The sequence below is a fragment of the Cryptomeria japonica genome, chromosome 7, assembly GCF_030272615.1.
Source record: "Cryptomeria japonica chromosome 7, Sugi_1.0, whole genome shotgun sequence".
Lineage (NCBI taxonomy): Eukaryota > Viridiplantae > Streptophyta > Pinopsida > Cupressales > Cupressaceae > Cryptomeria > Cryptomeria japonica.
Genome location: NC_081411.1, coordinates 455,622,732 through 455,694,820, shown reverse-complemented (window position 1 = coordinate 455,694,820; position 72,089 = coordinate 455,622,732).

Here is a 72,089-nt window from a genome sequence, read left to right as displayed (position 1 = left end):
ATAGCATAATTTGAAATGTTTTCTAATGATCTTTTATTTGATTCTTGCAGGTTCGACTGCCTCATGTTCTTTTCAGATGTGTCTATCCACTGATTATGACCTTAGTTCACGAGTTATCTGATATTGATAGAGCACATATCGATTTATACAAGCTTACTCATCTTCTTGACATGCCTAATATCTGTGTAAATTACGAGATGCTCACTGCGCTTGTAGAGAGATTCCATTCTGAGCATAACACATTTCATTTTCTAGTTGGGGAGATGACTATCACTCTCGAGGATGTATATAGGATTCTCCGGATTCCATTCATTGGGGATAAGGTGGATTACGATTCAGCACAACGTCCTGGCCTACTAGCTCTGAGGTAGGTATTTCATGATGCAGACATTCCAACACGGTCTATCAGTTGGGATGACATGATGACCAGGTACAGTGAGCAGTTTCTACTGGAATGCATCCTAGTAGGGTTCATCGATTGTTTCCTTATTCTAGATAGGGGACAATAGGGTTTCTTATGCGGCTAGGGCAAGATGCTAGAGAGGCTTGTGGAGAACCCTCAGAGATTAGGATGGGGTTCTTGTATTCTAGCGCACATGTATCGTGAGATGCATGAAGTGGTTTACCGGGAGGGGAAGAGTATGGCTGCAGGCATTTTGATATTACAGGTATGGGCCTGGGAGCACCTCCCAGTTTGCAGACTGATTGTGAATGATGCCAGAGATCCACAACAGCCCATCATATACAGATAATCCAGATATGTTACTCAGCCCCATCTGGGCAAGATAGAGTATTGGAGACGATAGTTAGATGATCTTATAGTTGTCATATGGAGACCTTACAGGGGTCTTGAGCCTTGGGATGACTAGAGAGCTGTGCATAGAGACCTATTTATGACTCGGCCTCTAATCGGCAAATCAGTGACAGTGGTCGATCGGTTTGTGGTTACTCGAGTGATGAGGTAGTATGGTAGACCTCAGGGGATCTCATAGGAGTTTACTACATACGCGCGTTATGCAGAGGAGGAGAGACGAGGGTGGGGACCTAGGTTATCATATGCCCTAGGAATGCAAGAGTTGACTGGGTTGCAACAGTTTAGTTGGGACTATTTAGAGGATATTGCAGATGCGGGGGTATTGCCCCAGTATAGGGATTGGTTATAGCAACATCCATTCCCTAGATTCACAGATCTGGGGGAGCATGCACCTCTAATAGAGGAGATTAAGGATGATGCCCCTGCACAGGCACACCGACAGGGAAAGGGACAGAGTGTCGAGGCTCCAAGGTGGGTAGGTGGTGATCCTAGTGCTAGCAGAAACGAGGTACCAGCTGGTGGTAGGCAGCAGTAAAGAGGAGAGGGCGGATCCCTAGGGGTTGTTGGTGTTAGATTGAGTGGAGTTAGGACAATAGAGGGAAGAGCAGAGGAGGAGCGAGTAGCTCCCAGGAAGGTGAGACAGAGGAGAGATGAGAAGGGGGGAGTCAGAGGTGGAGATGGAGGTGATGATGGAGGCGGAGACCCTATGAGGGAGCAGGGGGTGGATGCAGCATGATCCATGAGAGCATGTTTGGCAAGTCTGCAGTCACAGTTGACCGTGGCACAGACACAGCTGGTGGAGCAAGACCGACAACTAGAAAAGCTTAGGGCTGAGCAAGACCATCAGTTAGCTAACCTCAGAGAAGACCATGATAATCAGGTTGCAAAGATGAGGGTAGAGCGAGACGCTTTGCAGCAAGAGGTTCTCCATCAGACTAGTCAGATGGCCTATTATGTTGTAGCTTATAGCGTAGCAGTTCCATTAGCGTAGCAGGTTGTACCCTACTCGTAGTACATGGCATGGTCTGAGGGATCTCGAGAACCTCGTTAGGACCCTAGTCAGCAGGTTCCACCTCCTCCACCACCTGGCGATGAGGGAGAGGCAGAGAGATAGTTTTTTTTGTGTAACTCTTAGATTTTTTGTAGACACACCCATTTTTGTAGCCCTTACGATTCTTGCTCCGATGAGAGTTTGTATATGTCAGTTGATATTATTTTGTACCCTGAAACTTTATCATTATGTATAGGAGACCTTGATTTGACTTCATTGTACTTGTGTCGATCGAATTATGAGATGTCTTTCTATACGCTTTATTCTATATGTATGCATATCTTTTTAGTATGGATATAATGCAAATGAATATGGATGTTTATTTTATGTTTCTTTTCATATGCAAATAAAATGAATGAATGAAAATGAATATCTAGGAATGCAATTTTTTTATTTTCTATGCAATAAGATGAATGTAAATAAATGTATGAATCTATATAAAATGCTTATTTATGTAGCTAACATCTCAATACAAAAGTACTCGATCAGAGAAGTGATGAAAAATAGAGACCACTTAGCTAAGAAATGATGAAACTTCAAACTCTCATTCAGAAGATAAAGAGATCATTGTTATCATACCGAAATCACTCTAAATTCATAAAATGCAGAATGAAATGCAAAATGAGATGCAACCTAAACTTAGTCACTGGATTTGAAATGCTTAAGTTTCATCACTGAGCATTAACAAACATAGCAGGCAGGTTAGAGTTCCTTTCTTTTCATGTGCAATATTAATTATCTTGTCCGCAATGACCCTTTTTTTAGTTCATATCCATGGACAGATTTCACAGGGACCTAGATTGCATGATAAAGAAATTCCCTCAAAACAAACAAAGAAATGATGTGAACCTCCCTGTAGCATACAAACAAGCGGAGTTGAGGTATGTGTGGTGATTTCACCTTGATGTGAAGGCTCTTATCATAGACACCCAGCTGATTAGATGTTTCCAGATCATCAGAATCATTCCTACAAGCAAAAAATAAAGAAAATATAATGCCCCCAATCCTTGCTCATCTTAGTCAAGATAGACTTCCTCAAGTTACTCAGAGAGATAATAATTGAAAACCAATATAAAAGACAACACACAAAGAAAATTTCATGCATAGCTCAAACTGTTTAGTGATTATTTTCAGTAATGTTGTTTTTCTTGTGTACTCAGTGATAAAATTCTTCAATAGTCAGGAGACAGGTGACTGACTCGGAGTGGAAGACCAGGTATCACTGACAGAATGATGACTTGGTTGATATTTCTTAGGACACATAAAATGCTTAGTTGATTACCATAAGACTATGACATTGATCAGTATCAAGCCATGAGGGTTCTAAAAGAACCAGGATGTCACAAAAGGGACCAGAATATGTGTACAAGCGAAAGCGTAGATGTGACACTTCAGTATAGGAGATAAGACTAACATGGATAAATTCCAGTAGCCATACTAATCAATGTCATTATTTTGATTTGTTCAGTGATAGGAATGTTTGGTTTCAAAGAGTAAGTACCCCATATAAGACCGATCTGTCTGGTTTCGAGTGTACCCTTTCCTGTATAAGACATGTTGATGTTTGATAGAGTTTAATAGATTGACTAACAAGACATGCGATAAGTTTGATTGCAGACATTGAGAGTTTATCTGTGGTTGATTTGGTTTGAAGGATAGTCTATGCTTTCTTGCTTCGGTTTTTTCAGTTTTTTTGATTTTGTGAGTTTGTGATTTTTAGGATTTTGTCCAAGACATTTTATGATTTTTAGGAGTTTGTTCAGGATATTTTATGATTTTTTTTTAAAAATATTTTCTCAGTTATGCCCCCAGTATGTAGACCTATATGACATGATGATCTGTAGAATGCATATGGAGATAATTCTTTTTCGGTATGACCTATGTTAATGCAATATGCATGATGAAGATGCTTTTCCTATTTGAACAAAGATGACCGTGTTTGTTTAGAACTTTGTAATACACCAATTGAATTGGAGGTACAAAACATTTCATAGATAAGTGGTCAATCGATCCTTAAAGTCCCTTGGAACATCGAAATTAACACACTTAGTGACTAGGATTTATAAATGGAGATGCGGAAAACTTCCCCATTGGCTCTTGAAACTTTGATCTTATTTTGACCATGTGAGTGCAAATGAGTTAAATCCCGCTCTTGTGTTCACAAAAGATCCTTAGCATCCTATATGACTAGCTACGTGGATTATTCTAACTTCAAAAACATCCTAAATAGAGCCTCGGTGTTAGCAAGCTTTTAGATCTCCAACGAGGTTATAGACTATAATTTCTTGAATATTGCTCCATTGCTAGTAGACGTCCATAGCCCTAGTGGAGTTACTCGCATGTCCCCATAGTCAAGATTTTTGGCGCACTTGCATGCATGATATTTCAGTTATATATCATTGCTCTTGTGCCTTGAGATGAATATTTGGCATATCATTTTTATTTATTTTTGTTGCCTTGCCTTCTAAGTAATGAAACCTACTTGGGTGTGACAATTACAACGGCGCTGAAGTAGAATTTTAGATTTTTCACTAGTCATATGATCAACTAGGTGTCTAGAATGAATTAGAGATTTTTATTTATTTTTAATGTGTTTGAGATATAACAACTGATAGATTTTGGGTTAACAAGTAAAGCATCATCACAGGGTAATGTTTAAATGAATGACCTTATGACCTCAAGGACTTCATGTTCGAATATCTAAGAAAGGAGACGACCCTTGTTTGTCTTGAATGCAAACAAATGATAAACTTGGACAATTGCCTTGTTTTATTGATGTTGCTATATGCAAATGCAAAAAAATTATGAATGAGATGAATTTGAAAAGGAAACTATATATGATGCAGTGCTTTTAAGAAAATGATATGCAGTGTAGAAAGCAAATGATAAACTAACCCAACCCTTAGATATATATCATTTAAGGTGCATGTTGTTCATAGGGTTAGGGAGTTTTGTGTAGGTAGTTCACTGGTCCAGCATAAAGATGTATTTCCAAGAAGGACTCAGCTAAGTGTACATGTCCAACATCTCCAATGATGATTTCCTTAGTTTTTGGATTTTGTGATGAAACTAGGGTAAAGTCTTATGCAAAGGATCGGATAAGGGGAATGGAAGTATGAAAAAGAGGTGTTGGATAATGGATTAGATATTGAAAGTTTTGTGCATGAGTGAATGGAAACATTTGTGGTATCACCATTGGCACACACCTTGAGGGATGGTGAATTGATGGAGGAAAAGTGGATCTCAGATTTTGAGATTTGGATGGAGGAACAATCAGGAATTTTGTGGCATAAAGATCCAAAATAGATGAAGGAGATGATGGAAGAATAGATTTGGAAGGTTTGGATGGAGGAACAACAATCTTGGTTGTTGATTTGGGTTTTTTTTTAGACAATTGTGCTTCAAGGAGATGCTTAGGGATCCACATGGTTTTTGATTTTTCATGCTTTTGCAGTTTCTTGGAACACATTCCTTCTACAAGTTCCTTAGGAACCCATATAGCTTTTGATTTTTCTTTCTTTTTCTCAGTGAACCTTTGTGTCCTTCTAGATGGATGGAATATGTGCACAAATGTACACCTTTGTTGATCTTGCACAAGGGATGAAGGAATATAGGGTCCTAAAATGGATGGAAGAGATGAAGGGGAAGGCGTGTGCCTAGATTTTGGTTTAGTAGGGACACCACCATCTTGAGGAATGGCACTGAGGACATGACCCTTAATAGTTTCTTTAACATGGATGGGTTCTTTCTTGTGAAGGTCTACCCCTTTCCGTTTATAAATATTTTGACTTGTAGGATCATGAGAGGGCTTTGTAGGGATGATGGATCTTTGAGGTGAATGTGGAGGATTATGACAAGGAGATAAAGGCATACTTTGATCTTGACATGGAAGAGGACCATTGGATAGAGTATTTGATTCTTCATTTTGAATAGGATCATTTGAAAAGGTAGAAGAGGCATCATGATCTTTCTTAGGAAGTATGCTTTTCTCTTGAGATGGAAGGGGATCATCTTGGAAGAAATGGAAAGGTATAATGGGATCCTTATGGGATTCTAGGGAGGTAAGATCTTTTTCAACCATTGGATAGGATGGCCCTTGAGATAGCCCTTGAGGGTGAACATGAAAAATTTCATCATTAGGTTCATTATTTGAGAGACATGGCATGGATTATTGTTGAGAAGATTTAGAAGATGGAGGCATCATGGAAGAGATGTGGGCTATATGTGGGCCATTGCTAGACACAGGTTCATAATTTTGATTATGATTGTAAATAGTTCCTTCTTTTTCGTTAGACGTCATTAGGATCTTCAATTTCAATGACATCGTTATCAATGAGATCTTGAATCTTATGTTTTAATTCTAGGCACATTGAAGTCTTATGTTTGTTATGTCTATGATATGCACAATAATTACTCAAAACTTCACATCCCCATGTGGTATTTTTAGGCAATGTGATAAGATTATGCTCAAGTAACTCTTTCAAAGCTAACTCAATAGATTGCCCCAAAGGTGTAAACTATCTATCTAGGGGATATATGTATTTTTGTCTTGGTGAAGATGTCTTATGATCTTGTATGAGATTTGGCTTTTGATTTTCATTTACTTTCTATTCCATCTTATGTAATTGTTTTAGCATTTCTTGAAGTCTAGTGTTCTTAATATCATGAATTTTCATCTCAAGAGGAGTCATTGAATCTTTTCGTTGAGCTTGAATGTCATATATTTCTCTCTTGAGAACTTGAATTTGTTGAGCCAAGGTAGTCATGGGCTTCTTACTCTTGTCAAAAGTTTTAGAAGAGATTCTGTTTTGAATACATTTTTATAGACTAATGTGACCTAAAGTTGTTTGTGATGTAGAAGTCAAGATCAAATTTGGAGCTAGATGTTCATTTAACGTATCAATTGAGAGAAGCAACTAAGATTTAGTCTAGTTTTAGGAAAGATCTATCCTGTGTAAGACGTTTATCTAAGTTACCTAGTTTGTTTTAAGAGAAGTGACTAAGACTCAGTTTGGTTTCAAAAATGATCTATCCTATGTAAGATGTTATCTAAGTGACTTAAGTTTGATAAATGATTAATTAAACTAGCTGAAAGATGATCGAAAAAATCATGCAACACTAGGGTAGAAGTGCACTGTTTCAGATTTGTATATGCTCAGAATGATGATAACCAGTTTTATGCTCACTATAGACTGTTTTAGGCAAGTTTAACTATTTTGGACTGACAAAATCAAGGATTTGTACGACAGGCTTATAGGACCAGATGATAGTTTAACAGCTCTAGGACGATGACAATATTATTTCATACGAGTTGTTGCCTAGTACCGTACGATAGATGGGTAAGTCTAGAATGACAAACTGACCAATGCAATAATACGACATAGAATGCAGGATCAAACAATAGTTGCCTAAATAGGACGATAGATAATCAGGTATCGTACGACATAGAATGCAAGCTAAAATGACAGACTGTTAGGATTGATAGAATCTCGTATGAAAATATGTATGTAGTAGGACGATAAATCAAAAGATTTGCACGATAGTTTACTGGACAAAAGCTAAATTCTGAGTTTTCAATGACTGAGTATGACCAGTTTTGAGGCAGACTAAGTTTTCACTGACTGACGATGACCAGCTTAGAGGCGGACTGAGTTCTCACTAACTGACGATGACCAGTTTAAAGGTGGACTAAGTTTTTTATAGCTAAGATAGACTAGTTTGTGACACAGACAGAGTTTGACTAGGATAGACTAATATTGACACAGTCAGAGTTTCGACTAGGATAGACTAGTTTTGACACAGATAGAGTTTCGACTAGGATAGACTAGTTTTGACACGGACAGAGTTTCAACTAGGATAGACTAGTTTTGATACGAACAAAGTTTCGACTAGGATAGACTAGTTTTGACATGGATAGAGTTTTGACTAGGATAGACTAGTTTTGACACAAACAGAGTTTTAATCACTGAGTTGTTTCTTGTTTTCTCCAGTTTTAGTTTTAGGGATGAAAACACAAAAAATACGTAATATGAATAATAACTCCAATCACAACATGCAAACCCTATAGAAATTGGTGAGAGAAGAAAACTTTTGCTTGTAGACTCGGGTACAAACCCAATAGCTAATCAAAATACGGCCACTGAGTCTCATGCAATGGATTCTCAATGTCGTATTAGCCGACTGCAAATGCTAATGGGGGCACGGAATGACAAGTATCTTGAGAGAGTTACTATCTCTCTTGCATAAAGATTATCCCCCCTTTTGGAGGTGAACCAAGTCACTTCTAATTTTAATTGGAACTAGTAAGGAATCCGTTCTGCACGTTGAGGTATAAACTCAATTAAGAGGTCTTTGAGCCTTGAAAACTAAGGTTTAATATACCCGAGGGTACAGAGGAGAGCTATTCCCAAGCACTATCGTTGACTTGATTTTCATCAAATCACATTTATTTTATAGTGGGTTGGAGTACTTGGCATTTAGCCATTCCCACTTGGGTCGTTCCCCTCTCACCAGTCATAATGGCTACAGAGTTATTATCTCCTCGGGAGGGCAGGCCCACTAAAGATATACAAATCTCAAACTTAAAGAAAATGCCTCAAGGGTCTGGATTTCTGATTGTCTATAAAGACAAGAGCATACTCTCCTACCTCTCACAATTTTCTTAAAACACAAAATACAGATTTGTTCTTTAACCAAATAGCAATTCAGGTACCTAAAAAAAATGAATTTAATGAATACACAATGTTTGCTCGAATCTCCTCAGGCAACCTGCAAAGACAACGAATCAATAGTCATATTGTCTTTGTGCGACAAGCATATTCTTCGACAGGCATTCTATAAAAATTGATTAGGCTGTAAAAATTTCTCAGATAGACAAATAACAAGCCAGGGTCAGCGTCAGTATAATCAAAATTGAATAGAGAGCCTGAAGAATGAAATCTGCTTTTTTTTAACCAAAAAAAATACAGATTCGTACGACAATTTATACCTATTCATATGATAATCCATACCAGATCGTATGACACCTGTAGTTTGTCATTCTGGCATGTGGGATATGTCTTACAATATTTTGCTACAACTGTACGATGAAAAATCCGAAAAGTCAAAAATCCGAAAAAAAATAAAAATAAAAGTTAGTCTTGGAGGCCAAAAAAAAAGTAGTCTTCTGCCCCACGGTGGGCGCCAAAAATGCGTGTGTGAAAAAGTGGAATAAGTCTGTAAGCTGCAAGACACAACACTTCAATTAAGTCATTACATGTATGGTTAGATAGATATAAGCATGAATATGAAAACCATAACAAACAGACTAATTGGCTTCTAAAAGATGCGAGTATAAGATTGCTCTCAGACTTGTATAAGCAATACCAGTGACTAGACTAAACCAAGATGAAGGATTTAATCTATATGAGTATGAGATTAAGCTAAATGGATGCAAGATTGATGAAAGATTCAAGCAATCATTAAAATATGCAAAAAGAAATTAAACTAAGATGCAATAATCTCAAAAAGTAAGCACAAAAATATTCAATTACTCTAGAGCAAAAAGTGTATAATAATAAATCTCTGGGGTGTTTTGAATGAGAGCTGAAGGCTGAATTTATTGAGAATCACAAGAGAGATCAAGAAAAAACACAATTTAGGATAATTGAAATAACTGAGAAATCAGATTCAGATAACCTTGAGATAGATTCCAATTATAGTTTAATTGAAATGCATTCAAATTATAAGTTTGAGTTTGCATTAGAAATTTCCATGCACTTATGATAAAAATAGGTAATTCTTTGATTTATTCTAGAAAAGAGTCTTTTCAATGCAATTGAACTTCTCTTTCTCAAAAGCTTTGAGTTCTAATTTTAGAGAATGATTAATAATTCAATTTAATTGCTTTTCTGATTTCAAGTTAATCTCAATTTAGAAGAAGAAATAATATCTCAAGTTTGATTTCTCTCAATTCAATTCTTTTATTCTATTTTCAATTTAACTCTTGCTTTGTGATTAATTCCCGTTTTGTAATAAATTAATTCCTTTTTTATGATTAAATGGCAAATTTATTAATTAATTAAATATGCTAGGATATTTAATAAATTAAATAGGATAATAGATCAAAATGATTTTCTTGGAATGATTCAATTAATTAAATAAATATTTAATTAATATTGAGTAATTGATTTGCCATGTGACATTTGATGATCAATGAATTAATAATGTGCTCAAGATTGATTTAATTGCCTTTGGTTAGGACCTTGGTGATGTTGTCGAGATTAGGGGCCCATGGTTTAGATGACCATTTTTAGGGTATTACACAATGTACCACTCCTCAATCTTAGAGGGGTGTGACAACCAGACAATGAGTTAAAGCTGATGTTGGCCCTCCAAAAGGGGACTGCGGGAAGGCCTTCAAACAAAAACATTAGAGAGAAAGAGAGTAAACAAAATATTGAGGATTTTAAGTAGATGATCATCCAGGAGGTATGTTCACCACTTAAAAAATAAAAATTATCTCATGGAACATTAGGGGTTTCAATGGGACCCATAAGCAGGATGTGCTTAAGAATCTAATCAGAGATCATAAGCCAGATATAGTCTTAATTCAAGAAACTAAGATGCCTAGAGAGAAGGTTGAAAAGATCAAGTTCTTTAAAAAGTGTGGGGTTGCTGGTAGCAATGCGGATGGGGCCTCTGGTGGCACTGCTATTTTCTGGAATTCTCAGTACTTCAGAGGAGAGATTCTTAGTGCGGATGACAATATTATAAATATCATGTTTTTCCATATTAGGGATGGATTTTCTTGGGTCCTCTCTAATATCAATGCTCCCAACACCAAGTGTGTGTGTAAAAGATTCTAGAATAGATTATCCAGCTGTAGGCAAAACTTCCCTAATGATTGCTAGTTAGTGATGGGTGATTTTAACACCTTGTTGAAAGATAGTGAATAATTTGGAGGCTCTCAGTCCCAGATTGACAGTAGGCTTGACCTTATGAATTTCCTAAATCAACAAGACCTGATGGATGTTGATTTGCATGGACTGAAGTATACTTGGAGTAATAGGAGAGTGGGTAATGAACTGATTCAGGTCATGCTGGATCAGGCTCTTATTTCTAATGATTGGATGACTAACTACTTCTTCTCTTTATCTGTTATTTCTCGCATTAGATCTTACCACTTTCCCATCTCTTTTGTTGCGGATGCAATTAGAGGAAAGAGGAATTTCCCTTTTAGATTTGAGAAGATGTGGTTGTCTCACCCAAGTCTGGAAGCTAATACTTCTGATTGGTGGTGTTGGAACCCTAAAATTTGCAATTTTTAGAATTCCAAATTCCAAGACAAGGAGCAAGAAAAATTCTAAATATATATATATATATATTGAATAGGTACAAGTAATATTTTTTATATTTGTTGCTCAATATGAAACCATAACATAAACACAATAATGGGCATAAAAAATGGAGTTTGAAGCACCAAAGGGGGTATTTACATCATTTAAAGACCATTTATCCATTATATACCCATAAAATAGCCTTAAAATACCTCTAATATGCCTAAACAACTTGTAAAGTGACAATTAATGACATAAACTAAGGCAATTTCGGGATTTGGAATTATTTTTATTTAAAAGGGGGGTGTCTTTTCACCCAAAGGGGTATGAAAACCATTCAAACACATATATATGTGTGATGTAAAATGTAAAGAGAGAAAAAGAGAATAGAGATAGAAGAGGTGGAGGCAATTTTGTACTTTTAAACTTTTTATCAAAAATAACCAGTTGCATTTTCTTTCTCATATGTGTTGAGAGTTAACATATTTTTAGAAGGCAGTTGCTTATGATATTATCTAAAATTGGATAAGGTTATTCGTGTTCTTCCAGTAAAATTCTTTGTTTCATATTGTAGATTTGGATCAAAAAGATTTACTTGCGAATTGTAATTGTTCCTTGTAATTCTTTCTTGGATGGTCTCTTAAAGTTAGGGTTAAATTCATTCAAGTAGTTTACAATATAGACATTGAAGTAGAGCTCATAAGAAACAGTAACTGACAGACTCATCGAGAGGTGGTGGGATTAAAAACTGTCTCATAAGTTTATACAATAAGTCCTGAAGAAATATAAGACTCTGTAGCCCAAATAGGAGGAAAGGCACTGATCATTTGTAAACAAACCCTTTAACCATACTAGTTACCCTTTACCTTTAAGCATTAGGATTAGTAGAGTAGGTATAGTAGGTAATTTAGCCAAAGTGTAACATATATACTTTTGTAAGATACATAGATCAATACACACATCTGAAATCAGTTTGTTTAAGAAACTTATGCCATTCTGAGAATAGGAGATATCAGATTAAGACACCAAATCTGCTATAAAAAGCATTAGTTGAAGGAACAACTAGTGAGTAGGTATAGCCGCCTAGGTCCTACAGAGCCTAAAGTGAGAGAGTTAGTAACCAAATAGGTTCACTCTATAAGTTGGCCAAGTCAATTGGGGTTTGATCATAGGAGTTGACATTTCCTTAGAACCCATCCAATCTGTTGATTTGAGACCCAACAGGTGGAGCATTGAGATCCAGGGTATGGCAATGTTTAAAGTGGCCAAAATCTTGCGTCATATTAAGAAAGGAGTCAAAAAGTGTAATAATGATGTCTTTGGTGATATTTTCTCTACTAAGACTACCACTAAATAGGAACTTCAATAAATTCAAGAGCAAATTCAGTCTCAAGGTTATAGTGTAGAAACAATGGCCAAAGAGAAAGAGATTCTGATTAAATACCATGATATCATTGCCAAGAAATTTTTTTTCTAGAAACAATGTTCCATGGATTTATGGTTGATTATTGGTGATAGAAATATCATTTTTTTCCACATGACCGCTATGCACCACAAAGCTGCCAATAGAATTTATTTTATAATTGAAGCGACACGATATTAGAGCTGAAGCAACATGATACTTCTCTTCCCTCATTTTTGTTGATCTTAATCTTAGCTTGGAGGATCATAATTTTTGTTGGATACCGTTCCTCCCATTTTGGACCTAGAACATAACAAATGTATTACAGCGATCCCTTCTTTCAAAGAAATTAAGGAGGTTGTTTTCTCTTTTGAAGGTGAGAAAGCCCCGGGTCCCGATGGGTTTCCTATGTTCTTCTTTCATAACTTTTGGGAGATTGTGGGCAAGGATACTTCTGATGTTGTTAAGGAATTCTTTGGCACCAAGATGTTGCTTAAGGAGATCAACTCTACTTTTATTGTTTTGATCCCCAAAAAACTCGGAGCAGACTCTATGGAGAGTTTTAGACCTATAAGTCTATGTAACTCTTTTTTTGAGATTATCTCTAAAGTTCTCACATCCAAAATTCTTTTGTTATTCAACAAGCTTATCTCTCCTCAGCCGAATGACTTTGTTCCGGGCAAGCAAATTTTGGACTCAACTATCATTGTTCATGAGAATATCCACTCATTAGAAGCTTCTAAGAACCAAAGATTTTTTGTTAAGATTGATCTCTCTAAAGCATATGATCGTGTTGACTGGCTATCTCTTGATAAAGTCCTTCAAGCCTTTGGTTTTGGAAAGAGGGCTCATCTTCTCATTTCTCAGATGGTTACGACACCCACTTCTAGTAGCATTGTTAATGGTTCCCCTACCCATTTGTTTAAACCATCTAGGGGTTTGTGGTAGGGGGACCCTATTTTTCCTATTCTTTTTGCTATTATGGCTAAAAGTCTAGGAATGTATGCTCAGAAGATAGTCTAGAAGGGAGATATCAAGGGACTTAAACCCTCCTCTTCTAAATTTATTTTTTCCCATGAATAATTTGTTGAGGATACTATTATGTTGGGGAATGCTTCAATTAAGGATGCGAGAAGTATGAAGGAGACTCTCAATTTCCATAGTAGGACAATTGGTCAAACTATAAACTGGAATAAGAGCTCCATTTGAAGGAGACTCTCAATTTGTATAGTAGGGAAATTGGTCAAACTATAAACTGGAATAAGAGCTTCCTTTTCTTCATCAATACTCGGAGGAAAGACAACATAGAATTACCAATATTCTTGGTTGTTCGGTGGCTTCATTTCCCTCCACCTATCGGGGTCTCCCTCTTGGTCTCAAACCTGATGATTATTTTTGGAATACCATTGTTGACATATTCAATAAAAAGTTAGTTGGTTGGAAAGGAGCTCTTCTAAGTCGCTTAAGCTGGTAAGGTTCAATTATTAAAATCTACTCTTCAAAATTTGTCAGTTTATGCTTTAAGCCTCTTCAAAATTCTTGCTAAATTTGCTGAGATTATTGAGAAAATTCAAAAATGCTTCTTCTGGTTTGGAGTGGAAGAGAAGAATATATTGCCTCTTATTTCTTGGGACAGTATTTGTAAACCGAAGAAATTGGGGGGCCTTGGCATAAGGGATATAAGAATCTTCAATAGGGCTTTGTTGGCTAAACTGTTATGGTGGGCCTTTGGTGATTTGAAGGAATGGAATCAGATCTAGAAAAGAAAATACTTTGCTAATTTCTCCTTGATTGTGGATCTTCTAAATTCTCCTATGGTGATGAATGCCTCTCATTTATGGAACAACATCCAAAGGATCAAATATTTTATCTCTCAAGGTATTAGATGGAAGATCGGAAATGGCAGGAAGATAAGATTTTGGAAAGATAAGTAGTTAAGAGACCAACCCCTTTGTAACTTTGTAGAGTTCTCTCCCTTCATTGATTCCTACAATATCTCTTTTGGTTCGATGGTTAGTGATTATCTCATTGATCAACAATGGGTTCACCTTACTTCTATAAATTAGGCCCTCTACTCTATACAAAAGGAGATATCGGGTGTTTTTATTAGAGAGGCCAATGACTCTATTGTGTGGGGGGGCACCCCATCTGGTAATTTTTATGTTGCCTCGACTGATTCCCTCTCTCATGCTTTTGAAGGCCCTTCCCCTTTTTGGGCGAAGTCCTAGTTTAAAATTTTGACTCCTAAGATCAATATGTTCAATTGGATCTATATTCAAAATAAAGCCCTTACTTCTGACAATCTATATAAGAGAGGTTTTATAATTCCCAATAGGTTATATCTTTGTAAAAATGTTGAGGAATCAGCTGCTCATTTGTTCCTACACTATCCTTTTTCATTTGAGGTTTGGTCCAGTATTTTGAAGAAGTGGAACTTTAATTGGGTTTTTCTTGGCTCTATCCAAGATTTTTTCTTGAAATGCTATTGTTCATCTTCTAATAATATTCTCAAAGTTCTATGGTGTATTACTACTCCTCATGTCTCATGGGGACTCTAGAAGGAACAAAATAACAAGATCTTTAGGGATAAAGATTCCCCTTCTATTGTTGTTGTAGGAAACGTTTGTAGGACTATTCTATAAAACATAAATCTTATTTCCAGCTTCCTCATTAATAAACCTAGTATTTGTTGCAAAGCTAAGGATTCAAGGATCTCTATAAAATGGAATCTGAGCATTGACATCTCAAAAGGCATGCATAAACCAAAGAAGGAAAGAGAGGGTTTGGTCTGGGTGTTTCCTCCTAGCGGTTGGATCAAAATTAACTTTGATGGGGCGGCCAAAGGTAATCCTGGGCCGACTGGGTGTGGGGGAGTGGTTAGAGATGAGTATGGCAATGTTCTGTCTACAGTGGATCTTCCCTTGGGAATCTAGACCAACCACTATGCAGAAGCCATGGGTGCTCTCCAAAGTATCAATATTGCCCAAAGACTTAATCATCAGAATTTATGGATCGAAGGGGACTCAAGCAATATAATTAATTGTTTGAAAGGTGATATTGTGGCCTCATGGACTATAGAGAATATGATAAACAAAGCTAAAGATATCATCAAAACCTTTGATAAAGTTTATATTAACCATTCCTATAGAGAAACTAATAGGGTGGCCGATGGATTTTCTAATGTTGGAGTTTTGGCTTATGATAAAATCATTTGGGAAGGTGAATCTAATTTTAATGATGACATTAAAACTCTCATCACTTCTGATAGATTTAATGGGCAGGTGGGCAGATTTGATCGTAATGATGATTATGACATATAAGCTCTTTGGAATCAATGTTAGAGTTGGTATTTTTCCCTTGGGCCTGTATTTAATTATTGTGGTTTTTGCTCTGCATGTTTTATGGGTTGCCTTTGTGGTTATCTTGTAGTTGACTCTCTCTTGGCTATTGTTTTTAGTTGGATCTTCCATTGAACTTCTTCTATGCTTTCTATAATGGGGGATGATCTTAAGAGAGTTGAACCTCTGACCTGCAAGGAGTGGCAAAGAAAAATGACATTTGGAAGAAACTCGGGAAAGGGTGTATTACTCCCTTTATGGAGAGATTGCATTGGAATGATAAACAAGGAACCAATCTATATGTCCAAGGCTGGGAAGAAGGTCACATGAATCTATTCGGAAGGGATTGGGTTGTGGATGAAGATATCATTGTTGAGGTTTCTGGTCTTTCTTGCAATGGCATAAATTTTTTAATGAGAGAAAAAATCCAGAAAATGCAGTCAGGAGATTTCCCAAGGGTGATGATGACAATGAGGCGCTAGTGAAGCAGCCAAACCAGACCTACTATGAGCCCAAATAGATCAAGGCTTTCTGGGCTGATCTCCTTCAGGCGATTATGGAGTATATAACTTTGGACGATAGATATACTTGCATTCATGCCTACCATTTTGTTTTCATAGAATCAATTCAGACACAAAAATATGATTTCTTTTCCATTTTACTTGTTATCGTCTCTTAATTTGAGTATTAGGGAGCATCTTAAGAACCCCAATAATCCAGTCCTTCATCAGGGGTTGATCTTGTTAATTTTTGAACATTTCAAAATGAAGGCCTCTGCCTCCCAATAAAAAAATCTTACTACTGGTGCTAGGGAGGAAGACATAGACTATGCTGGGAGAGATAAGGATAAGGAATGGGAAATAGAGGATAGTGATGAGGAAGAACCCTCCAAATCCAAAAGGTTGAAAGGGTCCTCAAGCAAGAAGGGTCACCCTAAAGTTCTTAATTTGGATGGGGATGATGGCATGCATACTGAAGATAGTGATGATAAGGAGGATGCTCCCCATAATCAGCAAGCTAGAAATATGGTTGTGGGCTTCAGGGTTATTGGTGCTCCTATTTCCAGTAGTCTAGAAAATATTATTGTTGATAATGAGGGTGAAGGTCTTATCAAGTCTAATCCTATTATGAACAATAAGGTGTCTATGCAAATTGACCCTACCAAGTGCTTCAACAAGGTTTCTCCCTATTCGTCCACTATCAGGACCCAGAGGGTAAAAAGCCGGCTACTGGAAAAGGAAAAGCCAAGGTTGAAGAAAATGTTAAAGCCCCGGTGCTGGAGGATTTTGATGCTTCTATGGACCATGACATTCCTGTGTCCCCCTCTGACCATGATGAGCAGGAGGTTTCTGATCAGGATTTGACTGGGCTTCCTCCTTATAATTTGGAGAAACTGAGGGAATATTCTATTGAATTGTGGATCTCTGACTTCTCTGATAAGGAAGAAATTACTTTTGGGGTTTTGCAGACTACTAAGGCTCATTCTCTTTACTCTTACAGAGTAATGAGATGGGCCTTTCATGAGATTAAAAAACTTAATTTGAAATACCACTCTCTCTCATCCAACTTTAAAAATATGTAGCAAAAAGGAGGATCTTTTGAAGGCAAGTCTACTCCTCTTCCCTCTGACCTTTGGTCCCCAGATGTGAAGAAGCTAATAATGGACTACATTGAAGTTGATGGTAAGGCCAGGGCTATTTTTGACGTTAAGTTTCAAGAGCTTTCACAGAGGGTTGATAAAATCAAGGTGTCTCTAAAGAAAATTATGGAGCAGGGTTTGAAGATCATGAAGAATTCTTCTGAGAACATGCATGCCCTAGTCGCTAGGCTGGAAGCCTCCTACCTGGAAAAAGGCTCCAGTGAGCAAGAGCTGGTGTTGATTGCTGACAAACAAGGTCCTCGTAAGCGCACTAGATCCATCACTATAAAGAAGTCTGCCTCTTTTCCCCCTGACATCGAGAAACTCAAGAAGACGGTTCAAAACAAGTGTTAGGTTGAAGAAGATATGGTAGTTACTTTAAAAAATCTATCTTAGCTTTGTTTGTCTATCTGCTTTCTTGGTTTGATGCTTGCTAGTTTATGGCAAGTTTTTGTTGGTCATTGGTTGCTGGCTTTTCATTGGCTTTTTGGTTTGGCTGGCTGATTCCTGGTTTTATGTTTCTTGTTGGCCATTTCTTCTTAGTTTGGGCACTTAATGTCTTTTCTTATGTAACTACTTTGTAAAGGGTTTCAGGGTCCCTTCAAAACCTGTTTTTGCTTTAATAAAAAAAAATACCTTCATATGCAATCATAGAGCTATACTTACTGATCCAAAGCTACTCACTCAAAACCACAATTATCTAATCAAAGCAAATTAACATTTCCTTGAAAAGAGCAATGAAGAAGATAATACAATCATACGAAAATGTGATGACAAATTCTCATATCTTAATACTTGAATTCATATGATCAAAAGTACATAGCCTGGAGACAACCCTATGATATTATCAAAACAACCTTGTGTATACACCTAAAATGGTCTGAAGATAATTAATTAAATACACAGTTATTTAATTAATCCCCCTTCCCAATTAATCGAATTCACGAGCAAATTTGATTAATTCCCTTATTCATCTACTAGTAAATAAATCTACATGATTTATTTATATAGTTCATTTCATATCCCCTTTTGATTAATTAATATTAATTAGTTAATCCTCCCCCATTTAAATTCATTCTTCTAATCTCATAATTAGTTTAAAAAAGTCAAATCATGATTTGTTGAGATTAATTATCTTTTTCAAATATTTGAATTTCTAAATTCAAATGAGCACATGGCTCCTAACTTGTAACCACCTAACCTAACCATCCCCTAACCTAACTCATTCTATCTAATCCTGGGGTCTAACTAACCCTATCCTCTTGCACATCCTAACCTCTTATGGGTTGGATATTCTCCCCTTGAGACACATGGCACTTTTTCCACATGTCTCCTCCCTTGGACACTTGCCCTCTCATGAGAAAGGTTCCTTGACACTTGTTACCATAGAGATGACAAGTGTCCCTTCCTCCAACCTCTTCTCCAACTTCCTCAATCTTGACCCTTGATATCTTCAAATCAAATCTGGACCGTCGATTCTTGCCACCTCAACTTTGGCCTTGGAAATCCTATAAATACCCCTCATTTTGGAGCAATAGGGATCCCTTGCATTCATAGTTTTAGCATCATTACTCTAGGCATTTCATTTCAATCATCTAGCATAATTAGCATATTGGATTAATCATGCATAATGATCATAAATTTCATACCATTTGCATAATCATGAAGTAGCTACTCAACTCTTGAGTTGCCACTATGGAGGTCATTGCCCCACTGAGAGCCAACAATTCTTCAACCTTCAAGGTCCTCAAGAATAGAGGAAGATGGGACATCTCAAAGAAGTATTTGGTTTGCATTTGTTTAGCTTTCTATTTGCTTTGTAATTTCATTATGTTGTCTCATCTACGTGTATGCTTGTTTCATTTAACCACATTCTTTAGCATCACACCTTGAATCTGATTGACTTTTGTCTCAGAAAGCATTTACAATTTACAAAAATTTCTAGAACCAGTTTTTAGCACTTTTTATTTAATTTGTCTGATACCAAATTTTTTTAGAACCTCTACCTTAGAGAGGAAAGAAGAAGAAATAAAAATAAGAAAATCCCTAAATTAATTTTGTTGTAGACATTTAGCAGCACCTTCTTCAACTAAAAATCTGGAATCTTCTATCCTCTTTCCCTCTTTTTTATGATTTTTTTCTATACTAAAAAAATTTGCAACCAGGAAAATTCTAACTGAAATATTCTCATATTTTCCTTGGTTGTGCATTCCCATGAAATTTTTTCACTTAAAGTAAAAAACAGATTTAATTGCAACAACATTTTCCTTCTAGTAAAAATAACACCCTTCCTGGAAACCACTTTACAATCAATTTTCAAGCTCACAATTGTTGTTGTGTCATTTTTAGCATTTTTGGGTCATTTTTTGGCTTACCGACAACATAAAAATGTTTAAAACAAAAATAAAATCCTTTCCAATATGTGAGAAAAGGTTTGGGGACCACTTGGGAGGTAGAAACCTTTGTTTGTAGCTCATACTCAACCCCAAAAAATTTCTCAAAGACCAAAAACTGCATTCTACCTCCAACACTGCTTTGAAACTTCCCACACAACAAAATTAGGGCACTTAGAACTCACTGAGGCTTCATCCCACTCTCATATAGCTCCCGAGAAACCATACAAACCTCCCAAAATTATGTCCTAAGAATCAACTCGGCTTAAAAAATGCTTTAAAATAAATGAAATTTAGACATTAGGTATGACTGAAATTTTTAATTCCTCTTGTACCATTTTGGGGTAATTTCACTGTGGGCCAACCAGGTATCCTGAACCCACGAAAAAATTGCAAGAAGCTATTATAATTAAAATAAAACATGGGTTTTGTGTTGATTTTGAGCAGCTCGCTAAATTGGGATACTTCCTTTGCAAATTGGGATACTTCCTTTGCAAATTGGCTCGTTGGAGTAGAGAGAGACAATTTAAACATTAAAATAATACATCAAACATGCTCGGATTTTGACGAAAAAAAAACTAGAGACTCTTGAGACCATACCAAAACTCGTGACGTTCTCCGTTTTTTGAATTTTGCAACTTTTTTAGGATACCAAATCTAGCTCGGAGACTTTGGAAACAATCTTTAAAAACTACTCAAACGACAACATGAGACCATGACACCTGACAAGCATGTAGTATGATATATTGTGAACCATACTACAAACTGGATTCGCTTGAAACTTCCTATAGTGCAAGATTTAAATTGCCAAAGTTGACCACTTAGTTGTTTGTGCACTATAACTTGTCAAAACCCTCTTCAAACCTTGCTTCAAATCCATCTTGAAAAATAGAAAATGACATCACGAGGGTCTAGAAAATTGCATACAAGCTCATTTAACTACAAGGAATCATAGGAACCAGTTGGTTTGATGAAATAATCACCTAGGAGAAAGATATTCTCAAAGTGAGCTCTGTGGAAACACTTTTCACTATGCAATCTGCAAAACTTAGCAAATTGCAAATGGTTTGACTTTGGAAAATGGGTCAAACGAAGCCTTGGGAATCTGAAATGGAGAGAGGGGCACACAAAATTGTAGGGAACATAGGGGAACAATAATTTTCTCATGATGGTCAATAGAGTGCGAGATGCAAGCCTCCAAAGTAGGCTACTCAATCTTTTCTGAAAAATGTGCACATATTGAACCCTTGTTGACCCCTGCAATCAAGTGCCTACGAAATGCATCCAATCTGATTATGAGATGTTGCAACTTGATCAATACCATCTCTGATAAGTGCTCAACACTTTCCCAAAGTGATTTTGTACAAAATTCATCAGGCTTTAAAATAGAGCTCTCTAAATTGAGCTACTTGGGTAAGATTATGCAGTTGCTTCTTTGAGTACTGCAAGGCAAAATTTTACATGGGTCCTCAAAATTTAGCCAAATTTTGGAGGTCCCAACACAAGAACAAAACACCCTATTTTAAATGCGCAACAACAGTCATTATATGCACCAAACATAAATCAAATCCTCTACACAATTTATCAAATGCACAAATTTAAACATAAAAAATGCTACTTTATACTTCATTTGTGCTAAAAGCCTAAATTATGAAACCCTATCAAAAGCACTAAAAGATTCATCAAATGAAAAACAACGCACATCAAAAGCGCAACGACAAAAATCAAAAGCGCAAAAAGACACTAAATGCACCAAAAGACAACAAAATGCCAAAATGGCAAAAAAATGAAAAAACAATCACAAAATCATAATCTAATGATTGAAAAATCACTCATCGAAGGTCCATACATTGTTGGTCAATCAAATCAACGAACCCACTCAAATCAATGCTTGTAGTAAGGTGGCACCATCTTGCTTCTAATTCTTTCTCTCTCAAATGTTCAAATAACTAAACTCCAAATGTGCAAATGAGTGAAAAAGCTAACCCTAGTGCCTTATATAGCTCATGTGGAAGTGAGAGGAGTGGGCCACGATGGTGGATGTGTGGGGAATGTTATGTAAAATGTGTAATCAAATTTGCATTTATGATCAAATAATTTTATCAGGAGATCATATTCAAATCGAAAAAAAATAAAAAAATCTCAATTGATCTCCTGAGGGGGCATCCATCCTCTAATCAAACTTTGAATTTTCCTCCAAGGCAACCAAATCGAATTTTTATTTGAAACGTGTCAAAAACACATCATCTCAAAGAGGGGCAAAATTTATACATTTAAAATTGGGTTGAGAAAATTAATTAAATACATGCTATTTAATTAATGCCTAATTCCGCTATCTATAAATAAATTCTTTAATTTTGTTTATATGATTCATGACATTTATTCTTCTTATCCTAATCATTCACCAACTCATCTTATCATGCCACATCAAATTGCCACATCAACATGTGTCTCATATAATTAAATATTCTCAAATATTAAATTGCTCAAATATCTTCAACAAGTTGAAGAGACACATGGCATTGCAACCAATTGGGGGGACACTTGGCATTCCCTTTTCCTCTTGATCCTCCACATAGCACTTGGTTCCTCTTAAGGAAACATGATCCACTTTTCTCTCCAACTTCTTCATCTCCAACCCTTCATCTTCTCAAATCGAATCTTGACCATCCATCTTTGCCACCTAGGACATGAGCCTTGGAGAATTTATAAATAAACTCTCATTTTGCACAAATCAAGGTCTAGAAGGAGTTATGAAGAATAGAGAGCATTAAGCATTTCCAACATTTTTAGCAATCTTTGAGCATTTTTCATAGAATCTAGATTAATATCATACATTGTAGGAAGAATTTCTTGCATTTGCATTCAATATTGTTCTCTAGGTTGTCATTTTGAAAGCCACAAGTGCATAAATTTGAGAGCAAATATGGCTTGATAAATCCTTGGAGATAGAGAACAATGGGACATTCATAAGAGGGTTGAGTTTGAATTCATTTCTCTTAATTTGCTTTCAATTTAGTCTCATTGGCGTGTTTGGTGTTTAATTTGATTGACACATATTTTGGTACATAGTACCTACTAACCATCACCGACTCTAAATGTTTTACTATCTACAACCATAAAAAATGTGAACTCTAACTCTTCCTAAGTTTATCAAATTTCTTAGAAGCTTGATTATTATCCCATTCCACTTTTGTATGTCCTTTCTGCTTATTCATATTCTTCTCATCCTTTTTTTTGAAACTCTTTCTTTTTTTGAAAGTTGAGCCTTTCAATACAAATACTAGGGCTTGTGAGATGATGAACTAAGAAAATATAATTATTTCCTTTATAAAACATGTTTCTCAAGTTCCTCCCATTATATGTTCTTTATTTTATTATCTCATGTGTGAGAGTTAAGAGGTTAGTATATTGTGTCAAAATGTTCCATAATGAGGGTTTACATCTTCTTATTATCTTGTGGATATTTTTCTCCTTGAGGCACAATATTAGTTTGTTTCTCTTCCAATTTATTTAGATAAGCATGATATTGCGCTCATGTGCAACCTTGAGACTACATAGCACTATTGTCAAATTGATCGACTAATACATGCAATAATCTCATACTTTTTTACAATTCATCCCAAATCACATACAGAGCACCACAACCAATGAGATGTGTCCTAATGAGAGTAATAGCATATTTCAACATAATTGCCTTAGTCTTATGACAATTCAAACTATATATTGGTACCATACCAAACTATCTATAACAAATGAAGTTTAGTTGGATCCCAACAATGTCCCAAAATGCATGTTTTATCAAAATAATTATTGTATTATGTTTCCATTCAAACCATTTCACTACTAAGGAGAACCAATTAATCCTTTATGCTCATGTTCAAGTGTGACATGTTTTAAATGTTTAAGATATTCTCTTATCATTCTTATAAGAGAACCTTATCAGTCTCATCTTTCAATATACCTTAATAACCAAACTACCTACTATGTCACACATTTCTATATACATATTAGTACATGAAAGATTCATGACATGCAACAATAGTCATATCCATTACTGATGTAGGAGCACCAGTGTAGTTCTTACCGGATGAGGCAGTTAGCAGTGGAATTGTTTGGAGATCGTGACATTTCTTCATGTTTAAGAGTTTAGCATTGTGGATTTGGATTTATTCCCTTGTGTTCGTGGTCTTTGTCGTATTTGAGTTTCATGGCATTTGGATTTAATTCCGGTGAGATATCGATTCCAGTATTGGCCCGGTTAATATGTTCTTACCGGTTAGTCTTGCAGTGTGTTGAGCGAAGTTGGATCAGGTTGCAGTTGATCTCTGTGACTTATGGATCGTTGATTTATGTTTCTTGTGCCTTGTATGATGTTCCTGGAGAACCGCGTGATGTTTTGTGCATTGGAATTTGTTCGTAATGATTTGAGTCGAATTGTTATTGTTTACATGTTTCATGAACCGGTTGGTCTTTGGGCTGACTTGATCAAGTTGTTATTATTTGCGGACGGTATAAATGGAAGTTTGTAGAAGATAGAAGACAAAGTTTAGAGATCGAGCAAAGATGTAGAACCAGTGAGATTCTGGTCTAGTGGACTGAAGCTGGAAGGATTGAGGTTCAGATTAGGGTTGAACCGACAGACTGTGTAGACTATTTTCTGGTTGATGATTTGATGTGTAGATGATCTGGGGATCTTATATTTGTGTTGTAAGCATTGTTTGTATCTTGGACTGTGATCCAGCATATGGCATATGTAATTCTTCAAATTGTTATAAGATTTGTTCATATTGTTTACCAGTTATGTATTCTATGTTGTTGCCGGTTGTTCTTTCTGCTTTATCTGGTGTTGTTTTACCGATCACCGTTGCATCTTGCATGGTGTTTGTGTTAGGATGCAAGGATGGGATGTCCTTCATTGGATCTCCCTACCGTGACTGCATCAATTACCCAAACCTCTCAATATACCAAACCTTTTGATATACACAATGGTACATATATGAGAGAATAGAATGACACTATGAGAAATGGTATGCAAATGTATTAGATCTATCTAATGGCATGCATACTCATAAAGGGTGGTTCAATTGTTCTATATATATCATAAAAGTTGTGAAAATTAGAGGGCTCAATCACCGCTTTGACACTATGATTCTATGTGAAATTTATAGCCTAAATCTCAAATCATTAGAAGAAGAAAAAGAAGAGAGGACAAAGAAGAACACCGTTTTGAAAGTGTGTTTCCCATGTTTTTCTTCTATATCTTAACAAGAACAACACATGCTAAAGCAAAATTGAATACATAAAATAAAATAGAACTTTAAAAAACAAACTTAAAAAAGTTTGTAAAATAACACCTCAAAAGAAATAAAATATCTTAAACAGATTATTGAAAAAGTTATACTTCGAAGGAACTCAAAAAAAAATACAATTTAACAATATTACCTTTCAAAATTGTCTTCTTAAAAGTATGCCCCTTAATGGACTTACAATATGCCCAAGGGCTAAAACTACTAGTACCTTTCCTAAACCCTTTCTACCCATATGACCAAGGGGCTTTCCACCATATGACCAAGCCCAAAAGAATAATGGTGCTAACTTGATAAAAAAAATGCAAATATGATTTAATTAAAAATATTAAAAAGGAACTTCCACATGTGAAGAAGTTTAAAATATAAATTTCTAAAAGTTTCATGGCTTTATCTCAATGTTTTTTGACGTTTCTTTTGAGAGAGCAGCATGGTCCTTCTCTGACGTCACCTTCCACAGGCACTGCTTCTTTACCTCCACGCCTCTGAAACACTCTCTTGCCTGCTACGTCAAAATCCATGCTTCACACAAACCGTGAAATATTCCCTTGGATTTGTATAATGAAAGAAAGGGTGAAACCTTTGTATACAAGCCATATAAATAATGATTATGTAAGCTACTCTAACTATAATAATAATTCATTCTTGAAAATTTAGATATACAATGATATAATTTTTATTATTTTGATTGTGCTTTCATTAGAATCACATTACAATTAAATTCTTTAAAGAGAGTTGTAAACCTAGAAATCTATACGTGAGATAAATCTACAAACCTAAATATAAGTATTCTATTAAATAAACTTTTATAGATATTAAAGTATTATATAATAAAAAGATATTTAAAATATTTTAATAAAGTTTCTTTCTTGTGGTTGCTATTATCGGAAAGATTTTTATCATAAATCTAACACCACAAGAAAAGTAAGTATTTCTTACTAATTTTATAAACATGGACATCAATATAGAGACACAGGTTTAGAAATAGAAGAATTTACAAGAATTGAAACAAATAATTTTATTACTTTACACATTATATACATGACATTGTACTCTTGTTGTGTATTTTCTCCTACCATCTATCCATCTATGTCTAAGCCTATGCTATAAATGTATGTTTAAATTTTACTTGTGCATGAAGGCAAAGGTCATTATGGAAATTTAATTAGTTGGGTTTCCATGAGCGATGCTTTGTTTCTTAATGGTTAGAATTCTAGTCATATGTTTTGCTAACAGGTGGTGTGTCATGGAATGACTTCAAAAGATGCATTTAGTTTTGATGTGTGGTATTTTGTAATGCTACACAATGTTACACACTATGTTCTAGATTGCATGGTTTGTGTGCACTAATGTGCTTTAGGTGCAAATGCGACACAAAACTCAAATAGAGTTGTCTATGGAGCTCTATTGCATCTTTTGTAGAATTAGTGAATGATGCATGATGCAAAGAGGTGTGCATGAGCTATACGTTTGGAGTTGTGTGGCAAAGTTCTAAGTGTGTGCACAAGAGATGTATGAAGCAAGGAACTTTGTGCATGGGCATGCAACATGGTTTCTAGAGCTATATGCATGACACATGGTGTAAGGAGCCATGTTTGTGCGTTCACAGTACTTGTAGGTGATTGAGGCTAGTGTGAGGATCATTTGCCCCTTCTTGGAAAACCAAATGTAGTCAAAAGAAAGTGTAATTCAATTTTATATAGAAGTAGAAAAAGTGAAAGATAGATGATAAACAATGAACCTAGATTCAAATTACATGAATTGCAAACTATGATATAATTAAAACCAATATTTAATTTTAGGAAAAACAAATCTAAACTAATTGCAACAAAAATATCTCCACTAATAAACAACAAACAAAACAAGAAAATCTACACATTGAGTAAGTGCTTAAGATAAAATACAGAAAAATTGGTGATGATGGCTACATTGTCTTCAACTTAAAATCTCTTTTTGTGGCTCCTACTTGTGTGTAGTTGTACTCAATATATTTTTAAGGAAAGAATCAATAGAATAATCAAAATACTAGAGATAAAATGGTGGTAATCGCTAGAAATGATTAGATTAGATTAATCATTGATCATAGATAAATTTGGGTAAAGTCTCATGATATTTTATAAAAAATTCTTGGATCCTTAAAGATGACTAGTGGATTTGGATTGCATTTACAAAGGAAACATAAGAGAAACTTATATTTTGGAAACAAATTATGCATGTGACTGAAAATGATAAAATTACCACTTTAGATAATTTTAAATTACTATAGTGAAAATATAATGATCATGAAAAAATGAAATTGTTATAGTAAGAATAATTTCACCCTTGTTGAAATTGTTGATTTTATCATAATGTACTAGATAGTTTTTTATGCTAAATGAAAACTCTAGAAAAAATACTAATAGAAGAATGACAAGTACTAGAGACAAATACAAGTTGAGTTCGTTAGGGGTGAAACACGTGGGACTTTACCTTGGATACATGTGCTAGGTACCACACATCAATTTTTATGTAGGGTTATTTGGGATTTCATCATCATTAGACATCATATAATCCATATTTGTTGAGAAATGTACAAGTTCAATAACAAAGGTTGTGAAATTCAATCTCTATCAATAAACCAATCAAAAGATGAGATAAAAGGCTTGGACAACTACAATATGAAAATTTGAAACCTATATGCAAATCTGAATATTAAGTCATCTTAATGTTGAAAACCATGCTCAAATCCTTCTTCTTTATGATGCAAAAAATCAACATGCATATCATGCTTATTAAGACTACCTTATGTGAACTTATAACAATAATAAATAATGAATAAAGTCACCAAAAGATAGAAAAAAAGAGGCACACATCAACAACATAATATCATCACATAACACATGATGTGCGTGGAGAAACCCTTGTGGGAAAAAAATTACCAAGAAGAGAGGCCAAGTATGTATTATCAACAAATAAATGTGATTACAATACATTCACTTGCATTCTCATCTATGTCTCCAACATGAAAACACCTGTGTACCTGTGAGAAACCTCCTTATGGCTTCCATCTATACTTGTTCCTCTAGAGTATTTCTACATTCGACCGTTCATCTTTCAACTCTAAGTGTTTGCACAAGTGATGTATGAAGCAAGGAACTTTGTGCATGGGCATGCAACATGATTTCTAGAGTTGTATGCATGATGTACATTGTGTAAGTAGCCATGTTTGTGTGTTCACTCTACTTGTAGGTGATTGAGGTTGGTGTGAGGATCATTTTCCCCTTCTTGGAAAACCAAATGTAGTAAAAAAAATTGTAATTCAATTTTGTATAGAAGTAGCAAAAGTGAATGATAGATGATAAACAACAAACCTAAATTCAAAATACATGAATTACAAACTGTGAAATAATTAAAACCAATATTTAATTTTAGGAAAAACAAATCTAAACTAATCACAAAAAAAATATCTCCACTAATAAACAACAAACAAAACAAGAAAACCTACACATAGAGTAAGTGCTTAAGATAAAATAGAGAAAAAATGGTAATGGTGGCTACATTGTCCTCAACTTAAAATCTTGTTTTGTGGCTCCTACTTGTGTGTATTTGTACTCAATATATTTTTAAGGAAAGGATCAATAGAAGAATAAAAATGCAAGGAATAAAATGGGGGTAATGGCTAGAAATGATTAGATTAGATTAGATTAATCATTGATCATAGATAAATTTGGGCAAAGTCTAATGATATTTAATAAAAAATTCTCGGATCCATAAAGATGACTAGTGGATTTAGATTGAAGCATTTACAAAGGAGACATAAGAGAAGCTTACATTTTGGAAACAAATTATGCATGTGACTAAAAATGATAAAATTACCACTTTAGATAATTTTAAATTATTATAGTGAAAATATAATGATCGTGAAAAAAAGGAATTTGTTATAGTAAGAATAATTTCATCCTTGTTGAAATTGATAATTTTATCATGATGTAAAACTAGATATTTTTTTATGCTAAATGAAAACTCTAGAAAAAATACTAATAGAAGAATGACAAGTACTAGAGACAACTACAAGTTGAGGTCGTTAGGGGTGAAAAACATGGGACTTTACCTTGGATACATGTTCTAGGTACCACACATCCATTTTTATGTAGGATTATTTTGGATCTCATCATCATTAGACATCATATAATCTATATTTGCTGAGAAATGTACAAGTTCAATAACAAAGCTAATGAAATTCAATCTCTATCAATAAACCAATCAAGGATGAGATACAATGCTTGGACAACTACAACATGAAAATCTAAAACTTATTACTATGGAAAGCCATGCTTAGATCCTTCTTCTTTATGATGCAAAAAATCAACCTACGTATCATGCTTATTAAGACTACCTTATGTGAGCTTATAACAATAATAAATAATGAATAAAATCACTAAAATATAGCAAAAATGAGGCACACATCAACAACATAAGATCATCACATAACACATGATTTGTGTGGAGAAACCCTTGTGGGAAAAAAATTACCAAGAAGAGAGGCCAAGTATGTATTTTCAACAAATAAATGTGATTACAATACATTCACTTGTATTCTCCTCTATGTCTCAAACATGACAACACCTATGTACCTCTGAGAAACCTCCTTATGGCTCCCATCTATCCTTGTTCTTGTAGAGTAGATCTATATTCAACTGTTCCTCTTTCATTTCTACATCCAAAGAGTTGTTTATATATAATTACAAGAACTCTAGAACCACCTTGAATAAGGTGTCCACATAAGGCTCTTCATTTAAAATACCCCCAACCCTTGGATTACCTCCATGAAAACTGAAAAAGATTTCGGTTTTGGTCTAATACTTTCCCTCCAACTTGGGTGCCCAAATATGGGGGATAAACATTACATTAAATGCAATAAATGATGGAATACCAAGAGACACATGTTGTCTCTTCCAAGCGCCCACTTGGAGAAGCCCAAAGGTCATTCATTTATCCACTTCCAATGTCATTAATTATCCCATTTTAGGTGTTCACATGTGGGGAAAGAAATGTTAAATAATTGTGTTCACAACACACCTTTATCGATACTAGTGGAAACCATCACCCCTTATGAATGTATTACAAACAATAGTGAGAATAAATATTACAAATGATTTTCCCAATACAATTTCCAAGTATGTTGGAGCCAAGTCATAGGATTTACAAGGCAGATGACGACTTAATCCTAGCAATATTGACCTTTATGTTTTTTTGCACATATAAGGCTTGCTATCAAGTGGGGGAGTCTAAGACTCATATTGATTTCAATCAATCCCTATGAGCCAATTCAATTATGTTTGAATAAGTTCAAAGTGATATCACACATAATATATATGCCTAGATATCTATGTCCCTATGTTTGAAAATGTTACATTGTAATGTTTAATCTAGAAGTTATTGAGATGCATGTAAGTGATGCAATGGTTTGAATCATCTAGTGATTTATCATTTTACACAACACCTTAGGATTTTGAGTTTGAACATATCTCATGTGAGTTAGTGGGTAACGACTAGTTGGGATCAAGTTGGCTTGTGCCCATAATAAATTTTAGATTTGAAAAATCAAGATCAAGGTCATTAATAATTGTGAACAAGGATCAAGGCTAACTAAGTGATTGAAATTTTGGGATTGGAACGAGAAAAATTAAATTAGATTTAAATTGTTAACAAACAAGGAGTCAAGGTTAATTCAAATAACATAGAATGCCATTAATTATATAAGAAAACTAAAATTACTCACTAAACTATTACATAAAAAATACAGATCAAAGAAATTTTAAAACAAGGTTTTACCTCTGCAAAATAATATAATTGTAAATTTATAAAATAATTACACTTAAAAACTTATAGTCTATGTGAAATATTAGAAAAAAATGTAATTACTGTTATATAGTATTTTTTATTACTTGGCTAGAGATAAATGTAAATGAGAGTGAGTGATGGTAAAAAATAGAAGACAATATAGCCTAAACTCTAGTGAATTATACTAATTTACTAGTTTTGACTTGCTAGGGAGGCATGAAAATGAGAGTTTTTTTTTGTTTGTATGGCTAGGGACACATGCAAAGGAGACTGAGTGGTATCCCAAGAAAAGGAAAAAAGAAAACATAACCTAAACTTTAGTTAAGCATATTAATTAATTATTTTAAACTTGGTCAGGGACACCCTATATGAAAGTAAGTGACAACAAAAGAAAAAAGATAGCTTAAACATCAATTAGTTATACTAATTAACTATTTTGACTTGGCTAAAGATAGGCACATGAGAGTGAGTGATAGAGAGAGAGAAAAAATATAACCTAAACTTCAATTAAGTATACCGATAAATTATTTTTGAGTTAGCTAGAGTCAAATAGAGTGAGTAATGGCTCCCAAATGAAAATATAGTATAAAATTTAGTTAATTAATCTAATTAATTATTTTTTGAACTTGGTTAGTGTAGTGTTGTAAATTATAACCCCTTACAATTCACACTCTTTTGTGTGCCCTTGTCTTAGCATGTCTCCTCATAGTTCTTTTACAAGCTTATTTTTGGCTTTGCATTGCAAAAATGATGTCATATGATAATATGGTGATCTAAATCCTTGTCTTGAATCCATGTACACTTGTGCTACCTTTGTTTCACCCCTTTCTGGGTGGACTAGAGCGCTAGATGCCCTTTTCCTAGTGGACTATGGAGATAGGTGCCCTTGTCCTAGTGGAGTATGACACTAGGTGCCATAGTCTCCCTAATTTGGGCCCATTTTTTTAAATATCATTGTACTAGTTCTCGTCACTTGATTCTCAATACCAATATTTCAATATGACCTTTGGAGGTCAACCTAATTTATGAAATGCCCTGGGAACCCTATATAAGAGAATCTTTCCTAATTTATTTTTCGTACCTATATCATCACTCAAGCATTCCAACACTTTCTAGAGCAGGTATTATGAGTGAATCTCTTCAGATATGAGCATTATGGCCTACTCAAGTTGTAGTAATATTCATGCAAATGTGTTTTCATGATTGAATCTTGTATGCCTTGTCATGTCATGTTATTGCATCAACATATGTGAGTCCTATCCAAAGAGAATAGCATTGCATCATCATCATCATCATCATCATCATCATCATCATCATCATCATCATCATCATCATCATCATCATCATCATCATCATCATCATCATCATCATGATTGAATCTTGTATGCCTTGTCATGTCATGTTATTGCATCAACATATGTGAGTCCTATCCAAAGAGAATAGCATTGCATCATCATCATCATCGTCGTCGTCATCATCATCATCATCATCATCATCATCATCATCATCATCATCATCATCATCATCATCATCATGATTGAATCTTGTATGCCTTGTCATGTCATGTTATTGCATCAACATATGTGAGTCCTATCCAAAGAGAATAGCATCATCATCATCAACAACAACAACAACAACAACAACAAACTTGATGTATAATATTGTAGATCTAACATTTCGCTTCGCTTTAGAGGTTTCCTTTCTATCTATTTTCATCAAAGGGTTAATTCCAATTTGGGATTTGACTAAGGTAAACCCCTACCAGCCCAACACCATTTTTCCTCTTTCATGTGTAGGTTTTAAATTCAAAATAGAAGGAATACATATCCATAAAGTACAAACTTGGCAAATAGAACCAAATTTTGAAGAAGCAGAAAACCCTAGATGGTGCCAATCATTGAATAGTTTTTGACACTTTTTTTGATGAAATTTCAAGATGATATTCTAAGCAACATTCTGATCTCAAAACTATCTCTTATATCTGCATCTAACACCTTTAGGACTAGGTCGCTTATCCCCATAGTCTAACAATTTTGAGCTCAAATTTCAAATATAGGTCCCTTTCTAATTCCTATTTCCAGATATGTACGCAGAGTCTTCATATATGATTTGTAGCTTTCTCTTTATCTTGTTTACTCCCAATTTTGCATCATTATCCCTAGTTTATATCATTTTCAAATCAATTCAACTAAAATAAGATATTCAATAGTTGTCATCTCTTTTAAGTACGTTTGAAGTAGGCCCTATTGAATCTTCCTAACATATTGAGGTGGCAAATATGTTTGATTCCTAGTTCAAATAATTATACTATTGGAGCCCATTTACACCACCCTCTACAGTCAGGGACACTCAAAATGAGAGTGAGTAATAGCCAACATCAAATATAACTTAAACTTTAGTTAAGTATGCAAAATATTATTTTTGATTAAGCTAAAAACACATATATGAGAGCGAGTGATAGGAAACAAATTTAAGACAACCTAAACTTTAATTAGGTATACTAATAGACAATGAAAATATAATTTAAAATTGAGTTAAGTATACTAATTAATTGTTTTTAACTTGATATGGACATTCTACATGAGAGCAAATGACAATGCAAAAAACCTTAAAATTTGGTTAGATATACTAATTGGTTATTTTTAATTTGACTAAAGATGCATATCAAAGTAAAATTTAAAAACACAAAATAAATAATAACAAAAAATAAGAAATTTAAATTTAATGAAATATATTAATCAACTATTTTACACTTGATTAAAGACACCTTAAAGGAGAGGTAGTGATAGCGAAAAATGAAAAATGAAAAAATCCAAACTTTAATTAATTATAATCTACAAGCTTTAATTAATAAAAAAGAGTATTAAGAAGAAAGAAGACATTTGTAGAGAAATAGTTAGATAAGAAAATGAAAATTTTGAGACATGATAAGAGTGGTAAAAATTGTTTTAAGAAATATGGTGATTTTTGTAGACATATAGACATTGTTTAATAAAATAAAAGTAACCTTGTAACTTAATAAAATAACATTCTATTAAAGTTTAGAAAGACACAAAGTCCCTAAAAACATGAGTCATTCACCAAATTTTCTCCATTTCTAAATTACCTCATGAATGGTCTATTATAACCTTGTTACTATAATAACCTTTAAAACATCCTCTTAATCAAAACACTTATTCATTTAAGCAAATTTGAATGACTAAGATTGTCTTGCTAATCAAATATATTTTGGGTTTCTAATCAGAGAGACTTGCTCAATCCATTTCATCCAAGTAGGCTTGTTGAAGAAAAGTTGCACAACTTATTAACCTATGATAAATTTTTGGATAATGTTATTAGCACCTCAAGCTAAAACTATTGTCCCAATGGTAAACCATAGTGTGGTTCGAGAACATAAAGTTTTCTTAATTTCTTTGTCAATTTTATCTAAAAACTTATAAACCAATAATAAACTTTAAAAAAATAATACTATCTATAATTGCACTAATCTGCACCAAACTAAATGAAATAATGGAATCTAAATTATCTTAAGCAATCCCTTTGATTTCAACTTAGCTTGTAGGCGAGAATTTAAAAAAAGCACCCAAAATTATAAAGAAATGTCCTACATACCAAATGCAACTCAAAGAAGATAGTCTTACTCTTACTCCTATTATGTTTGCACTTATCTCTCTTTGTTAAAAACAAAAGAATTATATATTAGATAATCTAGTAGATAGATGTAAAGCTTTTGAGTTTCAACTTTTATTTGCTTGTTGAGAGGTAAAATAGTATAAATAATTGAGATAACGTTTTAATTAAAAATTGTAGAAAGTCGTCTTAAGCCGCCTCGTTTGACTTGGTCACACACGCGTCTGCGTCTGGGAAAGAAACCCCGCAAATTATTTAATATATTTTCCGACTGCTACGGTGCTTTGCCGAGTTGAGAAACATACAATTTAATAAGCCTAGAAGAATTTGCAATCTTCTTTGTTAACAATTGCAATATTTCATCATTTCTTATAACCATATGAAGTCTTCAAAAAGTGAAACAGTAGTTATAGTCTCCATCAAAAAAAGGCTTCCACTAGAACATGAACACTCCAATCCCATCAAAGAACCAAGGACTATTTTTTGAAATAAAATCATGATTTTTTTGTGGCCTTAAATAGGAATTAAAGGAAGCCCCATAATAGAAACAAAAATAGGCCATTGATATTACTCCAAGTAGTTTTCATCCATTTAATAATCTTAGGAAGCTCTAGTCTCCTTCCCATAAACCTATAAACAATGGATCTACTACACAAATCATTTGAATTTTGATGTAAATACTCATTAGGGACATATATTTGGAACCTATTTAGCTTTCATTTTTTCCTTTGTCTAAATTTGATGAATTCAATGCTAAGAATCTTGAGTGGGATAACATGTATTTGGAGCTGGCAAATTTGGAATCATGATAGTAACATCTAGTCTATTCTCCCTTTTATCATATGCCATATCTCTATGAATGATAACCTTCTTAATCATCAAATCTTATTGTCTCCATGCCTTGGAATCTACATTGTAACTAACAAAGATGCACCTTTAAATCTTCGCATCAAGTTTCATGTTCTCATTAGGGAAAACTTGGATAACCACCACACTAAACACTTTGAAGTGAGGAGAGCAAGATGTCTTGACACTCTATTTATCCTACAAAGCCACATCCTTCATGGTATTTATTGGTACTGATTACCAATATAGCAAGCATAATTCACTACTTCAACATGATAAGGCATAGGAAACTTTTGATCTTATAGCATACATATGTCCATCCCTATGAGTTGTATAATTATTTCTCTTAGTTATCCCATTTTGTTGTGAAGTATGAGGAATCATCAATTCTCTCATTATTCCATGTTACTTAAGAAAATTTGTGAATTCCTAATTAATATATTATACAACATTATCTATCTATAACCTCTTGAGATTTTTATTTCATTGACTCTCAATTTCTTCCTTAAAGACCTTTAAGGAAGGAAAAATATTGTCCTTCAAAAAGATAACCCAAGAATTTCTAAAAAATTCAACAACCAAGATGCGAACATATTTTGAATTGCTATGAGAATTTACTATTTGTGGATCCATCAAGTCATTATGCACCAAATCAAGATTCTTTGTTTCTCTTCATACGATTTCATTATCAAAGGGTTCTTTGTGATGCTTCAAATACATACACCTTTCATAAGCGACGAGTCTTAAACCACGCACACTAAGCAACATATTAAGCCTAGAGAATGTCAGACAATTCTGAGTGTTTAACACTTTTAACCCAAGAAGTCAAAGCTTAGTCTGTGTGATTTAGGTCGTCTGTTCATAAACACTGAGATTTTGCCACAATTATAAAATATCACATATCATATTATGGCTCTTCAAGATTTAATAATCTAGCAGTTAAGGTATCCCAACCTATGTTGCCACAAATGACTAGCATCATCTACATGCAATTAGTGTTTGATTCTTCTTGCCACAATTTTTTTCAAAGATTCACCAATTATCCTTCAAAGAACCAGATACAATTTAATAGGAAATGTGTTATCTAGCTCTTTTAGTTTGACACTTGTATCCTTTTAAGGCATGCTATCGTATTGATAAAAGCTTATTTATCCTTCCAAGAGCATACAAAACATTATCAAAGAAGGTGAATTTTATTATTCCCACACCAAGTAATGTTACTAACTAACCATCACCAACCACAACATTTTGACCACCGCTTCCTTGTTTCTAGAAAATAAAAATACATTTTTCATTGCCAACATATATATGGGTGTATGCCTAGAATGTGGTATCAACCTGCAAAATGAGAAAATAATTCAAACACACACATGAAACATTGCATTAGAGGTTAGAAATCCAAACAAAGCAAGTTAAATGAATCTAAACTCTTTAAAATCGCTCCATGTTCCTCTATCTCCAAGGATCTTCAAGATTCAAGGTGGCTCTCAGCTTGGAAAAGAACTTGATTCTTTAAGATGACAACCTAAAGAACGAGATTTAAATGATTCTAAGATCTAAATGGAATGCAACCAAGATCTTAGTGAATGATAACATAAGATGATGAAGATGAAATGCAAAACTAGATGATTAAGATTTAGATGAGCTCCAAATTGAAAGCTAAGATGATGTTGTATGAGTTAATTAAACTAAGAAAAGATATGTATCTAAGATAAATGATACTAAAATGCTATGATATGAATGCTTTATTCTCTGAAGATGACAAAAGAGAGCTCCTTAACCTACAAAATGACTATAAGTTTGATGCACAAAAGACTTGATTTTTTTGAAGAAGGAATGGGCTCTATTTATAGGGAAAATAGGGCAATGGAGGGTTGAGATTGAACAATCTCAACAAGGGCTAGGATTGAAAGTTATCAATCCATGTGAGGGATTCAATCCAATCCCAAGTTGACAAATGTCACCTTAAGAGGGCTTGAGAGGAGATGTAAGAGACATTAAATGCTTGAGAAGACATGAAGGTTACCTTAGGAGGTAAGGGTTAAGGTTGGGTTAGGGTTGTCCATTGGATAAAGCTTTTACCCAAGGGGTAAACTCTTGTGCAAGGGTTAATAGGATAACCAAGGTTAAAGCCATGAATGCTTTATGAGACCCTTGGGTTAGATGAGGGTTGAATTAGAGAGAAAATCTCTAATCATGCAAGAAGGTTGAGTTAACCATTAATGGTTATGTAAGAGCCTTACAATGGTTTCAAATACTTTGAGGGTTAACTTGTTGAGGACATAAAGCCTTTAATGGTTTTCAAAGACTTTGGAGGTTTTGAGAAGTGACTTCTCTTTGCTTAGGAATGTGACAATAATTAGAAGATGGATTAGGCTAAATTGGAAGTGATTAGAAGAATCTAGAAGGGGTTTAGGAGGCAAGTGGGTGATGTAGGAATATGCAAGTGGATGGAGGAGGATTTTAATTAAAATAAAATTACTTTCTTTCAACAAAAATAGATGCAACTTGCATTTGTAGGATTTTGCAAGTGGGGGGATTTTTAAATAAGTTTAGATTTATTTAAATGCAAAGGAGATTTTAATTAAATGTAGATTTAATTAAAATGGGAAGGGGATAAATTGATATTTTTAATTAAATGTGAATTTAATTAAAATGGCTAGAGGGGGGGGGGGGGGGTATCTAATTAAATGGCTAGGATAGAAGAAGGGAAATATTAATTAAATCTTTAATTTGACTAATAGGCTAATTTAGAGAAATAGGGATATTAATTAAATCTTAATTTAATTAATTGGAAGAAATAGGGATAATTAAATGAATAAAATTCACTTAATTTGTTGTGCAACTTTTGTTAGGAGGCAACTAAGAGGGGGGGGGGGTGAATCAGTTGTCTATTAATTTCAACCCAAATATAACTTAATCAAACTTGATGCATAATATCGGTAAACCAAACTTAATGCCGGTTGATAGTTTAACAATTAATAATAGTACCGGTAAAGTTTAATGCGTGAAACAAAAAGACAAATAACATCCACAACACATAACACAGGTATTTATACGTGGAAACCCTGTAAGGGGAAAAACCAGGGTGGGAAACCTTACCCACAATCAGATGATACTACTATAGATAGTATGTGTGTACAAATGGGGTTTGCACATGAAGAAAGGCCATCTGCCTAGAGCTCACTGCTAAATCACAAAATGAGAGTCACATTGACTACAATTGGATGGTTAAATCCAATGATAATGTACTGCTCAAAATAGCATCTTCATATGTTGGATTCAATACTGATTAAGCTCTGATTGTCTTGTTAAAACCTTCCTTGTATCTTCAAATGATGTTTGCGTGAGTAGCTCTGCTTATATTCACATATACCTTATTACATTCCTCTTCCACTACTACATAATCTCACAAATGAGATCTTACATAGATACCAAAACCTAAGACCAAATGTGTAGGTCGGCTTACTAAGAATGTTATAATGAAATCAATTACAAATGAATCAATATGTGATGCATCATGTCGGCTCAATGCATTTACAATAATAACCAATCAATAAATCATCTCCATAATGTGTCATGCTGATCTGGAATAGATAACACTTGCCGGTCCATAACCTAGACCAATTGTCGGTAACAACAAATATGCAAACTCGATTAGACCAATAACCAAATCTCCAAAACAAGTGTCCAAACAATGTCTTCGACATAACCAAGTAAGCTCCAGATGATAACAGATCATCCTCAGTGTCGGTGAACAATATAACCTGCCGGTGAACCAAATATCAGTGACTGTGCATAAGTTAGTGAACATGTCGGTGAACATAACCAAAGATCTTCAATGCTGATAAGTGTTGACAAGTGTTGACATCAATGACAAAACCAATGCAACACATCCATAATACCAACAATCTCCCCCTTTGGCATTGATGGCAACACAAGATGGAAAAACCATCTAAGTGCCAAAGCAAAAATGCCAAAAACCAAAAACCAACAATCTCCCAAAGAGATCAATTACCAAAAATCAAAATACATAATATCTCTCCCCAAAAGATAATGTGTTTTTCCATAGATATCTCTCCCCCTTTGACATCAAATGCCAAAGCAATACAAAAAATAGATACAACCAATTCATAGAACTAATTACAAATACCAACTTATCCAGCTACTCCCCCTGAGAAGTAGCTCTCCTCCATCAAGGCTGGAAAAAGGTTTCTCTGTTAATTTCTGTCGGTTTGATGTTAATCTCCAAGTATCTAAGTCTCTACCGGTGAGGGTATAACCCCAAGCTGCTCTTTGAGATATTCAAAAGTTTCCTTAGGCAAAGGCTTAGTAAAGATATCTACAATCTCCTCTTTAATATTCACATAAACCAATTTCACTTCTTTTGCTTCAACATTCTCTTTTAGAAAATTGAATTTGATAGAAACATGTTAAGTTTTAGAGTGAAATACCGGATTCTTGGATATATCAATTGCTGTCATATTATCGTAGTAAATGATTATAGGTTCTTTGCATTTTACCTTTATGTCCTTCAACATTTTCTTAATCCATAATACCTTAGTACAGTTAGTTGTTGCTGCAACATATTCTGATTCTACTGTTGATAATGATGTACAACTCTATTTCTTGCTCAACCATGAAATCAATCTGCTACCAAGAAAGAATGCTCCGTCGGTGGTGCTCTTTCTGCCATCTACATCTCCTGCCCAATTTGCATCTGTGTATGCACATAAATCAAAAGTTTCATCTTTAGGATATCATAAACCAAGATTTATTGTGCCTTGTAGATATCAGAAAATCCCTTTGACTGTTGATTCATGATTTTCCTTAGGATTATTCTAAAATATTGAAACAATACATACTACATTCATAATATCAGGTCTTGTTTGTGTCAAATACAATAAACCTCCAATCATAGATTTATATCTTGTCAAATTAACAGGTGTTGATTCATCCTTCAATGATAGTTTATCAGTTGTAGTCATAGGAGTACTTACCGGTTTAGAGTTTTCCATACCAATTTTTTTTAGTAGTTCCTTTAAGTACTTTGATTGACATATGAATATACCTTCACCAGTATGTGAAATCTACATTCCTAAAAAGAATTTTATCTCCCCAATCATAGACATTTCAAATTCTTCCTGCATCTTATTAGAAAAGTCTTTACACAATCCATCTTCTCTTCCAAAAATAATATCATCAACAAAAACTTCAATAACCAAGATGTCATCGTTAGTCACTTTGAAATATAAGTTGTTGTCAGCATTACTTTTAGTGTAACCAAGCTTCAAAAGATATTTGTCCAATCTAGCATACCAAGCTCTAGGAGCTTGCTTTAATCCATATAAAGCTTTCCTTAACCTGGAAACCATATCTTTGTCATTTTTCAAAGAAAATCCATCAGGTTGTTCAATGTAAACTTCCTCTTCAAGATCACCATTCAGAAATGCACATTTAACATCCATTTGATATACTTTATAGTTCTTGTTTGCTGCAAATTCTAGAAATAGTCTAACTGCCTCAATTCTAGCTACCGATGCAAAGGTTTCATTGTAATCAATTCCCTCTTTATGTGAATATCCCTTACACACTAATCTTGATTTGTTTCTAATTACCTTACCATCTTCATTAAGTTTATTTCTGAATACCCATTTATTTCCAATTACATTTTTGTTTTTAGGTCGGGGAACCAATGTCCATGTGTTGTTCTTTTCAATTTGTTCCAATTCAACTTCCATAGCTTTAATCCAATGTTTATCTTCACATGCCTCAAAGATAGTTGCTGGTTCAATTTGAGAAATTAGACATACCTCTTCATTTGCCAATCTTCCTCTAGTCATTACACCTTGATACTTATTCCCAATTATTTGACTTTCAGAGTGATTCAATCTTATATACTTGGGTGTACTCACTTGTTGTTGTTCTTCAGTCACTGTGGAATTCTTTGATGATGTCGGTGTGACTGGATCAATATTCTGTACCGGTGCACTCAGTGTAGGTTCATTTGTGATTATCTCAACTAACTGCTGGTTTAGAGTCCATAGACCTTGAATTACCTTTAAACTGTTCATCAATCTTCACATTTGCACTCTCAATGATTTTCTGCAATCTTTTATTAAAACATCTATATCCCTTGCTCTTAGATGAATAACCAAGAAATATTCCTTCATCACTTCTAGGATCAAATTTACCAATATAATCATCTCTCCTAATATAACATTTGCTTCCAAATATTCTGAAATATTTAAGAGTAGGAGTATTACCAAACTATAGTTCATGAGGGGTCTTACTGGTTTCACCTTTGATGTGAACTCTATTGAATGTGTAAACCGTTGTATTCACTGCTTCTTGCCAATACACATGAGGTAGGTTTGCTTCTGATATCATGCTTCTGGCTGCATCCAGAATAGTTATGTTCTTCCTTTCCACAACTCCATTCTGCTAGGGTGTCCGAGGTGATGATAGTTGTCTTATGATTCCATTCACTTCACAGAATGTATTAAATTCTGTAGATGTGAATTCACCTCCTTGATCTGATCTTAAATATTTGATTTTCTTACCGGTTTCATTCTCTACCATTACCTTGAATAATTTGAATTTCCCAAAAGCTTATGATTTCTCCCCAAGAAAAGTAACCCAACATATTCTAGAATAAAAATCAATGATTAGCATAAAATATCTATCTCCTTGTAGACTTCTAGTTCTTATTGGACCACATAAATCAGTATGAATTAAATCAAGAACATTATTGGATTTCTCTGGAATACTCTTAAAAGTTGTTCTAATTTGCTTTCCAAATTGACATTCCTTACATACCGGATTGTGAGGTTTTACAATCTTAGGCAAATCCCTTACTACCTTAGTTGTACTGATCTTTACAATGCAATCAAAATTCACATGACAAAGTCTCTTATGCCATAGCCAACTTTCATCAATATGTGCAATTAAGCATGTTTTCTCATTATTTTTCAAATGAAAGATATTACCTCTAGTGTGATTACCAGTTGTAATTTCCAAACTAGTTCTATTCATGATTTTGCATTTACCATTCTTGAATTGTAACTGAAATCCCTTTTCAACTAATTGACCAACACTCAAAAGATTATACTTCAAACCCTCAACATAATAAACGTTGTCAGCATTGTGTTTACCAACAAAAGATATAGTGCCTTTTCCTCTGATCAAACAAGCTTTGTCATCTCCAAATATTACTAGACCTCCATTGTATTCCTAAAAAGTTAAGAATTTACTTTTAACACCAGTCATATGATGTGAACATCTGGAATCAGTGATCCATTCATCCTTTTCTTCAATTTTAGCTGCCAGGGCCTGCTCTACCGGTTGTACAATAGGTGTCGGTTGATGTTCTGTTATTGCAACAAAAGCCCATCCATTGTCTGTCGGTTCCTCATCAGAATCATCAGTAACTCCTTCATCAACATAGTAACATGATTTGTCTCTATTCTTCTTAAATCTGTATCTATGATATTCAGGCTTAGGATTATATGTTCTTTTAGCTTCTTATTTCAATCTTGCATGTCTATCAGGACAGCTAGATGCCATATGACTGATTTTATTGTAGTTAAAACATTTAAAAGGTGCTTTACCTTCATACTTACTTCCAACTAGACCTTTAGGCATTTTTCTTGCAAATAGTGCTTCAAGATCTTCCAGTTCTTCATTTTCCCTTCCGATGTCTTCAAGTTCTCTTGCATAAAGTGCTTTCCAATCAGATTTCTCAGATGATAATGATGATGATGCTTTGAAAGCTAAATCTGTCTTAATTGTAGCAATAGGGCCAAATTCTTCAAGTTCAAAAGCTGAAAGTTTTCCAACCAAGGTATCTCTAGATACTGATGTATTAGGAATTGTTCTTAATTCATTAATAGCAGTTACTTTCATTTTGTATGCCGGTGGAAATGCTCTTAAAACTTTAGAAACAATTTCATCTTCACTCAAGGATCCTCCACAACATTGTATACCTAAAACAAATTCATTAACTCTTTCCATAAAAGCAGAAATCCTTCATCTTCTTCCATTTTCAAATTTTCATACCTGACCCGAAAGCATTCCAGTTTTACAATTTTGGCAGTGGTATCACCTTCATTCAATGTCTCCAATTTGTCCTGAATAGCTTTAGTAGTAGATCAGTCTGATAATCCCATGATTTTCTAATCTAATAATGCGCTCAAAAGTGCTTCTCTTGCTTTGCAATCATTCTCCTGATCTTTAGCCAAGTTTGGTGGATTAGGTTGAATCTGTGTAGGACCAACATAGCCATTCTTTGTAACATCCCATATGTCTCTTCCAATGCAATTCACATGTGTCTCCATTTTGATCTTCCATATACCATAGTTAGTTCCATCAAGCTTTGGACTGTCCTTCTTAAAATAGTTAGTTGTCATAGAATCTCCTCAAGCTGTTAAACTTCTGCAAAAAGAGGGCTTGGCTCTGATACCAATTGTTAGGACCCGAAGGCAACAGAGAGGGGAGGGGGGGGGGGGTGAATCAGCTATCTATTAATTTCAACCCAAATATAACCTAATCAAACTTGATGCATAATATCCGTAAACCAACTTAATGTCGTTTAATAGTTAATAACAGTAAAGTTTAATGCATGAAACAGAAAGACAAATAACATCCACAACACATAACGCAGATATTTGTACGTGGAAACCTTGTATGGGGAAAAACCATAGTGGGAAACCTTACCCACAATCAGATGATACTACTGTAGATAGTATGTGTGTACAAATGGGGTCTGCACATGCAGAAAGGCCAATTGCCTAGAGCTCACTGCTCAATCACAAAATGAGAGTCACATTGACTACAATTAGATGGTTAAATCCAATGATAATGTACTGCTCAAAATAGCATCTTCATATGTTAGATTCAGTAACGGTTAAGCTCTGATTGTCTTCTTCAAACCTTCCTTGTATCTTCAAATGATGTTTGCGTGAGTAGCTCTTCTTATATTCGCATATACCTTATTACATTCCTCTTTCCCTACTACATAATCACACAAATGAGATCTTACATATATACCAAAACCTAAGACCAAATGTGTAGGTCGGCTTACTAAGAATGCTACAATTAAATCAATTACAAATGAATCAATATGTGATGCATCATGTTGGCTCAATGCATTTACAATAATAACCAATCAATAAATCATCTCCATAATGTGTCGTGCTAATCTGGAATAGATAACGCTTGCCGGTCCATAACCTAGACAAATTTGCCGGTAACAACAAATATGCAAACTCGATTAGACAAATAACCAAATCTCCAAAACAAGTGTCCAAACAATGTCTTCAACATAACCAAGTAATCTTCAGATGATAATAGATCATCCTCAGTGCCGGTGAACCAAATATAGGTGACTGTGCATAAGTCATTGAACATGCTGGTGAACATAACCAAAGATCTTCAGTGCTAATAGGTGTTGACAAGTGTTGACATCAAGGACAAAACCAATGCAACACATCCATAATACCAACAAATTTTAGGTGTCTACATTTTGCCCCTCTTTGAGTTAACGTGTGACCACATGTTGATTCAAAGAAAAATGCTCAATTTATCGTCAAAATTGTCGATATGATGCCCCAGATATGAAAAATTGATTTGATATGAAAAGTTGATATGAGACTGATATGAAATTGATGTGGATATTCGACATGATAATGCCCCCTCGGGAGATAAATTGAGAAAATTATGATTTTTGAGGTAGTGTTGCGATGCAGGACGATTTTTGAAATTTGGATGATTTGAATTGTTGAATTTTTTGATATTTATCTGCCGATAAAGGAATATTGAAGAAATGAGGAAGACTAATGTGGGCATAGTGTGTACATGTCCCACATATCCACCGAGGATTGAAGAAATGAGGAAGAGTAATGTGAGTATAGGGCGTACATGTCCCACACGTCCACCGAGGATTGAAGAAATGAGGAAGACTAATGTGGGCATAGAGCGTACATGTCCCACACATCCACCGAGGTTGCATGGGTATGAATCGATATGGGTCAAAGGTCGATATGGGTCTTGATTCGATATGGGACTTTGAATTGATTGATTTGCAATATGGAAATTGGATTGAGTGATTGATTGATATGATATCCAGGGACTTTGGACATTTATTTGTTCTAACTGACAATTGGTTATGACTTGTATCATTGATTTTCCTTTGGATCAGCATGTGGTCACACATGTGCCTAATGATATGATATGGATGTAGCTATTTTGATGTTGATGAGATATATGATATGCTTTTAATCTATATGACTTTTGCAAAATGATGCAAATGATGGTTGGATTTGATGAATGAAGATGATGGTTAGATTTGATGAATTTAGATGTTTCTAACATGTTTTGTGGTTTTGTGTGTTGTGGAATAATGCGATCTTGCATTCTGCATGTAGTCAATATGATATGCTCATGTATCGGGATAATGATATGATCGATCATATGGATTAGATTGATAAGATTGATTGGAATTGATAAGATTGAGGTCAAGTCTAGTTTCAGGAATGACACCTACTGTATAAGACAAAGATGATCGAAGCGTCTGGTTTCAGAAATGATATATCCTGTATAAGAGTTGATCGAAATGTCTGGTTTTAGGAAAGATACATCCTGTATAAGACATGATAGAATTGATAATATTGAGGTCAAGTCTGGTCTCAGGAATGACACCTCCTGTATAAGACAAAGATGATCAAAGCATCTGGTTTTAGGAATGACATATCATGTATAAGAGCTGATCAAAATGTCTGGTTTCAGGAAAGATACATCCTGTATAAGACATGATAGAAATGATAAGATTAAGGTCAAGTCTGGTTTTACTAATAACACTGCCTGTATAAGACAAAGATGATTGAATCATCTGGTTTCAGGAACAATATATCTTGTATAAGAGCTGATCAAAATGTCTAGTTTCAAGAAAGATACATCCTGTATAAGACATGATAGATGAGAGTTTGGATGAATGATGAAGATATGAAAATGAGAAGTAAATGATAATGATATGAGATGTATCTTGAAAATGAGATGTAAATGATAATGATAATGATATGAGATGTATCTTGAAAATGAAATGTAAATGGTAATGATAATGAACTGATACTAATGCATGATTAAAATGATATACAACCTAATGCAAGATTAAGATGATAATGATGTACAACTAATGCAAAGCTTAATATGCATTCTTGTTCTCCATGTTGCCATGTGTTTTGATCAAAGTGCCAGTGCTTCCTTTGTTTTCATCATTGGGCCTTGATTTGTTGAAAGTTGATACAAGCATCATGGTATAATTGAACCATAACGAGCTTAGTATAACTTACATGGATTTTGATATTGCAATATGACACAAGCGTCGAGGTATAATTGAGCCAAGATGACTTGAGTGTTTCTTGCGTAAAACATACAAGAGTTAACCTTTGACCCATACAAATTCAAAATGTCTTTAGTGATATGTTTCCCGATCATGTCATAAGACAAATTTGCATAATAGAAGGCTTCACTCACAGATAGCAGACAAATAAAACATCACATTCCTTCCTTGCTTCTCTAGTCGTTGAGACATCCTTGAGTCAATTAGGAGATACGATGAGAAAAAATTAACAACCATAAGTAAGCATGCATGCTATTGGAAATGTATTCCTGTCAATTAAAACATCTTGAAAATAGATCTTTTGTTCAGTTCTAATCAATTCAAAGAGCCTTGATGTCTAGCCTTCTTGCATTGTCATTTGTCATTTGTGGGTTGCGATGATCCTTGTTGTCTTGCTACGTGTTTAGTTCGATGTTGAAAACCCTAAAGGCGAAATGCCCCCAATGAGGTGAGGATTTTGACCCTTGCTATTGATACTACTTAGATATGGATATTTACACTGATCACCAAGCCATGGTGGGATATGATTTGGATAACTGATTCAGATAAACCAAGGACGACGACTACACTAAGTATGTCTAGGATTGATAAGCATTTGTGAATTTCTGGTGATGTCTTAGATGGGTGGATATGATATGTACAATATGATTTGTTAAACATGTACTACCATCAATTGATAAAGATAAGGCTAACTAGAACAAAATCTAACAGTCATACTGATCTATGTCATTGTCTTGATTTGTTCGATGATTGATAAGAATGTCTGGTTTTAAAGAGTGAGTACCCTGTATAAGACCGATCTATTTGGTTTTGAGTGTACCCATCCCTGTATAAGACATGTCGATGTTGATGTTGATAGATGGATTGATTAACAAGACTCGATGATTGATAGGAATGTATGGTTTCAATGATTGAGTACCCCGTATAAGACCGATCTATCAGGTTTCGAGTGTACCTATCCTTGTATAAGACATGTTTGATGTTGATGTTGATTTCAAGTGATGAATTGATTAACAAGACATGTGATCAATTTAATTGCATACTTTGAGAGTTTTCCTATTGCTGATTTGATTTGATGGATGGGTCATGCGTTCATGCTTTTATTTACAATTTTTTAATTTGATTTCGTCGATTTTTTTATTTTTTATTTTTGGATATTTTTTTGTTTTTGGAGATTTTGTGATTTTTTGATTGGAAGAAAGATGTATTTGTTTGCCCCAATGTATATCAAGACAAGGAACATTATGAATGGATGACTAAACCATTGAGGTGGAAATGGATTTTTTGTCCATAGTTTTGATCAAGATCAAGGATGGAAAAGGGGATATGGATAGAGATAGGATATGGATAGCACTGGATGATGGAAGCAATGAATAGATAGGATAAGGGATATGGATTAGAGGATATGGATGAGGTGAAGCAAGATCATAGATAGCACTGAATGATAGAAGAAATGAATAGATATGATATATGGTATAGATAAAGTGAAGCAAGATCATAGATAGCACTGCATGATAGAAGCAATGAATAGATATGATAGATGGTATGGATAAAGTGAAGCAAGATCATAGATAATGATGAAGTTAGATAGGGTAATAGATATTGGAGGAAGGATAATGGGAGATATGGTAGGAAGAATAGAGTGGATGAACTTTTCTCCCAAGCATTGAGGTTTCCATTTGCAAAAGGGCAATAAGTAAGATTGTCACAGTATTTAGCACCACCTGAATAAGTGTTCTTGAACTTTTCAAAGATAGACACCCAACCCACACTTAGAACCTCTGGAAAATTCAACTAAACATTTCTAGCAACTAGGAAGTAGACTCAAAAGGGAAGAAGAATCCTAAACTGGATCAAGGTATTTAGTCTTTGATTGCCCATGTGTGTGCAAGTGGGTTCATTCTGGCTCATATGATCATTGTAATCTTCAGAATCTAGTGTGGCTAACTACATGAGTAACCTTGACTTCAAAAGCATCCTGGATAGAGCCTCGCTGCCAGTGAGCGTCCATAGCCCCGATGAGGTTATTGCTGTAATCTCACAAATATTGCTCCATTGCCAGTCAAGCGTCCATAGCCTTGATGGAGTTACTTGCATGTTCCCATAGCCAAGCATTTTGATATTGCATTTCATTGCATTTTTCTTTTCTTGATATTCATTTTCTTTCTCATGATTTTGATATTTCTTTTTGCTCTTTATTTTTCTTGCATTGGCTTGTAAGTGATGAAAATTACATGGGTCTGAGAATTACAGTGGTGCTGAAGAAAGATTTTAGATTTTTCACTATCCATGTCTTCGACTAAGAAATCACAATGATTTAGAGCAACTGATTAAGTGTATGAGATATAGTGATAAAAAGATGTCGATACCAATATACGATAAGTGGTTCTTTTCTGGATTGAGTGTGTATCCCAACCAAAGGAAAATGTTAAAGAGGAACAACCTCATATTCTAAAGCTTTTCATGAATAGATATCTAGGAAAAGGACTGAACATGAGATTCGAGCATGGGCAAGCATGTGACAAAATGACACAAATGCCTATTTCATAGATGAAGGATTTATGCAAAGGATTGAATGATAGGGATTGAAGGATAGAAAAGAGGTGTTGGATAATAAATAGAATGTTTGAAGATTTGTGTGAGGATAGATGGAAATGTATTCAAGATGAGTGTTACAACTTGAGAAGTGATGAAGAGATGGATGAAAATTGAATTTTTGGGACATAAGGACCCAAAATAGATAGAGGAAATGATGGAAGAATAGATTTGGGGAGTGGGAGATGTATAGATGGTTGAAAGAAGTTCACAGATGGGTTCCTTTGTTGATCTTTCTTATGGGTCATTTGAGGTAATAGATTGGTGGATGGATGGAGGTAAGGATCCAAGATGGATGGAAGGGATGGAGAGATTTATTGTGGAATGAAAGGACCTAAGACATATTTGGAAGATGAAGATTTTGACTTTGGAATGAAAGAACCTAAGATAGATTTGGAGGATGAAAAGTTTGACTTTGGAATGAAAGGACCTAAGATAGATTTAGAAGAAGAAGAGTTTGAATTTGGAATGAAAGGACCTAAAATGGATTTGGAGGATGAAGAGATTACTTGATCTTGATCTTGACTTGGAGTAGGATCATTTGAGTTTGTGCTTTTCTATTGATTTTGAATTAGATTAGTGAAGGAGATGGAAGGGATATAATGCTCTTGCTTAGGAGGTGGATGTTGAATGGAACTCTTCTCTTGAGATGAAAGGGGATCATTGTGGATGGAATACCAAAAGATTAGGGATAATCATAGGATTCTTGATAGGTGGGATCTTGATCAAAGATTGGATCAGATTGGGAAGTCATGATATTGTGATCTTGATTTATGCTAGGACTCATTTCCTTTGACTGAGTTTTCTTTTTCTCGGTTTGATGATGAATGGTCATACAAATGATCAAAGTTGATGTTTTTGATAGGTTGATGTAGAGAAATTTACTCATTTTGGTAAGGGCCCTAGGACTAGGTTGTCTCTTGAATTTAGTCTTTTGATGAAGACTTCTTCTTCTCAAAATGTGGGGAGTGGTCATACACAAATCATCAATGTTGATGTTGATGTTGGATTTGGATACTTTGTTTGAATACTCAAGTTTACTTTATCAAGTAGAGGTTTAGTTCGATTCACCTCCACAAAAAAGTGTGTCAAATGATATGGATAAAGTCTCCCGATATGGAAACTTGATTTGACAACTTAAGGATTAAACTAGGTATGTGTTTTGATAGGAACCACTGGATGGTGAAACTTTGATCACTATTCTGATACTCCCTAATTTTGTTGGATGAAGTCTAATTGTAAACTAGTTGATTATTTGAAAACTCGTTCTAAGAGTGCCTTGTTGGATTTGCTAAAAGACCTGAAAGGGTATTTCAAACTGTCTATAAAATTTTCCCAAAGTGTCGGATTTGCTCTTTGTTTTTCCCTAAAATTGATCATGTGCTAAAATAGAGACCCTATGCCCTAAAGATAGTTCCCGAAGTGCTCTAGAATGTTCACAATGCGCTATGTTGCCTTCCCTAAGTGCTACTTCAAACAGTTTGATAATGACTTTGTTGGATAGGTCATGTGCTAATATGTCTTGGTTACGCGCTAATTTTTTATATGAAATTGCTATAATATGTCTTGAATGAGCTAGGCTAATGCTTGAATGCGCTATAATAATGTTGACAAGCGCTATTTGAAATTATTACCAGTATGATAATGATCATGTGCTAATTTGAGTGATTAAAGCGCTATATTTTGGTTAAAATGTGCTATTGGATGGTCAAGATGCGCTAGGATGTTGCTCCTACACGCTAACTGTCCTGATTTCTTTGTTTGATGCTCTTGCTATGATGTTGAGAAATAAATTTTATGACTTGATGGATACTTTGTTTTGGATACTCAAGCTTACTAAGTTGAATAGAGGGTTTGTTCGATAGGCCCCTATGACAAAGCACATCAAATGATATGGATAAAGTCTCCCGATATGGAAACTTGATTTCACTAACTTGAATACCTAGCTAGGTATTATTGTCATTGAGATAGTTGGATGATAAACTTTTGATCACTTAGTTTGATATTTCCCTAATCTTGTTCGATGAAAGTCTTTCCTAAAGATAGTTGAAATGTTGATAACCACCTCAAAAGATGCTTTGTTGGATTTGGAAATCTTCTCCACTTTATGATTTTTCCTTGTTTGAACTAACTTTTGAGTTTGATTGATTGGATACTTTGCAAGATATTTTAGCATTTATGACAAAAGTACATAGCACACATGAAAACAATTATCATCTCTATACTAAACATTGAGTGTGTGTTCTTTTGAGGATGTGTTCAAATCCCCAATTTTATCTTTTGTTTGATTTATAACAAAAGACACATCAGATAGACTCTTTATTCAAAGGTCATTAACAATATCATAGCCCACTAGTTTCGATACTCCATCAGCTCAAACAACCTTGTCACCCCTAGAGGGTGCCCATTTTTTTGCCTTTTGCCAGAAATTAACCCAAAGTGAATTGATTCATAATTGAGTAGTTATCTTAGGAGATATATGGTGAGTGATCTAGGGTGTGGATTCTTCCCCACCCTTGCACTATGATATTGCCAATGTTTGGCGACTGACTCAGTTCAAAGTCTCTAATGCTAAGGTTCTTAATCAGGCTTCCATTCAGTCTTCAGTGATAAACTCCCTCAGGAGGCTTCCCAACCTTTAGATCAAAGGCTTTGTGTATCTTAAAGATACTAGGGGAAGACTAATCACTGAGCAAAACCATTGAAGGGGACTTTCGTTAGCCTCCACATTTGAGTATAGTGGGTTGGAACACTTGGCGATAAAATTGTTTCCCACTTAGGTCATTCCCCTCTCACTGACCATTAATGGCGCTCTAAGAGCAACTCAGGAGGGCATGCCTACTAAAGGATTTAAAATGCTTGAAGTAAAGAAAGATTTTAAGAGTGGTTTGGCTTTTTGATCACCCAGTTAAGGGGAGATCATATACCTTCCACTTTTGAGACAAAGCAAACAAGGTTCGTTTTAGCCTTCAAGACAATGATTTGTTAACTTCTATTTGGAGATATTGCACCAACAAACATGGTGTTCTTTTTAACCCTTCATAGAAAAATGTGTATTTCCAAAACCTTTGAAAAACAAACATGGTCAACAAAGTAAATCATGATTTTGGTCAACAAAAGGAAAATCGTGAAATCAATCCTCAATGAAAACTATTTTTGCCTTTTATAAAAAACATAGAAAGTGAGTTTCTTTTAACCTTTGCAAAAATGAAAGTGAGGTTTTGTTTTAAGCACTAAAGGATTAATGAAGTTATTTTTAACTAACATGAAAGGAAAAATGGGATCCTTTTTAACCTTTGCAAAAATGAAGTTTGTTTGTAGTTCTTTTTAACCTTTGCACAAATGAAAGTGAGGTTTTTGTTTTAAGCACCAAAAGGAAAGCATGAAGTTCATTTTATGCATCCAAAATAAATCATGAGGTTCATTTTAAGCTTTTGCAAAAAAAAAGAAAGGTGAACTCTTTTTACTAACTTTGGAAGAAAGCAAAGAAAACTAAACTAATTCCTTCTGTTCCTGCAAAAAAATGTTACAACCTGCACACAGTAGGTTAGCAAAAAAAAATCAAATCATGATGGTGGGCTTCACAAGCCTAAATTCTGATCTTGGTTACAAATTTTTCACTCCTGATCTTGAAATACCCTGAAATTTGACTAAGTCTGAAATTTGGAGGATCTTCCAAAAACTAGATTTTACATTATAACTCCTAGAGGTTCAAAACCCATATCAAACATCTCGACAATATATATGGAATATAACTTAAAGTATAAGAGAAGCCTATTTTTTTTTTTACCTCTGTTACAAATTTTTGCCTCTATCAACTCTATGCGCTAAACTATGGAACAAATGCACTAAGAAATGATTCCTAAGCACTAGCAAATCAGGCAGATGTGCTATTCTGAGGCTTGGATGCGCCAGTTTGGCGCTCCTATGCACTAAAATAACAAAGAGGGATATGAGCTAAAAGGAAGATCAGATGCGCTGAAAGATGGTTTCTATGCGCTAATATGTGCCATGTAAGTGCTAAGATAAGAAATAGATGCGCTAAAAGAACTCTCTGATACACTATTCTGATATTTCAACGTGATCTTTGTGTTCAACTTGCACAAAAAAAATGATGTTATTTTTGGGGACATGCCCCACAGTGGGCGCCAATTAATTTATTCCTGGAATGTGGTATCAGCCTACAAAATGAGAAGACAATTCCAACACACACATGAAACATTGCATTAGAGGTTATAAATCCAAACAAAGCAAGTTAAATGAATCTAAACTCTTTAAAATTATTCCATGTTCCTCTATCTCCAAGGATCTTCAAGATTCAAGGTGGCTCTCAGCTTGGAAGAGCACTTGATTCTTTAAGATGACAACCTAAAGAACGAGATTTAAATGATTCTAAGATCTAAATGGAATGCAACCAAGATCTCAGTAAATGATAAGATAAGATGATGAAGATGAAATGCAAAACTAGATGATTAAGATTTAGATGAGCTCCAAATTGAAAGCTAATATGATGCTATATGAGTTAATTAAGCTAAGAAAAGATATGCATCTAAGCTAAATGATACTAAAATGCTATGATATGAATGCTTAATGCTTTGAAGTTGACAAAGAGAGCTCCTTAACCTGCAAAATGACTATAAGTTTGATGTGTGTGTGTGAAAAAGTGGTATGTAGCTGCAAGCACAACACTTCAATTAAGTCATTATATGCATGGTTAGTAATCAATAATCAATAAGTAAAAAACCATAACAAAGTGACTAATTGTCTTCTAAAAGATGCGAGTAAAGATTGCTCTCAGATTTTTATAAGCAATACCAGTTACTAGACTACACCAAGATGAAGGATTTAATCTATATGATATTTAACTATATGGATGCAAAAATGGATGAATAATTCAAGCAATAATCAATTCAAGCAATAATGGATTCAAGCAATAATGGATGCAAATAATCTAAAAAGCACAATGATCTTCAATGACTCCAGAGTGAAATTAGCATGATAATAATCTCCAAGCGTGTTCTAAAAAATCTCTAGGGTGAATTGGAATGAGAGTTGAAAGCTAAATTTATAGAGAATTACAAGAGAAAAGATGGAAAAAGCTCAATTTAGGATTAATTGAAAATAATTGAGAAATCAGGTTTAGTTAACCTTGAGATAGATTCCAATCATAGTTTAAGTGAAAATGCATTCAAATAAGAAGTTCAAGTTGCATTGGAAATAATATTAAATTAATTCCATTCACTTGTGATAAAAATAGATAATTCCATGCATATATTTGATTTATTCAAGAAAAGAGTCTTTTCAATGCAACTAAACTTCTTTTTATGAAAAGCTTTGAGTTCCAATTTTAGAGAATAATCAATAATTCAATTAAATTGCTTTTCTGATTTCAAGTTCTAAATTTAGAAAAAAGAAATAATATCTCAAGTTTGATTTCTCTCTCAATTCAATTCTTTTTGTTTATTTTCAATTCAACTCTTGCTTTGTAATTAATTCCTCTTTTGTAATAAATTAATTCCTTTTGCATGATTAAATGACAAATTTATTAATTAATTAAATATGCAAGGATATTTAATAAATTAAAATAGGATAATTGATCAAAATGATATTCTTGGAAATGATTCAATTAATTAAATAAATATTTAATTAATATTAAGTAATTGATTTGCCATGTGATATTTGATGATTGAAGAATTAATTGTGCTCAAGGTTGATTTAATTGCCTTTGTTTAGGACCTTGGTGATGTTGTTGAGATTAGGGTCCCATGGTTTAGATGACCATTTTTAGGGTATTACATTTGCCCCTCTTTGAATTAATGTGTGAGTAGCGCACTGGTTCAACGAATGTGTGATGTCTAGGAGATGCCAGTTCTGAACTTGAATGATCACGAACTGGACGAAGAACAAGGTGTTTAGCTTGATTCAAAGCGACAAAGTTGAATGAAGTCTGATTAAAGCAATACCGATCCCAAACTTGATTGAACTTAGGAACAATAGAAAACAAAGATACCAAACTTGAACTTGATTGATAGAGAAGCGGATCTTACTGATCTAGAACTTGATTGATCTAGACTCATTGAGTGATGATAAAAATCGATCTTGAACTTGATTGATCAAGACACGATGAAGATAAACTGTCCAGCTTGATCAAGAAACGAATATTGAACACCTACTTAGATTGAGTGTGATCAAAGATACTCTTTAAACTTTTGATTAAGTTTAAATGAATAATCAGCTTGATGTAAAGCAATGAAATTGATTAACGCTAAGAGATTGATTCAGATGAAAGACAAATATCAGCTTGATTTGAAGTGATGAAATTGATATACCCCTAGCGATTGATTCGATTCAGATAATCGAGAGATCTCAACTTGATGTGAAGCGATGAAGGTGAGATGCCCCTTTAGCAATAAGAATTGATTGATTTTCTTTAGAAGATTTTGCTCGACTTTTGATGAAGATTTGAATTTATCGACATGTGAAGATGTGAGGTCATAAGGTCATGAGTATGCCCCCTTGGGAGCGAAATCAAAAAATAGTGAGGGTACTTAATTATAGGCAATGGTGTGGCAAAAATAAGTTATTTGAGCACAAATTGATTCTGAGGAATATTTGAAAAATTTAGCATTGATTGATGAGATTAAGCGTAGAGTTGACCGTAAAGTTGATGTGTAGAATTGAAATTGATGTTCGGCGTTGAAATTAAGTGCAATTTGAAGAAAGAATGAGAATTTGATGAAAAGAGCACTAAGTGGTCCAAATTGTGAAATTGACTAGCAAAATGATCTCGAATTTTGATTTTGATCTCGAAAATGGAATCAGAACGGTCAAATTAGCTAAGGGTACAATTTTCATGTCCATCGGAGCAAGTTGAAAAATTAGGTTTTTGCTATATATGGGACAAAAGTGTCATTTTCAATTCATTGTAACCTTCCAAGTTTGAAAATTCAAAAAGCCTTCTATGAAGAAAATGGTGGTCCCTACTCATCAGCATTGATTTGAGCACCAGAGACGTCATAATCGACCCCGAAACTATGAGCCACCGGTAAGTGATCGATCTTAAGCCTCTTTATGTTTTCAATTTTGAATTTTTTGGTTCTTTTTCAAGTTTTTGGCATGTTTGGGGTCGGGTTTTACATTTTATCAGGCGAGGCAGGATTCTGTCTCGTATGAGTAACTATTAAATTTTATTTTGTCATTTGAGGTTATTAGAATTTTCGTTCAGACCCCACCCTTGTTTTGTACGACAGGTCTGTAAAAAGACCATTTTGTTGTGTGAGGTCTTATAGTGTGTCATATGGGGATGGTTTTATCGTACAAGAGCTATTCCTGACTCATACGAGATGCTACCCGTCTGTGTTTTGTTGTTTGGGAGACAGTGAGCATTAATGAAGGTCTAAACTTGAAAATTTGATTTTGCAGTTGACTTAGTTGGATTTGCATAATTTTGTACTTCTCTTGTAGGCTTATTTGGAATATTTTATGATGCTTCGTTGTTGGATTTTTTCAGTTTCGATTACCTCCTGTGCTTTTCAGATGTGTTTATCCTCCCACTATGGCATTAGTATGACATTTATCTAAGGTTGAGCAGGCTCAGGCTGATTTATGTGGTTTGACTCATCTTCTTGGTTTACCAGATATCCGTGTGAATCACAGAATGCTCACAACATTAGTTGAGAGATTCCATTCAGAGCATTACACATTTCATTTGCGAGTGGGGGAGTTGACTATCACTCCCGAGGATGTACATAGGATCCTTCGTATCCCTTTTGCTAGGGATAAGGTGGATTACGATTCAGGAGACCTCCCAGGATTACAGGTAGTGAAGTATGTCTTCAGGGATCCTGACATTTTGACCCGTTCTATTAGTTGGGACATATTGATGAGCAGATACAACGAGGAGTTTCCTTTGGCATGTGTTTTAGCAGGCTTCATTGGTTGTTTTCTGATGCCAGATAGAGGGCAGCAGGGTTTCCAGTGTGGTTGGGGCAGGATGCTGATGAGATTGTTGGAGACCCCTCAGAGGCTTGGCTGGGGTTCTTGCTTGCTGGCTCACATGTATCGTGAGATGCATGAGATTGTATATAGAGATGGCAAGAGCATGGCTGCAGGTGTATATATTTTATAAGTTTGGGCTTGGGAGCACCTTCATGTTTGTCGACCGGTGGTAGATGATAGTAGAGAGCTCGGGTAGTCGATTATATACAGGTATGCCAGTTATATTACACAACCCCATCTGGGCAAGACAAATTTTTGGTGGTGACAGCTTGATGACCTGATAGCCATAGTATGGAGACCATACATAGGCTTAGAGCCGTGGGTGACTGGCGGCTGGTCCGCAAGGACCTTTTTGTCACATGCCCTCTTATCGGGAGATCACAGACTATTGTTGAGTGGTTCGTCATTTCTTGAGTGATGAGGTAGTATGGTCGGCCTTAGGGGATCTCGTAGGAGTATACAACTTATGCACATTTGTTAGGCCCAATATGGAAAGCTAATGTACTGACAGGGGAGGGGTGAATCAGTACTCCAAAACTTTTCTTGAATAATAACTTTGCTATTATGCATAAACAGAATAGTGTAGTAACATAAAATAAAGTTAAAACAAATAGATAACAATCATACATGATTCACTCCATAACACATATATTTTGGTTACGCAGAAACTCTTGGTTAGAGAGAAAAACTGCGGTGGGGATGGCACCCACAACTTCACTACTGCAATAATAAAGAGTGCTCAGTTAGAGCTACATTTTAGCTATTTCTGATAGCTTACCCTATTAGGAGTAACAAGATCTGTTAGATCTACCTTGCTAAAGGATTTTACAACATTTATTTTGAATGCTGCACCTAGTTAGAGGCTTTACAATTTATAGACCTGATTAGAGTCTTTTACCTTGTTAAAGGTTTCTCTTTCAACTTCACAATATTACAATAAAATCATTACAAATATCTGCAACTTTACATCTGAAATGTTATAGAAGATTTTATATTCTCAGAATAGATTACCTAGCTTATAGCATACCTCAGTAACCCATATAGTAACTTGGTAAACCCTTCTATTTACTTTGTTCTTCGACTGTTCTCTAAAAACCTTCTCGGTGACCTCTGTGTCACTGTAACAGTCTTCTTACACACATATACCCACCCTTAACTAATGTTGTATAAATAGATCTCTTAAGACGTTGATCCAATTCATTGCTTTGATCTTACAAACAAGATTCCTCGAATGAATAATTATAAAAAATATTTCATTGGTTAGATTGATCTCAAAATCATACACAATCTTCTGGTGCAATTTCCAATGTAATAACGGTTAGATGTGCCTCGATCTTGTAACACGTTGTCATATGCATGTCCAGGTTCAATGTATCTGGTAACACATTTCACTTGGTGTATATTAACTCGGTGTGTCATCTTTGTTGCTCGGTAGTCATAAAAAGATATTTGGTAGACAACTCGGTGTATACTGTGTTCTGTGACTGCTTTCCTCTGTAACTGACTAGACTGTGCATACCGACTTTTCTATGTGTACCGACTGCATGATTCGGTAGTGTTAACCGACTGGAGTATATAGTATGACTTTGAATATAAAAACTAATGGCAACTTGATAAGTAGTAACAACGTTATACAGATGAGGAGAGACAGGGATGGTCTCCACAGTTGTCCTATGCTTTGGCTATGTAGGAGCTGACTGGTCTACAACGCCTTAGGTGGGATTATATGGATGATGTTGCGGATGCGGGGGTATTGCCCCAGTATAGAGATTGGTTCTAGCAGCATCCTTTTCCTAGGTTTACAGATCTGGGTGAGCAGGCGCCTCCCATAGAGGATATTTAAGATGATGCTCCCGCACCAAGATAGGGATAGGGTCAGAGGCAGGGCCAGAGAGTGGGACAAGGATAGAGAGCCGAGGTTCTGAGGCAGACAGGTGGTTATCCTAGTGCTAGTAGCAACAGGGTTCTAGCTAATGGTGGACAATAGAGGGGTGAGGGCAGATCCCTTGGGCGAGTAAGAGTGAGATTGGGCAGAGCTGAGTAGGAGCAAGTAGCTGCAAGATAGGTCCGTTAGCGGTGAGAGGAGCAAGGTGGTACTGGAGGTGGAGATGGGGGTGGAGAACCTGCGAGAGAGCAGGTGATGGACACAGGGCAGGTGATGAGAGCACATCTTGCAGAGGTGCAGTCACAATTGACAGTGGCTCAGACTCAGCTAGTGGAGCGAGACTGGCAACTTGTAGAGGTGAGGGCTGAGAGAGATCATCAGCTTACGGAGCTGAGCGTGATCAACAACTGGCTGAGCTGAGAGCAAAGTGCAATCATTAGGTCACGATGATGAGAGCAGAGCGAGACACCCTCCAGCAAGAGGTTTTGCATTAGAACAATAGGGCAACCTACTATGTTGCAGCATACAACGTGGCAGTTCCAGTAGTGCAGCAAGTGATCCCTTATTCACAATATATGGCACATTCAGAGGGAGCTCGGGCACCTCGATAGGATCCCAGTCATCAAGCTCCTCCTCCTCCACTAGACGATGAGGGAGAGGCCTAGAGCTAGATATTCCTTTTTTTGTAGCTCGGATATTTTTTGTAGACACACCCATTTTTTGTAGCCTATATGATTCTTGCTCCAATAAGAGTTTGTATATGTCATTCGACATCATTTTGTACTCTTAGACTTGACATGATATATATATATATATATATATATATATATGTATATATATATATATATGTATATATATATATATATATGTATATATATATATATATATATATATATATATATATGAGATCTGATTTGACTTCATCGTACTTGTGTTGATTCATTTATGAGATGTGTTTTATATGCTTTATTCTATATGTATGCATTTCTTTTCAATATGAATGTATGTAATGCAAATGATTATGAATGTCTATTTTTGTTTCTTTTCATATGCAAATACATGAATGTGTAATGAGTAATATGAAATGTATGAATCTATGTTAAAATGTTTATGTATGCAGCTAACATCTCAAAACACAAATACTCGATCGTAGAAATGATGAAAAGGATACCACTTAGCGTAAGAAATGATGATGCTTTAAGCTCTCATAAACTTAAGAGATCATTACCATACCAAAATCACTCTAAATTCACAAAATATGCAGAATGGTATGCAAAACGCAACCTAAACTTAGTCACTGGATTTAAAATGCTTAAGATTCATCACTGAGCATAACGAACATAATGGGCATGTTAGAGTTCCTTTCTTTTTCAATGTGCAATATGTATTTTCTTGTCCGCAATGACCCTTTTTTCGTTCATATCCTTGGACAGATTTCACAGGGACCTGAATTGCATCATAAAGAAGTTCCCTCAAAACAGACAAAGAAATAATGTGGACCTCCCTATAACATACAAATGAGTAGAGTTGAGGTATGTGAGGTGATTTCACCTTGATGTGAAGGCTCTTATCATATACACCTAGCTAATTTAGATGTTTCCAGATCATCGGAATCATTCCTACAAGCAAAAAATAAAGAAAATATTATGCCCCCAATCCTTGCTCCTCTTAGTCACAATAGACTTCCTCAAGTTACTCAGAGGGATAATAATTAAAAACCAATATAAAAGACAACATACAAAGAAAATATTCATTCATAGCTCAAACTGTTTAGTGATTTTTTTCCGTTATATCATTTTTTTTGTTTACTCAGTGATAAAACTTTGTGGTAGTTAGGAGACAGGTGATTGACTCAGAGTGGATGACTAGGTTTCACTGATGGAAAGCTAACTTGGTTGACATTTCTTAGGACATGTGAATTGCTCTGTCGACTAACCTAAGACTAGGACACTGATCAGTTTCAAGTCATGAGGGTTCCAACGAACCAGGATGTCACGAAAGTGACTGAAAAATATGTACAAGAGAAAGCAAAAATGCATGAAAATGGGAAATGCCAACGTTGCATTGATAGATGGAGTGCTTGAGTACAAGAGGCGCTTGTTTGCCAGGTTTTCACTTGCTTGGAAGAGATTCATTTTTTATTTACCAAGGTGCCTGTTTACTAGGTTTTCACCAAGCCATTTTCTCTCTTTAGATTTTTTTTTTCCTTTTCTTTTTCTGATTTTTTTTTTGTATTTTATGACTTTTCTGATTTAAAAAAAAAAAATTCAGGACTTTTTCCAGCTGTACATGTTGGTAGCACAGAGAATGCTAAGTGAAGAATTTCTTCAAGTGGATGGTGTTAATCGGTTCATGGAGCTGTTCTCCTTCCAAATTTGAGAATTGATAGGCACCAGAGCTGAATACTGCAGTAACGATGTAGGGACCCAGCCAGCTGGGTTCAAACTTCCCTTTGTTGTCTCAAAACTACTAATTTTTAGTATTTTCTCTTAGAACTAGGTCACCAACCTAAAATTCTCTTTGTCTAACTTTCTTGTTATATCCTTTGGACATTCTCTTCTGATATACTCTAAGATGATCAAATACCACTTACTGACGCTCATCCAGCAATTTGAGTTCTTGCAATCTAGATATTCTATGATCTTCATCGGTAACAAGACCTTGCAAAGAAACTCTTAAAGATGGTATTTCTACTTCAATAGGTAATACTGCTTCGGAACCATACACCAAAGAGAAAGGTGTAGCCCCAGTAGGTGTTCTGATACTTGTTCTGTAAGCCCATAGTGCAGGATTGAGCTGCAGATGCCAATCCTTCCCAGATTTGTTCACTGTTATGTGCAAGATAGTCAGTAGGTTTTTGTTAGATGCCTCAGTTTGTCCATTACCTTGAGGGTAATATACTGATGACCAGTGTTGTTTTATTTTGAATTTCTCACAAAGCTCATCCAGATCCTTATTCTTAAACTGTCCTCCATTATCAGTCATGAAGGTATCCCATACTTGCAGATGATATAGTTTAGGATGAACAAGGCAACTTGTTTATCGGTTACTTTGATGAGTGGAACTAGCTCTACCCACTTGGTGAAATACTCAGTGGCAGTTATGATGAATTTATGTCTATTGGATGAAGTAGGATATATCTGACCAATGAGATCAAAGGCCCATTGCTAAAAAGGCCAGTGTGTACTAAATGGTATAAGGTCCCTTGCCAAGGCATGTATGAGATTTCCATGAAGCTGACATTTCTCACAAGTCTTGGCAAATTTGATGGCGTCTGTAGCTAGCCTGTAGTAGTTTCCGAGCTAAAGTAAGACCATTCAAATGAGATCCACAAATACCTTCATGAACTTCCGATAATGCACGTTTAGATTCTTTAGTTTCTAGACATCTAAGAAATGTATCGTCCAAACCTCATCTAAATAAATCGTTAGCTATGATAACATACCGTGAAGCATTTTGAGTTAGGTTTATTTTCTAATTTTGGGTAAGTTTTCTAGGGATAATTTGGTCGCATAGACAAGAGTAGATGTGGTTGTATCGAGATGAGTCATGCCCAATAATAGAACAGACTATTTGGGTCTCAAGAGAATCATAGGCGGGGTAATATAACTCTTCCACCAGGAAATCAAAAGCAAAAGTTGGACTCTTGTAACTCAGGTATAGATGCCAAGGTGGCCATAGCATCTGCTGCTCTGTTTGCGGATCGAGGAATCTGTTGGAATGATACAAAAGAAAAATACTTCTTAAGGTCATCAACCATCCTCTTGTAAGGCATTAATTTCTCATCTTGAGTCTGATATGTATCATTGATTTGATTAACCACCAGCTGAGAATCTCCATAGATATACAATTCTGCAACCTTCCATTCAATAGCTAGTTTTATCTCGTTCACCAAAGCTTCATATTCTGCAATGTTATTTGTGCAAGGGAATAGAATCTTATAGGACTTTGGGATTTGATACTTCTAAGGAGTAATGAATAATATGCCAACACCTGAACCATTTTGAGTAAAGGACCCATCAAAGAACATTTTCCAAGGTTGTTGAGTAAGGTGCATTACAGATTCATCTGGAAACTCTATGTGTAGTGGTTGAGAGTCTTCAAGCGGAGCTTTAGCAAGTTGATCAACAATTACCTATCCTTTTATGGCTTTACATTCTACATATTCAATGTCAAACTCTGTAAGGATCATGACCCATTTCGCCAATCTTCCTGTAAGTGTTGCCTTATTGAGAAGATACTTGAGTGGATCAATTTTGGCCACCAGCTTGACTAAATGTGCTAGCATGTAGTGTCTCAATTTTTGTGATGCAAAGACTAATGCCAAGCATGCTTTTTCTATTATAGTGTAGTTCATTTCATAAGACACCAATGTCCTATTGATGTAATAAATAGCTCGTTCCTTTTTATTGTCATCTTGTTGTGCCAGAAGTGCCCCCAGTGATGAATCAGTTGTTGATATATATAAGATTAGTGGTTTACCCTAAATTGGTGGCATCAATATCGGTGGATTTGATAGGTACTCTTTTATCTGCTGAGGATGTTGTTCACACTATTGATCGCAGTTGTAAATTACTCCTTCTCTCAATACCTTTGTGAAAGGTTGAGCTTTGTCTACTAGCTGAGAAATGAATCTTCTAATGGATTGGAGACGTCCCTGTAGACTTCTCATTTGACTGATGTTCTTCGGAGGTGACATTTCCATTATGGCTTGGACCTTCTCATGATCAACCTCAATTCCCTTCTTTGAAATGATGTAGCCAATTAGTTTACCAGATGTCACTCTGAATGCACACTTCTTTGGATTTAATCAGAGTTTGAACTTTTCCATTTTGTCTAGTATAGGACCTAACTCTTGAATATGCATTTATCTCTTTATAGGCTTCACTAAGGTGTCATCAACATAATCTTCCATATTCTTATGCATCATGTCATGAAAAATGGTAGTAACTGCTCTTTGATAGGTTGCTCCTACGTTCTTTAGCCCAAATGGCATGACATTCCAGCAAGGTTCCCCATGCATAGGTGAATGCTATCTTTTCTTGATCTCTAGGAGCTATTTTGATTTGGTTGTAGCCAGAGAATCCATCCATTAGTGAGTACATCTCATATCCAGCAGTCATGTCGACTATCATGTCAATGTTTGGTAATGGAAAGTCATCCTTCAGACAAGCTTTGTTAAGATCTCTGAAGTCAGTGCAAACTCTGATAGACTTTTCTGCCTTTGACAGAAGTACTATGTTTGAAATCCATTCGGCATAATCTATAGCTCTAATGAATCCAAATTTTAGTAGTTTTTCTAGCTCAACCTTGACCAACAGTGCCACATGTGGGTGCATCTTACGGAGTTTTTGCTTAACTGGTTTTACTCCTAGTGTAATTGAAAGATGGTGCATAATGAGATCAGGATCCAATCCTGACATATCAGAATATGTCCATGCAAAGTTTATTTTCTTTTCTGAGAATAGGTGAGTGAACTCCTTCAATTCTTCTGCTGATAGTGATTGAGCTACATGAATGATTTGTGGTATCTCTTAACTCCCAATTTTCACTGGCTGAGTTGGCTCGATCAATATGGAGGACCTTTCCTAGAAATGACTTGGCAGTATATCAAGTATCTCACCTTCAAGCGCGTGAGAGAGGTTTTTACCTTTAGGTACATCCTTTATTTTCTCTTTTTTAGATTTTGACACCGCCACAATGTGGTTTTCGCCATCAGATCTTTTATCTTTATTTTTCTTGTTTTTGCAACTAAGATACTTGATATTCGCTTCAGTCATGTTTTCACTCTGTTCGTTGGTGGAAGAGTACATGGGTTTGACTGCATTGAGATAATAGGCTAATGTATAGTCATTAGCAAAAGTAGTTATATTCATGGGCTGGTTTTGTAAAGTATAGTCAATCAATTCGGGATGTACTAAGTATAAATCTTGGATAGGTTCAAGAGCGTTCATGGTATTGTCATCACAATGACGAATCGAAAAGTCGAGTTCTAGAAGGATACCTTGCGTAGGCATCTTGAGACCGGGAACAGTCAGAACATGATTATTAAAGTTCAAGTTAATATTTAATTGATCTAATCCAGTAGACATACTTGTAAAGTCGCTCACTATGCCAGATTGGACGTCATATCGTGGTTTGACAACAATAAGATCACTAGACAAATTTTCATTGTTTGTATCAGATGATTCAGAATTTGAGGTTGAGTAGATATTGTCTTGAATAAGATTGTCATCAGAGTCAACAGGTGAAGTTTCTGAGTCTTCTTCAAGTGATTTAATAAGTGTATGTATGCTATCAACACCAACATCTTTAATGCTGCAAGTTCCTTCATATTGTATCTGACACACCTGTTGACATGATCTTATTGTTTCTGTGATTTGCTGTCATCTACTCCATTCAACTTCTTCTGGACTGATAACTAGTTCTTGTTCTGTATCTTCCAACTCTTCTTGTGTAGTGCTATACCTGATTTGTTTTGTTTTAGCATAGGGGTACATAGATGAGAAGCTTTCTGGTATTCTTCCTTCTTTCAGTCCTTGTTCATAATTTGCTTGTCTCCTTTGTCTAATTTCCTGTATTTCTTTCTCTAGTTTTATGTGCATCAACTCTTGAGTATCATCTATGACACCACTAGACTCTTCTGAAGTTTTTGTAGTGGATGTGTCTGAGAGGTGGTCAGGACCCCATTCATACTCATTTGAATCAATCTCTAAATCATCTACTTGCTGCCTACCCGTATATGTGACTGGAACTTTTAGTGGTGCAAACAATTCTCTGATTCTTACTACTTCATCTCTTATATCCTCAAGGACCTCAACTTCCTGTATTATTGTAGTTGATACCATCGAAGCTTGAGCACTAACTGTTTCTTCTTTCTTGACTGCTAATTCCTCTTTCTCTTTTCTACACTCTGCTTTTGTTTGTTGAGTGTTTGCTTCATGTAATGTTGAAGGCAATATACTTTTCTGCCACTTTGATTTAGAAACATGTTTTTGGTCTAATGTCTTTTTTGGATTGTATCCCAGTCCAGCCTTATCATTTGTAGATTTTGTTTACAACTGAATTGGTTCAGTAATACCTTCCTTTTGTTTTCCTAGAGGACCAGTACCTGAATACCCCATGCATTGAATCATCTTGTAGCCAGGACCATGTTGGTTTGAGGAAATCTCACAATGTCGTACCTCCTCATTTTGACTATCTTCCTTAAAGAGCTAGTTAAGAACATCATCCTCTTCTATTTCATCTGCCAGGGAGGTAGAAGATTGTACAAAGAGAGCATCATACATGGTATTCAGAGCTGAAGTTTGTGTTCTCATAGCCTTTGATGGCTTTCCCAACTATTTTGGTGATGGAGGGAGAGAAACTAATGAAAGTACCAGTTATATCTTGTAGCCATCCATGTCGGTATTTGTAATCTTCAATCTCTTTTATAATTCTTTCATCAGTGCTTCTGGATCTTCATTTGGAGAGGCTGCCCTATTATGAGGCACAAAAGTATCTTCACCTTTTGTCAATGCATTACAGATGAGTTTTGTATCAGCGGGAATACTGACTCCAACTTCGTTATAAGGAAACTTTAAGCATTGATGGTATGTTGATGGAACTGCCTTCATTTCATGAATCCATGGCCTACCTAGTAAAATATTGTATGACAATGGGATATCAAGTACCTGGAAAAGGACATCTCTCTCTACTAGTCCCACTCTAATTGGTAATAATACCAGACCTTTGGAGGTCCTTTCTTCTTCATCATAGGCCTTTATTGTTATTTTATTTCCAGGATCAATGACATTTTCAGAGAATCTTAGTTGTGTAAGTAGACTGTAAGTACAAATATTCAACCCTATGCCTCCATCTATCAAAACATGTTTGACTATGTGTTTATGGATCATGGCTTCAATATGCAATGGCTGGTTATGTGGATGATTTAGCGAGTTGTCATCTTCTTGAGAGAAGGTCAGATAGTAAGGTGAAGTCATATGACCCACCATAGACTGAAACCGATCAATGTCTGAATCTTTTGGAATGTTAGTAGCGAGAAATGCTTTGCCTAGGATCTCTTTGTGAGTAGATGAGAGTTTTAGCAATTCAAAGATTGAGATTTGAGCATTTGTCCTTTTCAACTGTTCAACAACACTGTATCCAGAAGATGATGATGAAGTTAACCTTTTAAATTTGTCCAAGGTTGATTCTTTTTGTTTATTTGGCAAGGCTGGTGGGTTTAATGTTGCTTGAGCCGGGTTGGAAGAACTAGCTCCTTGGAGGGTGACTTTCATTTGAGATCGAGTCAAAGCTCTTGCATATCGTGATTCATTTGGTTTATCTTGAACTATAATCACATTGAAATATTTTGATTGGGAAGGCTCAATCATGTTGATGATGTTGTCATTGCTGGTATAAGTATAATTTACCTTGGCACCTCCTTTGGTCTTTGAAGAATCACCTTGTTCGTAAACAAGCAAAGGGTCCTTAAATGCTTTATGATCAGCATTGGTCGAGTGATTCCCAACAACTTTTTTACCAGCATCTATGAGGTCTTGAATCTCATGTTTTAGCTTCATGCAATTGTTTATGTTATGACCTTTATTCCGATGGAAGTCACAGTATTCATTTTCTCTCCACCATCTTGGTTTGACTTCTAGATCATATGGTCTGGAGTTATCTGGTAGCATTATCAAGTTGTTTGCCAACAAAGTTTTGAAAGTGGATTCATATGATTCTTTGAGAGGAGTAAAATCACGCTTAGGTTTGGAAAGCCAAGGCTTTTCTTTGAACCATTCTTTTGTTTTCTTTGGTGGATTTTCTGCTGCAGCTTTAAGTGCTTGTGTACCACTAGCCAAGTTGAATATTGTGGGCTTTGAGTTAGCTTGAACAGTGTCTACTACTCCATCGTTAAAAACATTCTTGTTGTTGTCTTTGCCAAATTTCCAATACTTGTTCTTCTCTTTAGAGCTAGATCCTGGTTGTGTTTCTTTCCAAGGTGTGATATCCCCCTTCTTTATGAGCACATCTTCCATTCGAGTGGAATTATCTATCATTTTGTTAAATGATGGGTGCACTTGCATTTGTATGCTATATTTCAGTTCGGGGACCAAGTTATTGACAAATATATCCATTTTCTCAGAGTTTGGGATAGGTCGTGGATACCTAGAGAACATCCTTCTCCAGCGTTGGAGGAAAGTAAGAAGAGGTTCCCCTATTTTCTGTTTAGTATTGCAAAGATAGATCATAGTCACAGGATGTCGAATGTTGTATGAGTATTGTTGTAAAAATAGTTGGATTAGTTCTTCAAACATTTTTATTCCCTTGGGTAGACTTGAGAACCATTCCATTGCTTGACCCCCTAAACTCCTTGGGAAAAGGCGCATGAGGTACGTTTGATCATGCATGAAATCCATACAGGTGGCACAAAATTCTTTGACATGATCTTGAGGATCTGAGGTACCATCATATTTGTCAAATTTTGGGGTCTCCACTTGTGAAGGAAATGGAGGAATGTATAGATTCTTGTCGAATGGAAATGGACATATTGTTTCCAAAGAATATTGTTTTGGGGACTTATCTTTATTCTTCAATTTTGTGATCTCAGTCCATAAGGCTAGTAATTGTCTGTGTACCATGAGTATAGGTGAGTCTTCCTTTTTAGTAATGAGTGTCTGAACATCATATCTAGTACAAAGTTTGGCACCTTGTTTTGCTAGTTCTAAGAAAGAGTCTTCCTTCTCTCAGATCATGATAGCTTTCATCATTTTTCTAAAGTCTTTGTCCTTTTGATAGTCACAAATTTCTTTTTCTGGAGGTTCAGCATCTTCGTCAGTCTCACTTGATGATGAGGAATCATTATCATTTCTGGGAATGTTATTATCGTCCTTGTTTCCATCATTGTGTTTCGTCTCATACACAGTGGGAGATTTAGGCTCATCAAAAATTGGTCCGCCTGATGACGACGGTATGTCAGTGAGTGGATCCTTCACGTAGAATGGATTATCTTGATATTTGAAGGGTTGTTCTTTGCCTTTGGCTTCTTTCTTGTGAGAAATCCTAGTTTGTGTAGGCATTTTTATGGATTAGTGTCACCTAAAGTTGTTTGTGATGTAGAGGTCAAAATCAATTTAAGAGCTAGTTGTTCTGTTAACGTATTGTTTGAGAGAAACAACTGAGATTCAGTCTGGTTTCAAGAAAGATCTATCCTATATAAGACATCTATCTAAGTTGATTCTAAGAGTAGTGTAAGATTCGGTCTGGTTTCAGGAACTATCTATCCTGTGTAAGATGTTATCTAAGTGACTTAAATTTGATAGGTAGTTGATTGAACTAGCTGAAAGATGATCAACCAAATCGTGCAACACAAATGGCAGAGGTACACTATCTTGATCTATTTATGCTCTAGAAAATGATAACCAGTACTATGTTCATTATAGACTATTTTTAGGCAAGTTTGACTATTCTGTTCTGACAAAACCAGAGACTCGTACGACAGGGTTTTCTGAGCTGAGCGACAATTTAGCAACTGGAGGACGACAAAAGTTATGTTTTGTATGATTTTTTGCCTCATACTATACGACAGATGGGTATAAGCAGGATGACAAAAGACTTAATACAGTTCTATTTTGTATGACACAGGATACAGAGCCAGACGACAGATGAAAATGACTCGTATGATACAGGATCTGGCACATAATGACAAATTAGAAGACTCGTATGACACAAAATGTGATGTAGGATGATGAATAATCAGTTTCGTATGACTGTCCATTGGGCAGAGACTAAAATTCTAAATTTTTTTTATTGCTGAGTATGACAACTAAGTATGACCAATGGACTAATTTTTGATCAGGATATACTAGTTTTGGACAGAATTTCGACTTAGGATGGACTAGTTCTGAAACAAATAGAGTTTCAACTTAGGATGGACTAGTTCTGACATAAACAGAATTTCAACTTAGGATGGACTAGTTCTGACATGGACAGAGTTTCTAATCACTGAGTTGTTTCTTGTCTTCTCCAATTTTTGTATCATTTTTTGTTTCAGGGATGAAAATAGAGAAAACAAGTAGTATAAATAGTGACTCCAATCACAGCATGCAAACCCTGAGGAATTTGGTGAGGAAAGAAAACCTTTGCTTGTAGACTCAGGTACACACCCAATAGCTAATCAGAATATGGCCGTTGAGTCTCACGCAATGGATTCTCAACACCGTATTATCTGACTCCAAATGCTAATGGGGGCACGATATGACAAGTATCTTGGGAGAGTTACTATCTCTCTTGCACAAAGATTATCCCCCTTTCGGAGATGAACCGAGTAGCTTCTAATTTTCAATTGGAACTAGTAAGGGATATTTTCGGTGCGTCGAGGTATAAACTCAATTAAGAGGTCTCCTAGCCTTGAAAACCAAGGTTTAATATACCCGAAGGTACAGAGGAGAGCTATTCCCGAGCACTGGTGTTGACTTGATTTTCATCAAATCACGTTTATTTTATAGTGGGTTGGAGTACTTGGCATTTAGTTGTTCCCACTTAGGTTGTTCCCCTCACACCGGCAGTAATGTCTTTAAGAGTTTTTCGACCCCTCGGGAGGGCAGGCCTGCTAAAGTTGTACAAATCTCAAACAAAGAAAAAGCCTCAAGGGTCTGGATTTCTGATTGTCTAGAAAAAGACAAGAGCATACTCTCCTACCTCTCAAAATCTTCTAAAAACATGAAAGATAGAATTGTTCTTTAACCAAATAGCAAGTTAGGTGCCTAAAAATGAATTTAAAGAATACACGATGTTTAGTCAATTCTTCTCAAGCAACCTGCAAAGACAACGAATCAATAGTCATATTGTCTTTGTACGAAAAGCATATTCTTTGACAAGCGTTCTGCAAAAATCGATTAGGCTGTGAAAAATTCTGAGATAGACAGATAAACATTCAAGGTTAGTTGTCAGAATAATCAATAAAAATCATGAAATTTGCCTTTTTTTAAAAAAAAAAAAAATTTTACCAAAAAATATAGTCATACGACAGAATGAAAATCATATGATACAGGATTCCAGCTCATACGAGATAGGATTCAAGTTCGTATGATACCTGCAGTTTGTCATTTCAGCCTGTGGGAAATGTCGTACGAGATGTACGGACGAAAATCCAAAATATCTAAATTCTAGAAAATAACAAAAAAAATAAGCAGTTACTCTTGGAGGCCGAAAAATGTAGTCTTTTGCACCATGGTGGGTGCCAGAGATGTGGTGTGTGAAAAAGTGGTCTGTAGCTGCAAGCACAACACTTCAATTAAGTCATTATATGCATGGTTAGTGATGCTCTGCAAAAAGGATTAGAAAATCTGTTTGATGGCAACACACACAAGAGCACAAGAAACAAACGTTAGTGTTAGCAACAAAAGATTATCCTAAACAGGCATATCAAGAGAGATATTAAGCATGAAATAGAAAGCATATAAACATAGAATAAAATAGCTAATCAAGATGCTCATAGTTGCTCCTCCCTTGTTCCTCTCCTCTCCAAGTCCCAAATGAGTGTAGCTCTCAGCTTTTAGCACTAGCCATGGATGCCATATGGAGATTCAAGATAGTTGAATATGATAAGCAAATGCTATGCAAGTGTAGATAGTGATGCTATGAGAAAGCTCTATGCTAATGCCAGTA